This window comes from Triplophysa dalaica, chromosome 10 (genome assembly GCF_015846415.1).
Source record: "Triplophysa dalaica isolate WHDGS20190420 chromosome 10, ASM1584641v1, whole genome shotgun sequence".
Lineage (NCBI taxonomy): Eukaryota > Metazoa > Chordata > Actinopteri > Cypriniformes > Nemacheilidae > Triplophysa > Triplophysa dalaica.
In genome coordinates, this window is record NC_079551.1 from 11,700,372 (window position 1) to 11,772,460 (window position 72,089).

The following is a 72,089-nucleotide window of genomic DNA, read 5'->3' on the forward strand; positions in this document are numbered from 1 at the left end:
AATGGTCAAAGTGGCAGAACATGGTTAGAACTGACGTGCCTGCTTTGGTCCAAACGCGCTGGAGACGCACAAAGGGGCGCACGACACGCAACTCTCATCATCTGTGATAGTGACATACAAGCTGTTATCAAGATGTTGAATGACTCTCAGACAATCCAAATGTTATTCCTGTCCCCAAAAAACCTTCAGGCCTATATGCGTCATGAGTCTCCAAATATAAGTGCTTCCAACGCAAGCGACTGCACAATAACAGTATGAAGAAAACTCTTCTATAATAAATTATCAGAAATCATGTTTTTTTATCATGTTATCATGTTTTTATTGTGTGTTAGTTTGTTAGTTAGCTGTATTTTGTTTTTGTTATTATGTCGTAAATCATGTGACATGTATCAATGTTTTGATATTAATTGGAATGTACAATAAAATAAACATATCTCTGTTTGGAGAAATAATCTTTATATTTAATTGTTGAGTGAACATAACTTGTTTTTATGATGATTTGCCTGTTTATTATCATCATAATGATAATGTGAATCTCTTTACTCTTTATCATCTCTTTATTCTTTAATGGTAAGTTCTTTCGCAATGTTTTAATACTTTTACTTTTTCTTCTCCACAATTTTGTGTTTCTTTATGTCTATGAGTTAGGCACCATTAAACAACTGTAAGTCAGTGAACATCAGTCTGGTGTTTAAAGTTACGTGTGGTTTGTTGCTAAGCAATAATATTATTCTCTGTTTGTGTTATTCATCTTAACTACACGCGTATATCACTGACTGCTGTTTATTTTCTGTTAATATCAAAAGTCTTAGTCTATCAGTCCAAGTATGCATACTTTCCCTTAAGTACACAAGACTAGTATGTTGAATGAGTGGTAAATCTGTATTCATAAGCAGTATTCAGTGTGGATTGTAGACACTGGACATCTGGAGTCTTTTCTATCCTGTAGTGCCACAGGGGGAGAGAAGCATAGAGTTTGATCAAATAAAATATAAAAAAATATCATCACACTAGCCACCCCCAAATGTATTAAATGTGAATATTTTCGTGTGCTTTGTGGTTGAATTTGACTTTTATTGGAACTTGAATAAATCATTTTTGCAGTTGATGGGTGGATTTAATGTTTGCATTAGTTTATTATGAGCTTCAGCCTGAGACATGTATGATTTGAGATTTAATCATGTATTTGTATTCATTGTATATAATCAGATGTTCTCTTATCCATGTTTATATTTATATATATGTTTTGACTTTTAACTCATTTTCTATAGTATTACTAATATTAGCAGGCTACTTACTTTCAGTTTCAGTTTGTTGAGGGGTACTGCAATGGACACTAGATGGCGCACTTTACCCTTAAATTACATGATGTACTTTACACAAGTTCTGCACGTGAATAAACTCTGGTTTACTTAACTGACGAAACGCCATAATGTGATAATTTATTATAGTGATCATGCGCATGCGCTTTTCGGCGTGGTGACGTCAAGATGAATCTTGTGCTCTGATCGTCTGAGTTGGATGCGACATTACAGTCGATACATTATTGACACTAGAATAAGTGAATAGTTTGTGTGAAGATGTCAGTCAGATGTCTCTCCTCGCTGTTCGTGGTGTTGATGGTCGTTTCGATCGGCGCTGTTTCAGGTTGGCGAAGTTCGATGTATTTTAATCCACAACAAAATACTATAACTATGTAGTTTTACGGTTTATTTTCATTGTGTGTTTGTTTACAGGTGCTACTGGTCTGAAATGTTATCTGGGCGATGAAGTTAGTTTTAAACCGAACCCTACACTGTCATCTGGAAGCACCATTACCTGGAAATTCTGGTCTGCTGTTGGGAGTGTGATTCGAGTGATTGAATTTGATCACGGCGAATCTACACATCCTCATAATCCTCTCTTTAAAGAGTCCATAGCAGCAGACAAGTACACTGGGGAACTGACTTTAAAACATGTTAAGAAAGACCACAGTGGACTCTATTACTTTGAGATCAACGGCAAAGAGCATCAGCAGAAGTTCACATTACAGGTTATGGGTGAGTGAACTTAAGTATCATGTGGGGTCATTTGAAATCTTTTTATTATTTGTGATCCCTTCAGTAAAACAACAATATACATACTTTCTGTTCTGCTTGAACATGTAGTGCTTTAATGAATGTTTGCCTATAGAACCTTATAATTCTAAACAGAAAGTGAAAGTGGTTCTATCTGAGTTTGACAGGTTCCAAAAGTCCCCATATACAAATTTCAGAAATCGTTGAAATTGTATTTAGAGTACATTTAGGGTCTTTGTCTTTTTCATGTATGAAAGAGATTTTTTTCACATATCATTTTTGCTGTATGAAATGCATATAGTCCGAACACCTATTGAACCTTATAATTCTAAAGTTCAGTTTATAGACGTGCGTAGGCAAAAACGTGGACCGTACGCAGACCGCAAGCGCCGGGATTGGTCTGTTTGAACCCCGCCCTCAGGGTCAAAAAACTCTGCGATAGAGTCATGTTTACTCAAACACATTTCCGAATGAATTATCTAAATAAGATATTTGCGCTTCTGTATTTAACATCTCAAGCTGCAACAAAAGTGACTATGTTACTTGCGTCTCAAACAAGGTCATTCTTCTTCGGCTCTTGTCTTGGTTACACAAGTAACCGGCGCATGGATACTGATGCCTAGTGGTCATAGCCTGTCGATGTGGACAGGGACGCAGAAGTGTAAATGAAAACTGACACCTATGGTGTAGAGGCTACGGCGTAGGTCCTACGCATGACTATAACTTGGCCTTTAGGCGATGTCATGTTGTCAGAGTAAAAAAGCAAACGTAGCAGAACACAGGTGTCGCTGTGAGTGAATCTAGTGTTGGACGGTGTCGAAACAGCCATTTTGAAGCTTCGAATCAGAATCTTTTGTTTCGAATCAGCGCTTCAGAGCTCTTGTCAAACTGGCCATGTTATGTGTTTTTGTAAACGATATTACTGTTTCGAAACTCAGATGTTTCGTCACTAGAGGGTGTTATCTCTGTAGTTTACATATGTGTTCACACGTAGCCAGACCAGCATACTGATAAGTGAAGTTTGAATTAGCTATACCTCTGTGGACGTGACGTCTGAGGCTGACAATCCTACTTTCAGAATTTGTCGTAAAACCCTTTTCATTTATCTTCAGAGGAATCATCGTGATAACTCATCAGCTATTCTTCATGTGTGTATGTGTGTGTGTGTGTGTGTGTGTGTGTGTGTAGGTTTAGTTTAGTTTAGTCTTTATTTGTCTCTCAGTGTTTTTGAGGCGGTGGCTGAGATCTCAAACACTGAAGACTTGAATAAACTCTTGAATCACTTTACTGATCATCTTTAGTAACAACATGAAGACGATCTCTTTACTCTTTATCATCTCTTTATTCATCAACAGTAAGTTCATTTAGCAACTTTAGTTTCTACAGTGGGAGTACACTTCACAACTTCATATTCAGTGTAAACTGTATCAAAAACAGTTTGGTGATACAGTGTCAGTGAATGATGGAGGATCTGTGACTCTACACACTCATCTTACTGAACTACAGACAGATCATGTGATAGTGTGGAGGTTAAAAGGCGATCTCATAGCTAGAATCAACAGAGAGGTCAACAGTGATCCAGTTTATGACCCTGATGTGAGATTTATTGACAGACTGAAGATGAATCCTCAGACCGGAGATCTCACCATCACACACATCACATCTGAACTCACTGGACTTTATCAACTAGAGATCATTAACAGACGGACAGAAACAATGTTTCAAACATTCAGTGTCAGTGAGTAACACAAGCTTTATTTTAGTAATGATTTTATTAACATAATCATTCAACATCCTGAACAATTACAGTGTGAAATAACAGACATTTGTGCTGTTAATGTTATTGTCTGATGGTAAAACGCTCAAACAATCTGTGGTGAAATGATCACATACAGTTAACTCAAGATATATCAAATCTGTCATGTCAACATCATCCTGTGACCCACAACATCATATCTATGAATTAAACCATTTTATTGCAAGTTATAGTTTTGTATTAATCTGTTCAGGGCTCTAGACTCATTTTACCGCTTGTCGCACTGGTGTGACTCACTTTCTCAGTTGGTCGCACCCGTTTTTATAGCATTATCATAATGACCTTGACCATACCATTATGAACTTCTTTCAAGTTATATTTTGGCAATGAAATTATCTGACACAAATATAACTTGTCACTCTTCACAATCCTTCTTTGTTTCCCTTTGTTTTCTTTGCTGTTGGTTTTCACAGCTGTAGGACATCAGAATTTGACATCAATGATCCGTCTGAGAATCTGTCCTGTGATGCTTTTATGCCTCTCTGTCTGCGCAACACCAAATGAAGTTGAACACACACTTTAGTTTGGAGACAGAGGGAGTGCACAAGCTCTCTGATCGCTCTTTCCTGCACTTATCACAAGCGCGTCATTCACTCATAAATCACATGAAATGTTCAAATAAATCTTTGGCAGGGCAACTCGCACCGATGCAACACTGTTGACCTCGCATGTTATAAAAATACGATCGCATTTGTGAGCATTTTGGACGCAGTCTAGAGTCCTGCTCTCATATGTTCTTCAAACAAACTGTGTCACTGCATTCAAAAAACTGAAAATATGTTTATATATCAGTGCTGACCGCTTGTGTCTGACTCACATGACACTGTTTTACTAACAGAGTTTTACTAACTCTTTCTCTTTTCCTCTTTCTGTTTGTTCTGCAGGTTTGCCTCCTAAACTGAAGATGGTGAAAGAGAGAGATTCTGTCTCTCTACACATTGATGTTACTGAAGAACAGAGAAATGAGAAGATACACTGGAAGATCAAACACAACAACTCTCTTGTAGCTGAAATCATTACAGAGAATAGAAAGATCTCAACACCTTTTATTGAAGAGAGATTCAGAGACAGACTGAAGCTGGATGATCAGACTGGAGATCTCATCATCACACACATGAAGAATGAAGACTCTGGACAGTATGAAGCAGATGTCACCATCGGCAGCATCACACACACTATACACGAGACATTCAGTTTCACTGACTCAGGTGAGGAGATCTCTTCAATATAATTAAAGTATTTTCATAAAAGTTTCGTCTTACTTTAGATTAAAGCATTGTGCAAAGACAATATTTCTACAAAGTTAATTTCAATAAATCTGTCACAGTAATATTTAAATACAGTCGATCAGTATTTGTTTCACAGTTAGTAATGTCCTGAAAATTCATATTTACACTTTAACACCTGCTGTGAATACACAGTAATGCATGACATCAACACAATCATTCTGAACATCATTCACTTATTACACCTGACATATATATATATTTTTAAATAATGTTTTCTTGCTGTTTGATTCATTCATAGATCAAATAATATTTAATGTTGATTGTAGCAGAACACATTTACTGATCATCAAGACTCAAAGAGTGCGTTTACATGCACAGTCTTACTCCCATTATGTTTAATAAACTGATAACAAGTAAGGTCATGTAAACGTATAAAACACTTTTCTTTTATCAGTGAAAGTTCATAAACTGTGTAAGTGAAACCCGCTCGCCAGAGGTAGTTTTTTGCCCATTACTCACATTTCACGCTGCATGTAAACGCCTTTGCCGGTTTTCTCTCAGTTTTGTTTATGTCACATGTCTGACAGTGCAATAGTAAAAGTCCCAAACTGAAGTAAAAGTAAAGTAACGCATAAATGTTCGCTCTCGAATAGGCCTGCACGATTAATCGTTTTTAAACCGAAATCGCAATTTGAAGGGGTGCGATGTTCAAATCGCAAAAGCTGCGATTATTTCGATTAAAAGGGCTTTAAATAGGATATTGCACCTACGTAGTATTTGACAGCAATTTTACGTTTATCCAATTGGGAGCATTTTAACACTTTAGTGATGCGCGGATGGCGGTTATATCCGTGGGCGCTGTGGATGGATGATCCGCGGGGCGGGTAATAAAAAATACATTCTGATTAATTGCGGGTGGGTCGCGTGTGTATGATATCATATACAATATTAACAAAATTTATCATAAAATACGAACATGTTTTAAATGCATTTTTAATCAGGCGCTAATTTGCAGTAATTTAAAACAAATGCGCGCGTGGCGGCGGTACATTTAGGGTCTATTTCTTAAAGCAGAAATGGAGGCAAAACGGATCCGAGAGGAATTTAAAAAGGGAGAATTAAAAACAAAACAAAAGGAAGGAAAGAAAAGTACCGTGTGGGAGCGTTTCAGCGAAGTGGTTTAACGAATCAAGTGCTGGGTATGTAATATGCAACGACAGTGAGACAGTGTATATATATGAAAGCCATAAGACTGGTACCTCTTATATGGTACATCATGTGTGTGCTAAATCGAAAGATTAGATTTAGGCATTTACAGACAAAGACAGTGCTAGAAAATTTACTGAGTAATTAAAGTAACGATCGGGTCCGGATATCTATATCAGAGAAAACTATACGTGCGGGCGGGTGGATAATTTATCGAAGCAGCGGATGCGGGTGACATTTTAGCTTATCCGCGCATCTCTACTGTACATGCTTTGAATTAGCAAAGAACATCATTTGGGAAAGATGAGCGCGACCGGGAGCAGCAGTTCAAATTCGCAACAAAGTAACGTTATGTCTGCTGAAGCGCAAAGTCCTGCAGCAGCAGACGACTTGGTACCTAAAAGAAAAAGCAACGCTTATGTTTGGAAAGTCCGTGTCGACCTCGCGACACGATTGCTCACGCGTTTGAAATAAGCACACTGTACGACACATTTTCACAAAGGTAGGCCAAAATAATAGACGCCATACATAACTGTAATTGTTTACAGTGGGTTTGGGATCTTAAAAGTTTAAGGTTTTATTTTTAATTGTTAATTTAAGTACTTAAGATACTGCTGTTATTCTCTTAATTTGTCATGACATTTTTTGCATGACAACTTTATTTAGAAAAATGGCCAGGTGCTGGAATTTCTTTTATATCGCCCGAATATGAAAATCTGAAATCTGTCATGTCAACATCATCTTGTGACCCACAACATCATATTTATGAATTAAACCATTTTATTGCAAGTTATAGTTTTGTATTAATCTGTTCTGGGCTCTAGACTCATTTTACTGCTTGTCGCACTGCTGTGACTCACTTTCTCAGTTGGTCGCACCCGTTTTTATAGCATTATCATAATGACCTTGACCATACCATAATGAACTTCATTCAAGTTATTTATTTGGCAATAAAATTATCTGACACAAATATAACTTGTCACTCTTCACAATCCTTCTTTGTTTCCCTTTCTTTTCTTTCCTGTTGGTTTTCACAGCTGTAGGACATCAGAATTTGACATCAATGATCCGTCTGAGAATCTGTCCTGTGATGCTTTTATGCCTCTCTGTCTGCCCAACACCAAATGAAGTTGAACACACACTTTAGTTTGGAGACAGAGGGAGTGCACAAGCTCTCTGATCGCTCTTTCCTGCACTTATCACAAGCGCGTCATTCACTCATAAATCACATGAAATGTTCAAATAAATCTTTGGCAGGGCAACTCGCACCGATGCAACCCTGTTGACCTCGCATGTTATAAAAATACGATCGCATTTGTGAGCATTTTGGAGGCAGTCTAGAGTCCTGCTCTCATATGTTCTTCAAACAATCTGTGTCACTGCATTCAGAAAACTGAAAATATGTTTATATATCAGTGCTGACCGCTTGTGTCTGACTCACATGACACTGTTTTACTAACAGAGTTTTACTAACTCTTTCTCTTTTCCTCTTTCTGTTTGTTCTGTGGGTTTGTCTCTTAAAGTGAAGATGGTGAAAAAGGGAGATTCTGTCTCTCTACACATTGATGTTACTGAGAAACAGAGAAATGAGAAGATACACTGGAAGATCAAACACAACAACTCTCTTGTAGCTGAAATCATTACAGAGAATAGAAAGATCTCAACACCTTTTATTGAAGAGAGATTCAGAGACAGACTGAAGCTGGATGATCAGACTGGAGATCTCATCATCACACACATGAAGAATGAAGACTCTGGACAGTATGAAGCAGATGTCACCATCGGCAGCATCACACACACTATACACAAGACATTCAGTTTCACTGACTCAGGTGAGGAGATCTCTTCAATATAATTAAAGTCTTTTCATAGAAGTTTCGTCTCACTTTAGATTATAGCATTGTGCAAAGACATTTTTTCAAAAAGTTCATTTCAATAAATCTGTCACAGTAATATTTAAATACAGTCGATCAGTATTTGTTCACAGTTTGTAATGTCCTGATTATTCATATTTACACTTTAACACCTGCTGTGAACACACAGTAATGCATGACATCAACACAATCCTTCTGAACATCATTCACTTATTACACCTGACATATATATATTTTTAGATTTAGTTTTCTTGCTGTTTGATTCATTCATAGATCATATAAAAATGTATTTTTTTAATGAAATCTGATCATGGTTACAAATGTTTATGATCATATTAATAAATTCATTTAATATTAATTATTGTCTCTCTGTCATTACTGAAGCCTGTGAAGAATTCATTAATGATAATGATGATGTTTTATCCTCCACAGATCAGTCTTCAGGTGTGATAGCAGGAATATGTGTTTCTCTTCTGCTCCTGGTTATGGCTGCTGTTGGTGTTGTGATCTACAGTCACCACAAAATGAGACATCAAGGTAAGAATCATGTTCAGATGATACATCAAGAGTAAAATCATCATCTTTATTGTGCTGCATTGGATATTAAATGTATACATGTAAACATGTTTGTTTTTATTTCTTTTTGTGTTTAGTTTTGCAACAGTTATTGAGGGTAAATTATTACATTTATTAAATGTATTAAGTGGATGCCAACTAATTGGAACAATAAAGACCCCCTGCTACCTTTAACCTTACAATGGCAATGGCAATGGCAATTTATTTATATAGCACTATTTACTACAACCAGAGTTGACCAATGTGCTTTACAATACAATAACTAAAAACAACATTAACTCACAAGAGTAAAACAAGAATACATTTTGACATACACCAAAATAATCATAAACACGCTGTGCTTCAACCAGGATAAAACGCCTTATCGAACAGATAGGTTTTTAGTTTAGACTTAAAAATACCCACAGATGATGCCATTCTAATAGGCAAGGGCAAATCATTCCAGAGTCTTGGCGCAGCTGTAGTAAAAGCGCGATCACCCCTGCACTTCCGCCTCGTCTTGGGAATAAACAAAAGTCTCTGGTTAGAGGACCGAAGAGATCTGTTTACATTATGCTCAATCAATAAGTCAGAGATAAGTCAGAGATATATGGAGGAGCCATACCATTTAGTGACTTGTAGACAATAAGTAAAATTTAAAAATGTATTCTGAACCTATACACCTATACTATACACTTATTATTAAACACCTCGTTTCAAATAGTTTCTTCATTTTAGAAGAGAAGAGTGAAAGCTGGAATCGAACCGTCATCAATAAAGCTTCACAACTATGTTCATGTGTCTTACTCGCTACTCCATTGAAGCTGTTGGTGAATGAGTGTAGTTTCTACTCTCTGAAATACACATGCTTCTGACGCCAATGCTAAAAAATATACAGGGCAGCACGAAATCCACACCTGTTGAAACGTGAAGAATGCTGCAGGATTTGGGGCTAAATCATAGCGACAATAAGATCAGTTTTAGTTTTTTTTCTAAATCAGGCAAAACCAAAATATTACATCAGAATTAATTATTGTCTGCTTTTCTTACAGATTTCACACAGAAGAAGAGTCAGTGGAGACGAATGAGCCTTTGAGGAATGGAGACGCCAGCCATGTTGATGTGAATTCAGAGTAACATGATGAACATTACAAACACATCACAGTAAAACAAATTAGAGAAGCTCAAAGGAAAAGAAGAGTCAGAGCTCCCACTGAAGAGCTTCCAGGGCGACGAGGAGCTAAATCATCTCCCATTCCCTTTTTCTACTTTCCTTGACCATGTGACTAAAGCTAACATGACACATTAAAATTCACCAATCAGGAGATCATCTTTAGCACTCACTGTAGTGGTTGATCACCAGAACCCCTATCGTCTTTAATTCCATTAATGAGAAATTGAACAGGTGTTCCTAATAATCCTTTAGGTGAGTGTATATTAGATCATCTGGATTAACACCGTTAATATTTTAAGGTGCTGGTTTGTTCTTCTTTCAGATGAAACGGTGAAAATAAAAGTACTGAAAATTAGAAAATGTCTTAACTATTTCATGTTATTTCCTCAGTATGTGTGCTGTTGTTGTATTTCTGAAGTTTTTTTTTTTAATTGGTCGTCTGAGATCTGGTGGGTGTGGTTATACGGTTGCTGTTCTGGGACATGTTCAAGATTAATCCGGTGCAGAACGTTTTGCTACGTTTTCCAAGTTGAACGACACGTTTCCTGGAAAGGGTTTGCAACAGGGTTTGAGAGACGTTTGCTTTTGTTTGGTGGGTGTGTCAAGATCATCAGCAGCATCATGTTTATAACCCACGAGATATTAAAGAGACAGCTCGCAACAGCTCGTAACTACTACAGAGATAATGTGTTTGATAATTAACTCTAAATCTTCGACCTGTCCTCTTGACCCTGATGAGGAAAATGTTGATCTTCAAGCTCAAAAAATTGCTCCGACTGGGAAGGTCCAGGTGTCAAAGATTTAACTTTATTTGTACAAGCCAAGCAAAGTGAGATGTTACAAGTCTCCAAAAACTTCTGAAAACTTTTACCAGCCTCTAGTTGTAGTGAAACTCTCAAAGGTGTTTCCTTTCAAAACCGATCAGGTAAAGTCCCGCTATCTCTTATTTTTTATTATCCAACTGTCCTTGTCTGCCACCATTAAGTCTAGGCAACAAGGTTTCTTGTCTAATGGTGGAGTCTCAACCTTGATTCATTTTTTTGAAAAATAAATTTTGCTATAGCGTGAGTGAATGAGTGAGTGTGTGTGCCCTGCGATGGGTTGGCACTCCATCCAGGGTGTATCCTGCCTTGATGCCCGATGACTCCTGAGATAGGCGCAGGCTCCCCGTGACCCGAGGTAGTTCGGATAAGCGGTAGAAAATGGAATGGAATTTATTTTGGTCTGGCCTTTAAACCATCACTGGATTTTGTATCGCTGAAAATGATTAAAATAGTTTATAAAATCAATCACTACACATATGTTGATTCTATCATGCAGAAATATATTGATTCTATCATTCAAACAATCTTATCGTGATTCTAATACTCATCTAACTTAATGTGATTTCTGATCTACTAACACATCTATGTTACAAACATTCCTATGAATACTTCATAACCGGGGTGAATAAAAAGCCCCATAGTATACAGAATATGATCAGGATTATACACAATAAAAGCCCCATAGTATACAGAATATGATCAGGGTTAAACACAATAACCCCTCCGAACATCTTTAGTAAAAGTTATTTACCAGCCCTGTCGCAATTGATTACTAAAATTGTCCACTCTTCACTTGTTTCTGGTTCTGTACCCTCATCTCCTAATTCTTACTCCTATACTTAAGTAACCAGGGTCTGATCCTTCTAACCTTGATAATTTCTGTCCGATCTCAAATCTACGGTTTATCTCTAAGTTTGTGGAAAAGTGTATTGCAATTCAAATTCATGAACACTTTTCCAATAATAATTTGTTTGAACAATTCCAATCTGGTTTTCATCCCCACCACAGTACTGAGACTGCTCTTGATAGAATTACCAATGATCTGTCACTATCAGCTAACTCTGGGTTATTAACTATACATGTCCTTCTTGACTTGAGCGCAGCCTTTGATACTATCTCTCATACTCCTTGACAGGTTAGCTTCTATTGGGATTGCTGGAACTTCTCTGTCTTGGTTTAGGTCATATCGGTCGCACTCAGCCAGGTCAATGAAAAAGTTTCAGATCAAGAACATCTACAGTCACCACTGGTGTTCCCCAGGGTTCTATTTTGGGCCCACTTTTGTTAATTATTTATATACAACTTGGTTACATTTTAAGGAAGCATGGTATTCATTTGAACTGTTATGCAGACGACACCCAACTGTACATGGCTGCAAAACCCACTGGTTCTCTTCCTCAACTTCTTATATTTCCAGTTCTTTGATGATAAATAATATGCAAACACTGTTAAATCCATCCATGTAAATAAATAAATAAACATTCTTTAAATAACTAAACTACAGGACGCTTTAAGGAACAAACTGCTTGTGTTTTTTCAAACCGCGTTTAGATGAAAGTTATTTTACGTCTGACGTTGAGATCTCTGGCAAAATATAAATGCTAAATTAAGATGATACCTTGCAGATATACCATTCATGGATTCATGGCCCTGTGAGCTGCATTCAACACTCTCTAAAGAATTTGATAGAAAAATTATGTATGTAAGATATAAAGCAATTAAAAGATTGAAAATGATTTATAACAGGGGTGCCCTTTTTGCCCTGCACAACTAGCCAGCACCACCCACCCCATCAACACAGGTGACAGTAATATCACTGCTCGATTTAAAGCAAACTTGTATTTAAACATCCACATTGGTGCATTTGGTGCGGTTTTGTGTAGAGTTGAAGAAACTACAAAGGCAGCAAAAGAATCAAAATTTAGGCCGCGATTACATAATGAAAAACTGAAAAGTTTCACATACACACGACAACGTTATCAAAACAATTTGTGTTTACACAGATCCGCAAGATTTTTATTAGGCCTGCGAAAGTAGTAGTTGGCGACATCACTTTGTAAAGAAAAGTACCAGTGTCCCTGACGATTGATGGTTTATTGGAAGCCGGTCTTCCCACCATCTACTCGTCCTCCCTGGTCTGATCCAAAAGCGCTGTTTAAGAAACCTTTGTTGCCGTAAATGAGTGTTAAGATTTTGCTGTGGATAAATAATTTGTCTCCGCTGGTCACTATAGCACTGGTGTAGCAAATCTACACTTTGCTGGAGTAGTGTTAACAAAATATTGAGCTGCACAAAAAAAACCCATGTAATCCGCCATTGTGTATTTGTTTCTTCTTCTTTGTTGTGTTTGGGTGTACACGCACATACCACACCCCCACACCTGATACGCATGCGCACGATGTCGTTTTCTCATTCTTGCGTACTTCGTGGTTTATCTTCCGTGGTTTAAAGGTTCTGTGTGTAAGTTTCAGAGGCCACTATTGGCGATGTGTGAAATTGCAACCTACAGCTCCGCCGAAGCTACGGTTGCCGTCACAGGACAAAAGGGTTCCGTAAATGATAGCGGCCATTATCGGTGGTGTTGATCATGTAATGTACGTCTCACAGGTGAACAACAGACTGAAGTTACGGACACAGGACAGAGATGTCCTAATTTATATTGCGGAAATTAGACAAACCTACCGGTCCAGCACAAAGCTGGCAACTTCGGCGTCGCTTAGCAAACCCTTTCCTGCTTCAGTGCCCTCCTTCTGGGAAAAGCCACGGCGATGTTTATTAAGGTTTTCTCCCGTTTTTTGTCTCGACTTCGCCTTGCTGCATCGTATTTTCTCTTTTTTGAGGACACAGATTGACACTCTGTCGGGTAGAGTATTTGTGGTCCGCCATTAGCGCAAATTTCACTTCTTACTGCAACAAAGAACCGTTTCTGTTTCTAATAAAAACACAACAAGTAAATTGTGTTATTGTTCTTCCTTTTCTTCTGCTAATCCTTTTATGTAGTGGCTTTGCAAGCTACCTCCAAAACACAACCGAAGAAGAAGAGTATACTTGCTTGTAGTAGTTTGTATAGAAACATGGCTGTGCAGTGTGATAAATTACATGGAAGGGTGTGCCCGCGGTGTATTTACATAAAATGGCTCAATGTTAGGTAATATAAACATTTCGGTTCATTTTGTAAGGTATTTCTTCACCACTCACAACATAGCTTTATATTATATCACATTTTGCTAAATAAATCCTTCAAAATGCTACACACTGTACCTTTCAGATGTTCTTGATCTTCAAAATTTTGCGTTATCAGTCCCCTAAAAAGCCGCTTCCGCATAAACGGACAGCAAAATCGCATAAATTGTTTTGTGCTTTCAGTTATAAACGGTCTCGTGTAAACGGCCCCTTAGTTACACATACACAAACACACATTGTTCATACCTCTGACATACACACACAAAGTCATCAACCACAAACTTCAACAGAATAGACAAACACACTTCTCATTCTCACCAACCAAGCCACATATTTTTTCCACTCCACGTTTCACTTCAACCCAGACATTTACAGTTTTGCATTCAGTTAAAAATAAAAATTGTGTTTGAGTATTTGAAACCTCGGGTAATATTTGGTTATAGGGTAAGAGAGCCAAGTTTTGTTGTGTTTTTATCTAGAGTTTCCGGGTGTTCCTCAAAGTGCAAACTACTTCTTGAGGAGTCCTAAGTGAGGATACTCATTATTAAGGGCAGGAGATACGATGCAAAGAGAAAAGACAAAGATGCGTAAACAAAAATAAGAAGAACCATGTAATTGATTGTGTCTTGTCATTCTCTCTGTATTCATACCCATAATAGACTCTTCTCTGACTTTCAAATGCAGTTCATACAGATCACGAAATAAACAGATTCAATGATAGAACACATGTTGACTTGGCCTGAAATGGCCAATGTGCACATTGTTTGCTTGCAATTTAGTTTGTTTTATGTTAATTGTTTTATAACGAATTTTAATAAAAATGTAATGCTTTTATGTCTTTCAGGGTGGAGTTTATGTGATAAGGGCATGTGTTGAATGGAAAGAGGTGGTCTCATTCTGTAGCGAAATCTAACGGAAGTCAAACCACTATACTGTAGACTTTCAGCTCAGGTTTACAAAACAAAGTGAGACTTTTCAGACCCCTGAACTGTTAAAGACGATGTTTCTCATATTTGTTTTTCTGTCTTTGTTCTCCTACTGTATGGGAGGTAAGTTATATACATACTCATCTTTATTTTATTGATTGTATGGTTTACAGGAGCAGTTGCAGATTAATAAACTACTAAAACTGTTGTGTTAAAAAAAGAAAAAAAATTATTGGACAGCCCATTTCATTGTACCGTTTTAAAACACAATCAGCACACAAAATGACACGTTGTTTGTTACACTGAAACATAATGTGTTCAAATTCCATAACAGAAATGTTCATAATCAACATTGTTAATCCTTTTCAAGAGTGTATTTTTTCCTAACCTAAGAAAAACCTGAAGTATGAGGCTGTGTGAATTCAAAATAATCCGAATGTATCCTGATTATTTTGTACTTTTCTGTTATTTGCAAGAGTTTGACTTCTAAACATTTCCTCAGGTGTCGATGCACATGAAGTGAAGTCAGTGTCAGTGGTGGAGGGACATTCTGTTATTCTAAACACTGATTTTATTAATATGCAGACAGAAGATGTGATAGTGTGGAGATTTGGACCTGAAAAGACTCGTATAGTTACAATCAACTTAGAAGCTAATAGTTTTTTAGAATTTGCTGATGTTCTTGATGGGATGTTCAGAGACAGACTGCAGGTGGACAGTCAGACTGGATCTCTCAACATCACGGACATCACAACTCAACACTCTGGACTTTATCAAATGATCATCAGCGGCAAACAGAAGACCTCATACACATTCAGTGTTACTGTCTATGGTGAGATATTTCCTATTACATATCTGTTTTTATATATTTAAGGACAAGTCAGTGATATTTAGCAGCATCTAGTGGTGAGGTTGCGAATTGCAACCACCGGCTCACTCCACCGCTCACCCCTCCCTTTTGAAGCTTTATGGTGGCTGACACAGAACTAAGATATCATCACATTTTTACTTCTTTACTGAAGGAGATAATGCATTAACGAAATGCGCTCTGTAGACAAGCTTGTACGTTTAGGCTACTGTAGAAACAACATGGTGAATTATCTGCATGATAGAAATCTGAGATAATAAAAACTTAAAAGGACCTAATACACCTCTGAAGACATAGTTAAGTATGTTATATAAAATGTCTGTAAATAGATCCTCCAAAAAATTAAACAAGGGTAATTTAAATGTGTTAATATAAAAATCTTAGCAGTGTAAATTATTAATATGTAAAAGATAGCATATGCAAACATTCCTTTGATGCAGCTCTAAAAACTGTTATTTTGTTTTAACCTTGATACAACCTTGTCCAGATTGGTTCGACATCATGCCCTGTTCACATTACAGGCGACACTGCAAGTCATCAGGGCTTGGTGGTTAGATCGCTAGTGGGCATTAGAATCACGTTAGCTCCCATCTTCTCAACAACTGGCTGTCGTTCCTCATTTGCATAACGTTAAACGTTTCTCAACTTTTTCACGACGCGAGACACGCCCCATCTGGTCGCCAACGGTTGCAACTGATCATTTCGCCAGAAGTCGCCAGCTCTCTACTGAAACAAATGAAATCATGTCATTTTTTGCTTGTAATGTGAACGGGACATCAAGTGACTTTCACACTGCACGCGATGCAATAATGAAAAGTGAAGTGAAAAGTGAAATAGTGAAATAATGCGATGTAAGTCGCTGCCGTTTCATGCGCTGCATCCTGATTGGTCTACTTGTTGCTTTATCTATAAATTCAGAGATGCCGGAACAAGGGGCCGCGGCAGATCTGGCAAGTTAGCGGGGTGGAAAGAGTTAACGTAATGTCGGAATCTCTGAGGGGTTTTATATCCAACTATTCAGATGTTTTGAAAATGTGCATAAGAAAGCTTAAATGGGAAGATAATCGCAGAATTATCAAAGAAATTGAACATGCTATATGCAGATTTAATCTTGAGTTTGCCTTAGTTCAAATGCGCGTTAAGGTGATGGAAACAGTTTATTGTCATAATGATGATGTTAAGAATATTTGTGCATGTAAACAAACAAAACGGAGCCCTCGACATAGAATTTAGAGGTTTAATGTTAAACTTAAATTACAACTGCAGGTGCAGTTGGAGGCTGCTGTGTACAACATTAGGCATGTTAAGCATTAATCATCAGATAATCGTTTACACAAATAAGTTAAAGGGAAGGATATGACAGAGCGCATCCTGTAAGTTTTCTTTATTTAGCAAAAGCACAATGTGCTGTTTTTAGGTAAAGTGTGTAAATGACTACCTAAATGTAGCTTACTGCAATATCTATCTATGGTCAGTATGACTATAAATCATCACAGAGTCTTTTAAGTTGTTTCTGCCGTTAAAAGTAACAGCTCAAGCGGTTGCGCTGGCGCCTTATGCTGCAAACACAATTTTCAAACATCTCAAACTTGATACCTTGTTCATAACCAAAATAAAATAGTTATAACCATTATAATTAATATATGTGCTTTTTAATGAAATATATGCACACAACTGGTCATCACGAACGTTTTCCATTCGTGCTAGAGGAGCGATATCTGCCAAATGAGGTGCTGGATCGGATTTCAGAAGGTGTCGAAATTGAGCACAAATTAATCCCTGCGCCTACTAAAAGTATGTACTGTTTTGTTATGAAAAAGTATAACATTTTAGTGTGAAGCAAAACAGCATGCATGCACTGGGAAATACTGACGCAAAACAAAAGTGAGTTCAAATAGTATTCTATATAGAATTGGTACGTCCCAAATCATAGCATGTTGAAATTAACAGTCTTAAAGTTCCCGCATTCTCAACTGTTTTCTGTGTAATCCATAAGCAATCAAACGATTGATATGACCCACAACTCATTGCGAGTAGGCGGAGTTCAGCTGTTGACAAAATTAAATGAAAGATGCTTGGATGAATTAAATAAATTTAAGTGTACAGTAAACATCATATAAGAAATTATTAATGAATAAATACTTATTTACATTCACATTTTTTCATCTGGCAGACGCTTTTATCCAAAGCGACTTACATAGAGTTCAGGGAGAGATAAGCGATATGTCATACAGGAGCAATAATACAATAGGTGCCAATATGAAGTAACTAGTTCCAACAAATGGTAGACCACTACATGTTGAGAGAAAGATACATTTTTTGTCAAGTATCACAGAAGAAATGGGTTTTATGTATTTTTTTTAATGTTGTGAGAGATGTGGTTGACCGGACCGAGTTAGGAAGAAGGTTCGACAGGAAGTTGTGAATGAAAGTGAAAGTGACCTATTTGTCAGATATGGTGACCCATATCCGAGATATACCTCTGCTTTTAACCCATCCAGAGAGTAGTGAACACACGCACAGCAAGTGGTGAACACACATACAAACATCCAGAGCAGTCGGCAGATATCGCTGGAGCAAGTAGGGGTTAGGTGGCTTGTTAAAGGAGACCTCAATCATTACCCGCCGGACCTGAGGAACGAACCGGCAACCTTCTGGTCACAAGTCCAATCTCTAACCATTAGGCCACGACTGCCCAGAATGAGAATTAGGGTCAAAACTGCCTCACTGTGGAGAGATGCGGAGAATAAATCCTTGTTGCATTCTACAGCATAGAGAGGACAAACATCGGTAAGCCAGAAGTGATAATCAAACAATACATCGCCACAATAAGTGAAGGAAAGCAATGGTATAAATAGGGATGTAACTTAATGAGGGACAGCAATGGGTGATATCGATTCTGATATGAGTAGCTTAATCCGAGACCAGTCGGGAGGGAGTTTAAAGGCAAACAAACCAAAAAAATTAAAATATAAAAGAACAAACTAGAGACAGGACATGACACAGTAAGCAAGCATTTGTGACTTGAATCTGATACTGGCTTCAACCGGTAGCCAGTGGAGAGAGATGAAAAAGGGTGTCACATGAGCTCTTTGGGCTTTTGGAAGACAAGCCGTGCTGCTGCGTTCTGAACCAGCTGGAGCTGTTTGATAGCCTTTCCAGGAAGACCAGGAAGGAGAGGAATGCAGTAGTCCAACCTTGAGATCACCAGGGCTCGCTTCTGTGATCAAGCTGGTTTCCTGATCTGTGAGTTGAGGGTGTGACGAGGCGCATGAGGTCGAACGAGGTGGTTAGGGTGTTTAAGTCAGAAGCAAAGGGTCTGTCCAGGTGGATGTTGTAGTCCCCACAGACAACAAGAGGGCCATCCTCCGGGAATGATGACAGCAGCACATCTAACTCTTCAATGAAGTTGTGAAGAGGACCTGGGGGGCGGTAAACTACAAAACGCTGAGCTGAGTGGGAAAAGTGATATTAACATCATGGTTTTGAAATGAATAGTTGTTAAATAGGGGAGATAATGTGACATTTTCAAAAAATATTGTTGATAGGCAAACCTCTGCCTCCTCTACCGGTTTGGCAGTTTGTGGAGAGAGCAGCGGGTGTGGCCAAGTCTTCAGGACAAACCCATGACATACCATAGAAAGAGAGACGAAAACATTTATTTTGAAGTTCGTGACAGTTTTTCTTCAAATGTTTTCTAGCTCATCTGCCTGTTCCTGTCATCTCTCAAAACTCTTCACAATGTTCTTCATCATCAGAAAGATCTTCTGTGTCAAATTGTTCTGTGTTGTGTTCAGTGATGAATGTGACACATGTGAGTCTCTCCTGGTATAATGAAAGTCATGTACACTCCAGCATCAGTGTGTCTGATCTCAACATCAGACTCTCTCTACCTCTGGAGGTGGAATATCAGGATACAAACACATACAGATGTGTCATCAACAACACCTTCACAAACCACACACAACATCTCAACATCACTCAACTCTGTCAGCCCAGTCAGTGTTCAGGTGAGTCACTAGTGAAATTTGTGTTTAATTACTGATGTTATCTGTTAAATTCCTTTTTATTAGCTTTGATTTAAGTCTGACTGAATTGAGAAACGTTAAAAAGCTATGAAAGTATTGTTGCTGAGCATGTCCATCCCTTTATGACCACAGTGTACCCATCTTTCAGCATGATAATACACCATGTCACAAAGCTCAAATCATCTCAAACTGGTTTCTTTAACATGATAACGAGTTTGCCGTAGTCCAATGGGTTCCACACTTTACTCTTGTGAGCTGTGATGTCAATTAGAAAGATATACAAGATCAAACTGTCAAAACATCCACTAAAGGAGCTGAAATATTTTCAATTCAAATGCATTATTTTGTAATATTATTCAACATTACTGTTTGGAAATGACACACCTTAAGTTATGGTTTCAATTTAGAGCATCATCTCAGTAAAACAATGTTGTGATCTGTTTCTTGTTCTTTAATTCTGTCAGACTGTGGAAGCTGTTGTCACGGTCCTGAATCTATGATCCGATTGGTCATCGCTGCTGTGGTGGGAGTGGCTACGGTTGCTGTTCTGGTTTATGATTTACAGATCTAGGAAAGTTAAGACTTCGCTGCGCAGATCATCCCTGATGATATCTATATGACACGTGTATCTTTGAGTGTACGTATGGAACATTTATCACTTTTTAATGCCAAAGATCAAATTAGGTTTTGATACAACGTTTATTTTTATTATTCTACATTTTTGAGCTCATAACCTTAATTGCATATTGAGAATGTTATGGATTACTGTTGCAATGTTCGTCTTCTCTTTGCTTTTAGGAGAAAATGTAAGAGAATTTAATATTCAGCAATCATACTATGTTTGTAACAATTAATAGAACATGTAGACGGGTGGGTTTTATAAAGGCAGCCATGAAAAATCTGATGGAAAAGTGGATGGAAAAATTCCATCTGGGCTCTTTTTCACAAACATTTGTACTTCTCACTACAAGTTCTCCTCCAGTTTATTGTCCAGAGTTTTTTTATGGCTGTGCTACATCTGTAGTAAAAGTGTGGTTATGTAAATGGTAATAGATACGCAAAAAAAAACATTGTTAGTTAGGCCGGTGTTGTGCCGAATTTGGACACCCCGCCAGATTTCGACTCCCCTCGTTGATTTTGATGGGGTACACCGTCTGCCTGCAATGGGATCTTTCCTGAAAACCGTGACAATCATATGCATGACATACCAACAAAACATGTTCTATACCGTATAATAATAAGCATATGTCAAACAAACTTGTTTTATTTTTTCCCTGCGATATGCAGCGTATGAGTAAGATGTGAATGTCCTGTACTTCAATGTTTGTAACGACTCCATTCTACTTATGTTATGAATGTCTTTACTTTTCTCTAGGCTCCAGTGTCCCAATCTAATTGCCATTTTCTGTTGCACTCTTTTAATATGGGGTGTTATATTTCTACTTGCTTCATCCATCTTGTATGATTCCTTAACCATTTTGTCGACTCCCTCATTGTTGTATTCCCAGATGGGCAGAAAACCCTTTCTTCCTAGATGCCCAACGTCAAAATCTGTAACATAAAAAGCAACAGCGACACCTGCTAATGCCAATCTCAAAATAAAGTGCCTGTGTTACTATTTTATGTGCCTGTGTTGTGCCGAAAAACGGGTCGGGGCTGACGCACATTAATAATCCAACAGTCACCATTACTCAGAGGCGTATTAAGACCTCATGGTGCCCCCCAGTCAACCCATCTTCCCACACTCAAGGATCCACTAATTTTAAAAGATTTTATGCAGAATAGAACACGAAAAACAACTTTTCCATCAAGTATTTTTAACAGTCAGGCCTACTGTAAACTTTATGTTTAAATGTTACAATTCAGGTCTTCATGTAGTGAAAGAAAATCACTAACATTTTTTAACATATATAAATGTTGTACTTGCCACAACGTGGGGGTACAGGGACACACTATAGTTTTCATGTATGTATTCACATTAGGGGGACAATTGAACAATGTACAGATTTTCAGGACATAGGAACTTTAATTCACCAAAGTGGCATTCAACAGATTATAATGTATAGCAAGGTCATCCATAAAAATAACAAGAAACGATATTGTTACTATTTTAACTGCTATACAGCTATTCAAACCCAGATAGCAAATTGACTCAGAATGGAGTCCACTTGAACAGCGCAGCGGATCCATAACAGATAAGGATGGCGGATCCAGAACAGATCTGGGGCAGAACCGATCAGGACCCGTTTATAAAGCAGCTGATCCGTATCTAGTCATTCTCTCTGGATACCTTCAGATCCCTCATTTAATTATAGTATTCTGGCCAAAACTAGAAAAGAAATATTTCAAATTTAATATGCCTGCCTTTATTAATATTAATAACACATGATAAAATCATTCAAAACGTATAAATCTAAATTCACCCATTTTAGCCAGGAACAATTATACTATAAAAATAGTTCATTACAGACTGTATTTAGAGTTGTATTAATTATGTATACAATTGGAATACAGAAAATTAAAGGCAACCATATACTGAACAAATATTTTTATTTAATTAAGGATAAATAACACTTTTTTTAATCTAGCTCAAGAATCATTTAATTACATATATATATATATATTTTGTGTAAACTGGGTTTTTAAAAGATTGATGAATATTAACAAGCAATAAAACTATTTAAAGTAGTTAACTTGTCCTTATCTTAACTGGTAAACGAACACTGAACACGCAAGTTAAAGTTAAACAATAAAACACTGCATTTACATCTGCAAGACATCTACAATTAGATAGTTTGCTCATCTGCAATATTTCTCTGGAGACGTATGAACGTCTGTAATACATCTGTTTAAGATCTGGAGATCTGCTGCGTAAAGACATCTGCTAAACACCTTAGAAAGAGCAGCTTTATATCCATTCTAAATCATAAACATCTTACAGTCATCTTCTAGAGGTCTATATGACGTCTGACAGCAGACATCTCCCAGACGTATTGCAGATGAACAAACTATGTATTGTAGATGTCTTGCAGATGTATGCTTTCCATTAAGTTATGCTGCTGTTCATATTTAGCGTACTTTAACAAATGTCTGCATTATAGAAACACACAGAATTTTATGATTTCATTCAATTTATTTATTTTATACATTTGGCCCTTCTCTTCTTTAGTCATTCATTCATTCACTACATCCCTCCACCCCTTCCTCCCTTAGTCACACACTCACTCACCTATTTTATATACTTAAATTGCTGATTGATGAGAATGGCATTGCCCTCTAGGCCTCGTTTATCAATACAGTGTGCCAAAAAAAGTTTCCTTGTCTTCTTGATACTGAAATAACAAGACTAAGTCATCCTTTGCCTTGAAGAATAGATCCCTCAGGATCTTTCAGAGGACATTTTGTTGATCGTCCCCGTGCATCCACAAAAATACAGGCTCTGTCACCTCCCCACGAATTAAGTAACTACAAAATGTAATTTCTTTTGATGTTAAGTGCAATGTTCAATAAAGAGTTTATTAAAAAAGTATAACTGCCCTAAATTGTTTCTGCCGGAAGTAGACGCACCTTTGCGCATGCGCGTATTTGTAGCGGCGCGTCATTAAAATCACAGACGCAGAGCCGACGAGTCGACGGAACTTAAGGTCTGACTCGCAGTATTATTACTCTTCATAGATTAATAAGTCTGCGTGTAGGTTTAGTTTTTCATCATTTATCGGTCATTGTGTTTTTGGGAGCGGCGGCAGAGAGCTGAAACACTCTTGAAAAAGTTTACTCAACATCTACAACAGCATGAAGACGATCACTTTACTCTTGATCAACTCTCTTTTCATCAACGGTAGGTTCATAGACTAGTATTTATATGTATAAGTTCATTTAGCAACGCTTTACTTTCCTACTGGTCAAGACCTAAAATCGCAGCTGGGCTTACGAGGCTGAATCCAGCTTTCGTTTCGCAGTTTCTTATCCGATTCCGACCGGTGCCTGTCTGCGCGTGCTCGTGTCAGTGCGTGCGCGGGTCTGGGTGTGTTTTTTTATCGGTATGCTCGTGCGTCTGATCGCGTGCGTGTGTGCGTCTTTAGTACATACCTGTTTGAAAGTGCAATATTCTAGTGCACAGCATTTAATACGGTTTATGCATAATTGGTTAAATTAAGTGTATATTAGAAAAAGCCCTGTATGTACAGTTTTGTTATACTTTGCATATCTATAATTAACTGTCCCTCTTAGATCTTATGTAATGTGACGAGGGCATGCGATGCAAAGAGATATAAATAAAAAAACCGACTACGCCACCCCGGATCAGGTCCAGGGACCCACAAGTAATAAACACCACAAAGCTCACAGATTCATTACTGGCTGGGACGGATACAGACAAAAAGGGAGATGGCAAACCATTTATTTCACAGTCAATATAAAATACCAGTTAACATTTAATTTAAAGCCTTAAAACTCATGCCATCAAATTATTAATACTAAAAACACTCAAACGAAAAAAGGCGTCCGATGGATCCAAACACTCAGCAACCATTGTGCTCACTCACGTCACCACACGCCAAAACATCTCTGTTGTGAACACTGCAACCAGACCAACCACAGCACCACACACAGAGGATCTCGGCCGCGACCAATTCCCCAATTCTAGGACAGGAGAAAATTAATAAAACAAACAAACAAATTCAAAACAAAATCACTTTAAACAAAACAAATTAACCACAAAATAGCAGATTATAATTCACATATCACCCCTAGTCCGGTAATCACCCCTCTCGAAGTCCTCAGAGGGAGGAAAAAAATAAAGAGAGTTCAATGTCGTTACCTATAGCCTTATCAGCAGCGAGAAGCGGAACGCTTCACATAGGCACGTCGAGGGAAACAAAATAATTAGTAATTTCTAGAAGTTTCTGTCCCTTAAGTAAGAGTATCACTCGCCTAAGACCCGGAACAAAGACACGGTCTCAGGCGCGGCAGAGAGAGAGAGAGAGAGATCACGTGAATCAACCCGAAAAGCAGCGAACTGTCCACTTCGTCCGGGAATAACCCGGTTCAGGCATCCGCTACGAAGTTAGATGAGAAAGCAGGTAAATTGAACAAATCCATGCAAACAATCGTAACGCTGTCTGTCTCCGGTCAGGAATACAACCCGCTTCAGGTATCCGCTACGAAGTTAGACGAGAGGGAAGGTAAATGAACAAAGCAGCACGGATAGTGGTGACACTGTTGATCTCCCGTCCAGAAACACTCCAGTTCAGACAGTCATTGTACGTGCAGATAATATGATAGCGCTACTCCATAAGGGAGAATCACAGTCTTCAAATGAAGCCAGTTCAGCCTTCTAATAGCGTAGGTTCAGCATTTAACTGACATAGATTCAACCTCTAAGTGGCGCCGGTTCAGCCTGCTGCAACACCTCCAACACCCCAAGTCACTGCAAGAATATAACAAACGAATGAATTAGAGCGAAAATACGTTCCCGTAACCCCACACGTGAAAGAGAGTAACAAACCTGCAGCCAATAACCCGTAATGCACCACGCACTGGACGCGGAACTTGTCTAATAGCTCGCCGAAAAATAACCAGCCATTCAAAAGTGCCCGCAGTACTCCTCAGCCACACTGTAATTAAATGAATCTCCATTTACCCTGTTCGACATTAAATCTCTATACTTTAACTGCCACTGGTAGCTCTTACCTGCTAGACGTGTAGCCCAACCCACCGGAAATGACGACACTTCCTGAAGTCCTGTAGGACACACCTATCTGGCCTACCAGTGCTGCCTACTTTTATACTCCTGGACCGTACCATTTCATCAAGCATAGGTAGATCGGGCGATCGCATCACCACAGTAAATTAATTATTTTCATCTTTGATGTATTTCTATTTTTGTTCTATATGTATTTTTTTTCATTTCCTGTGTTGGTCTATACTGTATTTGTTCATTCTGAGCTCGTTAAACCACAACACCTTGATTGTCTGTGTGTGCACAATAGGCAAATAAAGCTTATTAGATTGTTTGTTTGATCCATTGCTCTTATACAATTTATTATACTCTTATTAGTCTCATCCAGTGCGTTATACAAAAATGTATTGCTACTATGTAGTTACATGTATATAGATTTATGTAAACTTTGTCACTTGTTGTATGTACAGAAAACGACTATTGTTAGAACTGTGTTTTTGTACAGATATGTTTATTGTATTCATTGTCCTTTGACTGTTAGATTCGCTATATTGGTTGGAATTGCACACAAGCTTCTCACCTACTGTTGCATTGTGCATATGCTAGAGTGACAATAAAAGTCATTAGAATTTTTGAATTTTAATATTATGAAATATAACGACACAACAACATTTCAATGTACCATCCTGCTGTTTATACTAGATATGACTTACATGGTGCTTTTACAGACATGTGGACATCTCTACTGTTGCAGTTTTTTGTCATGGACACATGAAGTTATTGGAAGGTACATGAGACATATGAATAAGATATAAGTACCAATACAAATCAGTTTGAAAGAGCACTTTTGGCACATTTTGGGGTGCAATATCTCAACTTTATTTGAAGGTGCGTTTAGAGGCCTACATTGGGGTTATACCCTGTATCCTTGACTACCACCTAGCCAAAAAGCAGACATTTTTACTTTATTACTTTTAAGTTATGGACCACTGAATTTGGCATATCTCACAGTACGTTCTTATGGGCCGTTGCACTTATGGGACATTTTGAGGTGCTACGGCTCAGGGAATAGCTACTGAGTATTTTTAATTAAGTGGATGAACTTATATTTTATACAAAATAAAGTCTTGAAGCTGCTCAACCATCTCGGTTAATCTGGTTGTCTGGTTTAAGCAAGTATAAAATGGAAATAACTGGTTAAGCTGGTCCTCCCAGTCTGTCCAAAGCTGGCAAAGGTAACTGAACCCATCCATACTACTATACTTAATCAACTGCGCCATATAAAACAATCCAACCAGTTTAGGCTTAGATTAAGACTGCTCAACATCAAAAACTGATAAACACGCTCAAACTTATTTTTACCATGCACTATGATGCATCATGCTTTGCACCTAATGCAATAGCCATCCATAACCAAATGTACATACCTATGCTGTACTATGTGCACAATATCAAGTTTGTAAAGTCAGACAGTTGTTTGTCAAACAGTTATCTGTCCAACTGCGTTATACTTCTTGTGAAGGAACACACTTAATACTTTCCACCAAACTTGGTAATGTGACATAAAAAGCGAGTCTGGTTTGTTTGAGTGGCATTTGGAATTGTTGTAGACTACAGTTTATGGAACTGGCCATGACATACCTTTAGTAAAAGTCATGTTTGCTCACAAGTATATTTTGATTGGTCATCTTACACAATAGCTGATCTAAGTACGTTAATTATACTTTATTTATAGTTTGTCAAGTAAACTTTGTGCGTCATCCAAGTAGGCATACTGCCAATTAAACAATAGTGTTAACGTTACATCATACACCATGTATAATAACACTATATTTTCCCTTACATAGCAAAAATGTATGTATGAATTAATTTGCTTACCTGTAAACATCTTCAGACATATTGTCATGGGGTCCTAGCTCGACTAGCTGTCACATTTTTAGTCCAGGTAGGCGTAGGTTTAAGTTTATTTAGTTAGTCAGTTAATTGTACCAATTTACCAACGCGATAACTGTCACACGAAAAAGTATAGTTTACCACGAAAAAGAGTGAGTTCGAAAAACACATATGAACTTCGATGAAATGATGATCTTCGCGGTCATTACAGTCCCTACGTAATTTTGTGCCAACAAATCTGAGCAAGTAAAGGTCGCCTCCAAATGGACGAACAACGAAATGTTTCATATGTTTTTAACATTTTGTTGGCTCATTTAAAAGTAAACCATTTATTAGGAAGTGGAAAATTAAATATTATTTAATTGTTATAAAAGTATACCTTATAAAAGGCTACTGTTTGCGCCTGCACTAACTTCCTATTGCCCTGACCAATCAGTGTCCAGAAAAGTGCACACAAATCTTCTCTGGGACGAGTAGTATGTTTAAGAAGGTATTATGCGCATATATCTATACATGTATGTATGCGGATTACTTTTTTCACGCATTACAAATGATTAATATTCAGAGTGGAGATAGAACAGTTTTTTAGGCAGCCTATCAAAGTAATATTGAGAATGGTAGGGGAGTGGTTAATGGAGGTCACACACGCGCACACACTCAAAATGTCCCTTAAGTGCACACACGCGCATGCACACAGACACACGCACACATACACAAGCTTAGAAAAAAATGTTTTTTTTAACAGACTCAAAAATGTATAGAAGATAAAGGCGAGATGGTCCCCAAGCTAAGCGTGAATAAGAAACCGGAAAAGCGGATGCTCTGCGTTTTTAAGGTGGAACGGATAGCGTCAATAAGAAACTGCGAATAAGAAGCTGGATTCAGACTCGTGTTGGGCTTCCTGGGACTATAACGTCTGTAAGAAAACGAGACCCCAAGGTTCCTAATACGGAGTATCTCCAATGACGTAGAATGTAAACCAGTGTTAACCAGTTGCGTTGCTAGGCCATTTTTAAGGGAGCTAAAACCCCTTAAAGTTCTAGCCTAGCCTCCCTAAAATATTGTGAGTAACTAAGTATGTAATCTGATCAAGTAGAAATCGCTTTTAATGCCCTTTAAAACTCTTATTATGTAAAGGGCAACAGGCTGAGTTACTTGGCGAGCGCATTCTTCAGTTCCCAACAGCACATTAAAGTGAATGTCATAAGCCGAGTACACGGTGTGTGCATCAACATGACATCTTTATCCGAAGCCAACAGGAACACAATACGCGTGCTTTGGATCGCCGTATTTATATTAAAATGCCTATTTTTTAAAGCCGCCAGTTGCTAAATTAACGTCATAAGCCGCCACGCCGGGCGTCGATCGACGTTAAGTAAATTAAGTCAAGTCATGATTAAAGGTTTCCTGCAGCTCAGTGGTAAGAGCATTGCATGGGTTTGATCCCAGGGGATTGCACATACATATGTATAAATGTATAGGACATTGTAATGTAAGACGCTTTGCGTCTGCCAAATGCATAAATGTAAATTTAAAGGTAGTTCACCCCCAAAACGAAATTCTGTCATCATTTACCATTGGTCCCCATTGACTTTTATTGTATGAAGAAAAGTCAATGTGGACGAACAGTTTTCTGTTACTAACTTTCTTCCAATTATCTTCACCTAGTTGATTGTGGCATTTATTAAATGGATTTGTGGCTGTTGTTGTCACTTTGAATTGTAAATGTTGCAGATTGATCGATTAATGTGATTCTATATTATATACTTTTCTGCATATTCTTTCTTAATTATTTATTTTAGTAATGTATACAGTTTGTGGTGCTTGGAGAGTGGCTATATATATATATTTTTCTATATTTATAATTATCCCCATTGGAGGCTGAGCCCCCCCTAGTATTGAAAACCTAGAATCGCCCCTGGTGTAAGCCAAAGTTGAGTACTTCATATCGTTGCAGGTTGCGAATATGACTTCCTCTGACTTTTTCCCAATCACATATCAGACCAAAAAGCCAGTTATTCTTAATTAAATGAAAATGATTGAAAAGTGGCTAACTATTGTTTAATAGTGAAGTTGTAGGGTAAGGTTTGGGTGAACGACTGGCAACTTAACTAAACAAACCTGACGGGCAATATTGTGCCTCCCACCATGGATGAGGGAAGAAGCTGGAAGTGCGAATTCTGTTTCAGTACAAAGAACAGAAGAGTAGGGTTGGAGAAAGGACTCTACTGTGCTTGTGGATGTGCTATTTTTTCGTAACAGAGACATATGAAGTGATGACAAAACCATATGCCGACTGTACATTACAGTACGTTCTGTATGTTCATGCTGTATTCTGCTTCATTTGCTTTTGCAAAATGCGTTTGTTTGGTAGGCTACTTTACACATCGCATAATGTTTTCAACAAAATATGCACAGCATATAATGTAAGCTTGTAAACGTCCTGGTGTCGCCCCTTGTTAACAGACTTTCATCTCTCACTCTTTGTGTTCTTCAGGTGTGTTTGATGATGAGACTGAGACAGTGTCAGTGAATGAAGGAGATTCTGTTACTCTACACACTCATCTTAATGAACTACAGACAGATGATGTGATAGTGTGGAGGTTTAATGGCGATCGCATAGCTAAAATCAACAGAGCGGTCAACAACAGTGATCCAGTTTATGACTCTGATGTGAGATTTACTGACAAACTGAAGATGAATCCTCAGACTGGAGATCTCACCATCACACACATCACATCTGAACACACTGGACTTTATGAACTAGAGATCATCAACGGAGAGACAGAAACAAAGTCATTCAGTGTCAGTGAGTATCACAAGATTTATTTAAGTAATGATTTTATTAACATAATCATTCAAAATCCCGAACAATGGCAGTGTGAAATAACAGACATTTGTAGATGTGATGTAAAAGTTATTGTCTGATGGTAAAACTGTCAAACATTCTGTCGTAAATAAATTGTCACGTCAGTACAGTTAAATCAAAATATAGGAAATCTGTCATGTCAACATCATCATCCTGCTATTCACAACATCGTTATGATCGAATAAAACAGAAACACTTTCTTAAATAAATATGGCAAGTGTTTATTTTATTACTACATATGTTTAAAAACATCATAGTCATAATTTTTAGCCAGAGAAGTTTGCTTGTTTCAGTTTGACAAAAATTATCCATTTAATTTTCTGTACAAGTGTTGCCCACACTTAAATGTTTAGATGAGTTCTTTGTTTTCCTTTTTGATGTCCTATTAATCTGGTTTGAGAATGTTAGTGTTCATCTGTATTAACAATCAGTCCTTAAAGCTTGTGTCTTGATCACATGAGACTTAATGTGAGACATCTGTCTGTTCTTCACTTTCTCCTGAGGTTTACTAACTCTTTTTTCCCCCCCCTCGACTGTATCTGTTTCTTCTGCAGGTGTATTTCCTAAAATGGAGACTGTGAAAGAGAGAGATTCTGTCTCTCTACACATTAATGTTACTGATGAACAGAGAAATGAGAAGATACACTGGAAGATCAAACACAACAACTCTCCTGTAGCTGAAATCATTACAGAGAATAGAAATATCTCAACACCTTTTATTGAAGAGAGATTCAGAGACAGACTGAAGCTGGATGATCAGACTGGAGATCTCAACATCACACACATGAAGAACGAAGACTCTGGACAGTATGAAGCAGATGTCACCATCGGACACACACACACTATACACAAGACATTCAGTTTCACTGACTCAGGTGAGGAGATCTCTTCAATATAATTAAAGTATTTCCATCTCAATTGATATTAAAACTACTATTATACAATATTAAAAAAAAATTGTCAATAAATCTGTCACTGTAATATTTCAAATGCAGTCGATCAGTTTTTGTTTCACTGACTCTTCTTTATGTCAGTGCTCTTACACACAAATACATGACGATTATTTAGTAACAGTTTCACATTAAAATATTTTTTATAGTCCTGGTCAGAATTATTGGCACACGTTGGAGCCGATAGCCTTGTTGTCTTTAAAATATCTTTAAAAGAAACATTGGCCCCCAACGACAATAAAAACATCATGGAAATAAATCTGCGTGGATCACACACACAAGGACTTTGTCGATAGTTAATGGATCTTCAGCTCATTTAATTGTTTGACTGATTAATGTTATTTTAGTAGTGAAATGTGAAGTGAACTTTGAACCTCCACTTAAAGACTGTTGACATGTTTACAGAAAGAATGAGAAAGTGTCGTCTTGTGTGTAATGTCCTGATAATTCATATATACACAAAAAAAAACTCCTGTAAACACACAGTAATGCATGACATCAACACAATCCTTCTGTTATTGCAACTGATATATATTTTTAATATTTTTTCCTTCTGTTTAATTCACTCACAGATCATGTAAACATTGAATGTTTTAATCTAATCTGATAATAATTACTAATATTTATGATCAGACTGATGAATTCTTTATTAATACTAATATCTCCCTCTCTGTCATTTTACAGAAGTGAGTGAAAGATTCATCAATGGTGAAGGTGAAGATGTTAGATCCTCCACAGGTCTGTCTTCAGGAGTGATAGCAGGAATATGTGCTGCTGCTGCTGCTGCTGCTGCTGCTGCTGCTGCTGCTGCTGCTGGTGTTGTTGGTGTTGTGATCTACCTTCGCCGCAAAATGAGACATCAAGGTAAGAATCATGTACAGCTGATATAACAAGAGTAAAATCATCTTATTTATTGTGCTGCAGTGGAGATTGAATTGATGTAAACATGTTTGTTTAATTTCAGGGTTTATATGTTTTGTGGATTTTGTGTTCATCTTGGTTTGGTTTTATCACATAACGACAACATAATACTGAAGAAAAGCTTTGTTAATACATTTACACTGGGGCTTTTAATTAATTACATAATTACTTTGTAGTGATTGTGTTAAAGTCAAATATTTAATTGTGAGTGTTAAAGTAATAGTGAACAAGAATGCAGGAGCGCCTGTCGCACACAAACAAACAAACAATCCATTCTGTTCTAGAATGATTAAAAGACGCCAGCAAATCTATTAAAACAAACACAGAAATCTACAACACTTCTGTCAGTGAAATCTAGCGGCAAGGTTGCGAATTGCATGCGTTAGCACAAGTCTGAACCGAGAATAACCGAGTTTGCAATCGTGCCGTGTCCAGCAGGCTCACAGGGAAAACAACTGTAACCGTTACACACCACACCATATATAATCGATCGGGCTGGGGGTCTTCGATAGGGGTGCAAAAAAACACCAAAAACGTCCAAGTGACTTAACATTGCGTCCAACTTTAACGGGTGTAGCTCGAAACAAGAATTTCGTACTAACATGAGGGTTAACACATTTGATGCCTCTGTAAGAACATGCATCACATTGGGGTTTAAGTTGTACCCCTGGAGTGTAAGAGCCCCCAAAAGTTCCCCGTTGACTTAACGTGGGGCAGGAAACATGCCCATATAAGGCGTCAAAACTGTCATAACTTTCCCGTGTTGAATATCTTCGCAGTACAACCAATTAGAGACAAGGGGGTGGGCTTATTTGTCTCAGGCAACAAATCTGTGTCACATGGTCATCATGACGGTAGGATGCCACGCCCCTAGCAACCACAAGGCCACGACTGCCCACTTAAGCAGTCTCTCTACACACCAAATTACAAAGCTTCTCTGGATCTTCCCTTTTGTAACACGATGACCAGAACCAAATCTACTGTTATCTGCAGTTAAATGCATTTCACACACAGTAATGCATGACATCAACACAATCCTTCTGTTATTGCAACTGATATATATTTTTAATATTTTTTCCTTCTGTTTAATTCACTCACAGATCATGTAAACATTGAATGTTTTAATCTAATCTGATAATAATTACTAATATTTATGATCAGACTGATGAATTCTTTATTAATACTAATATCTCCCTCTCTGTCATTTTACAGAAGTGAGTGAAAGATTCATCAATGGTGAAGGTGAAGATGTTAGATCCTCCACAGGTCTGTCTTCAGGAGTGATAGCAGGAATATGTGCTGCTGCTGCTGCTGCTGCTGCTGCTGCTGCTGCTGCTGCTGCTGGTGTTGTTGGTGTTGTGATCTACCTTCGCCGCAAAATGAGACATCAAGGTAAGAATCATGTACAGCTGATATAACAAGAGTAAAATCATCTTATTTATTGTGCTGCAGTGGAGATTGAATTGATGTAAACATGTTTGTTTAATTTCAGGGTTTATATGTTTTGTGGATTTTGTGTTCATCTTGGTTTGGTTTTATCACATAACGACAACATAATACTGAAGAAAAGCTTTGTTAATACATTTACACTGGGGCTTTTAATTAATTACATAATTACTTTGTAGTGATTGTGTTAAAGTCAAATATTTAATTGTGAGTGTTAAAGTAATAGTGAACAAGAATGCAGGAGCGCCTGTCGCACACAAACAAACAAACAATCCATTCTGTTCTAGAATGATTAAAAGACGCCAGCAAATCTATTAAAACAAACACAGAAATCTACAACACTTCTGTCAGTGAAATCTAGCGGCAAGGTTGCGAATTGCATGCGTTAGCACAAGTCTGAACCGAGAATAACCGAGTTTGCAATCGTGCCGTGTCCAGCAGGCTCACAGGGAAAACAACTGTAACCGTTACACACCACACCATATATAATCGATCGGGCTGGGGGTCTTCGATAGGGGTGCAAAAAAACACCAAAAACGTCCAAGTGACTTAACATTGCGTCCAACTTTAACGGGTGTAGCTCGAAACAAGAATTTCGTACTAACATGAGGGTTAACACATTTGATGCCTCTGTAAGAACATGCATCACATTGGGGTTTAAGTTGTACCCCTGGAGTGTAAGAGCCCCCAAAAGTTCCCCGTTGACTTAACGTGGGGCAGGAAACATGCCCATATAAGGCGTCAAAACTGTCATAACTTTCCCGTGTTGAATATCTTCGCAGTACAACCAATTAGAGACAAGGGGGTGGGCTTATTTGTCTCAGGCAACAAATCTGTGTCACATGGTCATCATGACGGTAGGATGCCACGCCCCTAGCAACCACAAGGCCACGACTGCCCACTTAAGCAGTCTCTCTACACACCAAATTACAAAGCTTCTCTGGATCTTCCCTTTTGTAACACGATGACCAGAACCAAATCTACTGTTATCTGCAGTTAAATGCATTTCACAGATGGGTAGCATTGTTGGGGCTTTATGGGCACTTTATTTAAGGTAAAAGTACCTAAGAATGGGTTAAAATAATAGACACAAAACATTTTAAGTATTTTTTTAACTCAATTTTAGTGACTTCAGTTTCTATTGTAAAGCTTCAAGAAAGTTTAAAACTGGTGTTTTCGTACTTTCATACTTTCCACATTACAAATCATTCTGATGAATTTTCAGATTTTTTTAGAACAATTTTGCGCAGAATTAACAAAATAAATGGTCTGCAGATTATATCTGGCCCTCCTCATGATCTTCAGTGCTTTACCAACTGACCTACTGAAACACTTTATACAGGAATGAATCTGTACATTTTTGTCTCTGCTTCTCCAGTTCATTTTATTTTATTTGTTGTCTGTGTTTCTTACAGATTCAAACACGGGACAGGAGTCAACGGACACAAATGAGTCATTGATGGATGGAGGCGGCAGCAGTCTTAACGAAACTGCAGTGTAACATGATCAACATCACACACATCAATAAGTTCAAAATGAATCTATGTGTGCTGTTGTGATAAATATTTCCCTTTGATTTGGCAGCAAAAAATATTAGAATAAGAATTGAAATCTTGTAAAGATAGATTTTATATGGGCTACCTTTAGACAATGGGCCTCATTCATGAAACACGAGCAGAACAATTTTTTGTTGTTTTGATGTAAACTTTCATATTCATGAAAATGTTTCCATTTTCAAAACGTCAGTTTGTACGATAGAAATTCAACCTGCTCCATACCACCTGTACATGGTGTGTAAAATATTCAAAGTTCTGTATTCTTGTAGAAAAACTGATGACACTCCATTGTGATGCACTGTGTGTCATAATGATATATCACAAGTTTTCTTTAGTAACTGCTTTTTACTCTTTAACTTAGTAAAACACAGAGCTGGTCACTGTCATTTTTACACAGCCGTCTAATCACAGTGTAGCAGTTGCAGGACAAACACTACATTTACCAACCATCATACACAACAATAGAGAAGTTTATATTGATGGTTAGTACAATTTGATTACAGTATATTCGGTAATGCAGAGTTAAATCTATTACTTTTGTGGTAAGCATATAGCCAATTTTTTTGCATTTATGCAATAATTTGCCAAACAGAGAATGAAGTCCAAAGGATCCAGCATTCCTATATTATACTAATTATGAATGAGTGTGGAAGTGCACCCTGTTTACGAGTGACTGGAATTCACTTACATACACATTTTTTAAGTAGTATTTGTGACTCTGCAGGAAAGTTTTTGAGAAGGTGCGAATATTTTACATGGTTATTTTATTATTATTTTATCCATGTATATTTTATTAAACGCAATAAGGCGGCATATAAATGTCTTAAATTATTTTTAAAAGAATGTTTTTAAAATATTGCAATAAGGTTTTATGTAGAAACAATTGAAAGTCACTTTGTGATTTTACAGACAGCTTTGGTTTATCTGAAGATTTTATTGCAGAAGGCTTATAGTCTTTAAAGGTGTCATGAAATAAGATAGCACTTTTAAACTTTTAAGAATTTTAAGCTTTTGTTATATAATAGCTCATCGTATTTAAATGAACATCCTCTAAGTGTTTCAGAACTGAAGTCGTCCTTGTTACTGAAATGACAACTTTTATTGACACCAGGCCCAGCGAACGCCACGTCCTGGAATGTTCGAGAATGACTAAAGTGATGTACACATAGTAGACACATTCCTTTATATGTGATGATTGACAAACTTGTAAACATGGCGGCAAATTTTCCGGCTAAGGATTAGTTTTGTCCGTCAGTTTAAACTAAATCGCTAACTGTGTTGTGTTAATGCTCAGAAGGATGCATCTCACAGAGCTCTTTGTTGGTTATAAATAAGCGTTTTTATACTTGATGTTGGTCTTCGATCAAAAAGCCGCGGTATGGATGAATGGTCAGTTGCGGATTTATTGGTCTTATAAATGAAATGTGCATTTTAAGGTTTATTTTCATCTGTTCTTTATTTGCTTATTTTTTCTGTAAAGATCTGGCGACCCTGTCACTTTTCTGAAGGGCTTTCTAGAACGGCTTACCCCGTGTCATATGTGCAAAAGTGAGGACTTCTTTCACTGTTATTTTTATTTAGAGCGACCAAGTATCAAACATGCAACATATTGTGCAGCGCCTGGTTGTGGAAGAACACAGTCGCTTCCTTCTGATTCTGATATTAGGAGTAATTGGTTGAAGATTGTTTAACAACATTGTGTGCTGTTTACTTAATTTCACCGTGAAATCTTTTGTAAACATGGCTCTCATCGTTGCTGGATCTGAGATTTTAAGCCAATGCTGTGCCGTCAATATTGATACTACTGGATTCTTATGTGAGGGAAAATATATGTACGATGCGTTTCTAGAGATTGCATTAATATGTCCTGATTATGTGTAACAAACGTGTCTAACAAAGTTTACAGAAGGCTCAAACTACACACATAGCTTGTCAAAAAGAGGCACATAGAGATGTACATCACAGTGCACACCGCTATCTTTTGGAACAGTTATCCAATCACATCAGTGGGCGTTTACTTTCAAGGCGGCCCCGCCCACAAAAAACGAGCGTTTCTTGAATCTGCCTTAAAACACGGGGAGAAAATAGCCTATTTATTTTTGTGTTTGATGTTTTTTAATGTAAAAACCATGAGAAAACGCCATAACTAGACCTCGGACAACAGTATAAAATAATAAAAAAGGCAGTTCATGACACCTGTAAATCTTATTTTAAGGTTTGCCTTTGGTTTGTTATTAAGAGAATCTCTTTCATTATTTTTTATTTGTTTTTTTAAACAACTACCTAAATATTTTTGATCATATGTAATAATATATATTTATTTATTTGTGTATGTTTTTTGTCTTATGAAAAGACTCAGAGAACAGCATTAACATGAAAAATCTTATTTTAAGGTCTGCCAATGGTTTATTGTTAGAAGTGTTGCGTTTTATTTTTTATTGTTATTTTTTTATGTGTTTCTGACTATGTGCATCTCCTGGGGAAGGAACCAATGTCCTTTGTGTTGCTAGTCCCATACTCTAACCACTGAGCCAAAGGAAAGCTAATAATATAAAAGTAAATATATATTAATACATTTTCTGTCTTATAGAAAGAATGTAAATGCATTGACCAGAATTCAGACAGATTGTTTCTGATCACTGTTTACTAACCCAGAAATAATCTCTGTTTCTACTACTGTGAACTATTGCACTACTACGATTGTGAGTTGAAGATGATAAATTGCAAAAGCTGTGCTGCTCATCTGAAGTTGTGTCAAATAAAGTCGTTATATTCAAAATCACAATGCTGTTTTATTTCTGCGAGACGTTTTATAGAAACATTGTCGTTCTTATAGACATTAGATAGAATAATTCAATTGTGTGATCTGTTGTATTGAAACTGGTTTTAAACTTGTTTTTATGTAAATGGGAAAACTAATGTTTGGAGAAACACGTTTCATTAACACTACCCTACGCTACAGTTAACGCATTAACATATCGATAGGTAGCGACAGTGATGCCAAAAGTGGACTGAAGGCTGTTGTGATGTATTTATTGTGGATGCAACGTCTAACTTTAGAAGTGGGCCGGTTTTGTGGTCCTGGCTATGCTGACGGATACGTTTGGGAAATTCTGAAGCATGGATGAAAACAAACGATTATCTGTTGGATACATAGACAGTGTAAAGATGAAAAGCGTGATACCTCTTTTATCAAAACAACTTATAACTAAGTAAAACCACAGTTATTCAAAAACGAACACTTGGAGATGCATCAAACAAAAAATATCTTTGGAAATTATTTATTTGAAGTGTAATTGGAATTAATTGTGTGGCTCCTGTACCATTACTGTATTGCTCCTGTCCCAGGGCTGTATTGTTTTAAAACACTACATGTTCTCCTTAATATTTGTGGTTTTAGTGTATGTAATATATAAATTAATTATTTAATACAATTAAATAAAAACAATAAAAAAAAAAATTGGTATCAGTTTTCGGCCGAGTGCATTTTCATTGCACCGCTATTATATATTGCACTTTCATTCATGGTGTCTCAAAAAAAGCACAGTTGAGTACACGTAGATCCACTTACATTTATCTTAAAGTGTACCTAACATATGTTTTTTTAGGCCCTGCTTTGGTTTATGGAGTGTCCAACAATAAGTTGATGTACATAGAATGTGTAAAAACACTATAATCTTGTAATAATAGCCAGTTATTCGTGCCTTACTTCTTGACTGACTCTCAAATGATTCGTTCCGCGATTCACCCTTCTAGGCCCCTCCTACCCGGTAACCTTGTGTCATGTGATTGGTCAGATCGTGTTGTCTGTTGTGATTGGTCAAACGCGTTCATCATTTGTCGCAAATGGAACGCCTACCATCATTACGGTGTTACGGTTTACATGTGGTTGGATGTCTTTATATATATAACAGTATATATAACATATAACAGTATTATACATGGACTAGTTGACAGGGCATACAGTGTACCGTGTTCGTATCTTCAGATGTTATTACAATACAGATAGACTCGACTAGGTTCTTGAAACAAATACTTTGAGAATTCGTGGATTGAACAAATAAATCAGCCGAGTAAATAGCAAGATAAACAAACTGTAACACCCCAGAAATAACGCTACATGCTAATGTTAGCGTTATATGCATTAGATAAACACAGACATAAGGTACGAAAATATTTCTTGAAGTTCAGGGGTTATACTCCTTCGGTATTCTTTGAAAAATGCATTGTAACCACTTTTCCCTCAGATGTTCTTGCTTAGGTAGCTAAAATAAGACGGACTTAGTTTCACACCGTAGAACACAGACTCTAGACATGATACACACGCATCACGAACGAGCGACAGTGTTTGGGGGAGGAGACATACGTTTTCCCGGCGGTCTCAGCAACACGTTCATGTATAGTGACGTAAACATGCATCCACCACCCGTTTGTGTGATTCAGAGTCGACTCCCATTTTTACAAGCAAATAACTTCGTTATTTATTCACTTTCGGAATTACAACTTGGCAGACAGCTTACTTTCAAACACGGCAACATAACAGACAGCATGAAACGTCATTTTCATGATCTCATGTTACGTACGCTTTAAAAAGTACTAAAAACTTTTTTACATTAAGTACAAACTTAGTGTGAGAAAGTAGCGCACTTAAAGTATTTTAGTGTTTCATAGTGCACGTTTTTTTCACCTGGTTTTTTTTTGCCCACAGGATGTGTGGCCGAGGTCTGAGATCTTGATGTCAAGAATAGTTTTCTGAGTACAACTTCTGCTGTCTCTTGCTAAAGCGGTCAAAATAACAGCCTGTAAAATTGACATTGCACAATCAAAAGCATAATTACTTTTCTACATTCGACAGATGCTTTTGAGTGATTAACAAATGCATTTTATCATTAGATGAGTTCACTCGGACTAAACCCACGAGTGGCTCATGCAATGCTTTTAATGTGCAACAGGAACGGCATTAAAGCATCGATTATCATGCATACATCTTTGAATTGTGATATTAATAATTCACATTCATACAGTTTAAAGCTCACAGTAGTAGCACTTTAAAGCAATCTTTTATTAACATTCATGCATGTATTAATTTGCTTTAATGAAGTGTGGAGTATATGTTCCAGACAACAAAAGATAAGTCACGCCCTATTCACAAACTAACACTCTTCACACCTCTGACAAACAACAAATGCATTTCATATTCAGCAACAGAACAAAACCACATTTCTCTCCTTTCACTTTAACCCAAAATTGTAACATGTAAGGTGTCACTTGCATTCAGATTGTATTATTTTTATCAAATTCATTCAAATTAGATTTTCATTTTCAGTCTTGAGTGACACTTTCAGTCCCGTGGATGGTTGAAGGCAATGCTGCTCTTCTTTGCTTTTCTCTCGTTGTCCTCCTGTTGTCTGAAGGGTAAGTTATAAACATATTTCATGCTGTATAGTAGCTGAATAATAATGAACAATTTAAATCACTCTGGAGATTTGCATTCTCCAGTTTAGCTTTGTTAAATATATACCTGTGATGTCACAGGTGTCTCTGTACTCGATGTTGCTGTTGAGAATGGGATTTCTGGTGTGTTATTGATGGTTGTATTTGTTATGTGTTGTTACATGTTGATGTCATTTTTGTCAATTACAGTTGTTGTTGATGCAACAGATATATAAGGAGATTTTCCGAAAGGACAATAAACAGCATAATAACAATAATCTTACTATAGGATCTAGTTTAGAAACAATTTCTTTATTCTCACATCAGGTACAGAATTACTGCTGTTATTTTTTTAACAATGAATTCATAAAAACATTGGATTGTATTGAACACAAGGTCATGTTTGAGACTCATTAGAATCTCAAAATAATAACTGTAAAAAATAACATTGTTATCAATTGAATCGTTATCTCAGAGTATTATATTTATAGTGCTATTGTAAAACTATACTTTTAAATGGGCTTTGACTTAAATAAATAATAATGAAGCGTATTCGGTCAATAAATGCGGATGAGCACAGATCATGAATGCAAAGCGCTAAATGTTGAAGTATGTCAATAATTCTCAAGACTGAAATTGAAGGGGAAAAATAGACACGATTTCAGATAATGGGTCTTTATTGTTGTAGTGTTACTGCTTTTTGTTTATTCATTTATACAATATATTAGCTAAAAAAATGATTTGTGTCCTGACCTAAGTTGTCATTAGATGTTTAGGCCGTTGGCGGGATAATTTACACTGACAATTATCTTATAACGTGTTGTTATTTAATTAGATTAAATACAGTAAAAGTATTTATTGATTCTTTTATTCTTGATTTATATTTTTTAATACTGTTATTTACTCAAATAGTTCTGATGCAGAAAAGTTAATTAAAAAGTACATTTCTATTTTTGGAGGATTTAAGAGGATTAGGCCATTGTGTTGGTATTGCAAGATATAAGATATAAGGATTTATTATGAATTGTTCAGGAAACTCTCTGATATACTCTACAAATTCTTATTTTTGTGAACCCTCTTAGCAGCCTACATGACAATACAAAAACCACAAAAGCACGCTGTGCAAAGTTACGAATGAGCTAGTGCAAGTGTGTGCACACATACTGTAGGTGTGAATGTGTAGTGTACACTGCATGAGCAGCAATAGTTATGTTCACAAACCAATTCTTTTCTCAGGGTTACATGTGTATTGTAAACATGTAAGCAAACAGTATAGGCTATAGTAGCCAATGTACAGCATGTATATAGTGTTAGTATGTAAACTTACAGTATACTGTATTGACATGCGCATGTAATGTAGAAGCACTATACGTGCAATGAAGACATGGTGGATATGTATGTGCAAAAAGACTTAAAAAAAACATAATTTAGCAGAAATTATGAGTGTAAATTTACATGGAAAACAGGAAAGACTATTATCTTGCGGTATATTTTTTTACATGATTTTTTCACGGTGTAGGATTGGCTATGTTGTATGTTTTATGCTTTGCGTTGATGGAGGTAGAGACAATGGATGGGAGTCATTCACTAGCCTGATGGTCTGGTAATTGAAGCTGTCTATCTTGATGTTTAGTCTTTAAGTCTTGCAGTGCCAGCCTGATGGATTGGTAGACTGAATGACATTGATGGCTCTCTTAAAAGATCTGGTCTTGTAAAAAGCACTGTGTTTCATAGGCTCAATGAGGCCCGTAGCCAGCCAAGAGGATGGGGTGGTTCTTTTTCTCAAAAAGTAGACCTTTTTCTCACACGTTCATTTAATTATACTGCGTTATACACAAATTATGCAGGGGAACGTTAATGAAGGGGTAGAAAAGTAACATGAATTATTTATTTAAATGTTAAGTTATGTCTCAAAACATCTGGTGCCCAAATATTTTGAGTTAAAAACATAATGTAAAAGCTGAAAAGCTATCATCATGATCAGAAAACAAAGATACTAAATTTACCTTTTAATGCCACCCTTACTAGAATTGATCTCTAAATAAAAAGTGCGTTTGGCACTAGATAAAGAGTAGAGCGCTGAAAGATCATCAACTTAAATGAATGTCTCGGGATCTGCCAAGTGAGGAGGAATTACAACACCCTGAAATCCGAATAATTGGCTGCCGTTGTTTAAAAGGACACTTGTTTATTACAAAAACAGACTTTAATTCTGGACCTTTGACAGGGAGGGGTGGGCTTTTGAAGCCCCCTGCCTACAGACATGTCAATATTGGTTTTGTATTTCTCTGTAATGTGGAAAAATGTTAGAAATGATCCAAATAAGATTTTTTTTCCTGAACTTAAAACTATTATCTGATGTCCGTCTTCCTTAGGGTTTATGTCAGAATAAACACTCACAGTGTGGCCTGGAGACTCTTTTACTGCACAGAATGGGTTTATTTCACGATAACAACTGGCTGCCTGTATATTATCCCATTTATTACACGGCTAATGTGCCATAAGTGAGTTATTGAACATGAAATATTTTAGTACCTAATTAGTATTCAACTTGTATTGTTAATATAATCTTATATGTATTATTTAAAATATATATTTATTTAATTTAGTGTAATATTAAACTGCATCTGTCAAAATGACTCACAGTATTAGATGTGCACATTATTTGTTTAGAGTGGTCATTATCGGGGAATAACTGACCTCTGGCCAATCAGAATCAAGTATTCCAGTGCTCTGTGTAATACTAATATGTAACTTTTCGTTGGGTATTTTTACGTTGAATATTTTTTTATATATTTTTTTGTTTTTCTCCCCGGCCCTAAACCAGGGTCATATCACAATACCTTACGTTACAAATTCAAGTCCAATGGTCTTTGATGTCAGTCCACTGTTCTACAGGTGTGTTTGGTGATGCGGATGATGTGAAGTCGGTGATGGAGGGAGATTCTGTTACTCTACACGCTGATCTCACTCACATGCAGAAAGATGATCTGATCGAGTGGAGCTATAAAACTCGAAAGACTATCATAGTCAGAGTCAACCGAGAAGCCAATAAAGTCTCAGTATACGATTATGTTCATGATGGGATGTTCAGAGACAGACTGCAGGTGGATGATCAGACTGGATCTCTCACCATCACAAACATCACAACTCAACACTCTGGTCTTTATCACATCACCATCAGCGGCAAACAGAAGACCTCATACACATTTAACGTTACTGTCTATGGTGAGTGCATAAAAGTTATCAATATCCATGGAAGTATTTAGGGTCAAATTACATAGCTGTTAAATTTCAGTGTAAAATCATCCATTCAAGTTTTGGGATATCAAAGCTTTTTATATTTAAAAATATTAATAAAAATAAATCCTGATAATAAAAAGAACACATGGTTAATGTTTATATTATTTGCCATTCATAGTTAGTTCTCTTTTTTATTAAATGTTTTCCAGCTTTTCTGCCCATTCCTGTCATCAGCAGTTACTGTTCACAGAATCCACCTTCATCTTCAGTGTCAAAATATGTGTTGTTGTGTTCAGTGATGAATGTGTCACATGTGAGTCTCTCCTGGTATAATGAAAGTCATGTACACTCCAGCATCACTGTTTCTGATCTTAACATCAGACTCTCTCTACCTCTGGAGGTGGAATATCAGGATACAAACACATACAGATGTGTCATCAACAACACATTCACAAACCAAACACAACATCTCAACATCACTCAACACTGTCAGCTCAATCAGTGTTCAGGTGAGTCACATGTGATGTTTGCATTTATTCACAAATCCCAAGTGCACATTGCAAGATTTTCAAAGTCATCAGAATTTATTAATTTCAGACTGCTTGACATTTACATTTATCCAAAGCGTCTTGCAGGCTATGCATTTTATTTAATCAGTAATTCAGTTCCCCCAGGACATATAATGCTGCAAAGCTCTACCACTGAGCATGACTGGAGTAACATTTAGTCGCTGCTATGTGGGTCAAAGACAGGGGGTTACACATTGCATGACTTTACAACAGGAAGAATTGCAGACAGCTCTGTCTGGTCCGCAAACATCTTGGTATAGGCCACTCGAGCGTGTGTGCATGCAACAGGAAGTTTGCAATGCTCTACGAGGCCTTAAAAAGTCCAATGCCCTTAACACAGGTTATTCTCAAACTTGGGTAGGGTGCAGGTTTTTTTTAACTAAGGATAGTTTTTTTATTTTGTGGTCCCAAAAAAAGACTTATAGTGTAAAATGTTAACATAAAAGTAACACTATATTAAAAAAATCAACAATTTGAGTTGGTAGCCTTGCTTTTATGTTATTGTATTGTACAAATTTGCTGATTATATTTCATTAAATACCACAAAAAAGACGTAGCCCCGCTGGATCCATCTAGGGGGACCCAGTTTGAGAACCACTGCCATAATTCAAGACTCACTAGCTTGAATACATTTTCGGAGCAGTATTTGAGGCTAAGCGTATCCCATCATGCATCATGTTTAGGATATAAATTATGAGATCTTGCAAGATGTTGCGCAAATCTTTTCAGTGTTAATTAGATATTATATAATAATTTGGTAGCAAAATGTAAAGTGTTGCACATACATGCGTGCAGAGACGGCCACAACTACATCAAAAGGAATTTAGTTACAAATTACAAATACTCATAAAATGTATTTAAATAAAACATTTTTACAACAGTTTTTTGTGTTTTATTTAAATACATTTTATATTTAATTAAAATACACCGTTTTAAATTGTAGTTAGATAAGCTACAAGCTACTCATTCTGAAAGAACAGAATGTAGCTTTTGGTCGCACTACACCGCTACTTTCTTAAAAAAGTAATAAAGTACTGGAAAATCTACACAGCTTTAAAAGTAGTTAAGCTACCCCATTGATTTTCATAGTATTTATTTTCCCTACTATGGCAGTAAAGGGAATTGAGATTTGACATTCTTCCAGATATTTTCCTGTTGGTTCATCAGAACAACAAATGTATACAGGTTTGGAACAATTTGAGGGTGAGTAAATGATGACAGAATTTTCATTATTGTGTAAACTGTACCTTTAATGGAATGAAAGTTCACAATAGTCTAGAACAGTGTTTCCCAATCTAAAATCCTTTGGGTTCTTACCGTTTAATACAATTTAAATACATATTTCAAATACATATAATTAAAATTCTGCCCTTCTATGAATGCGTGCGTGTGTGTGTTTTCAGCCTGTCTGTATCACTGGTTGTTAATCTTTGAGTCCTTTACAAATTCATCATCCATTGCATGTTCTGTAGACACTAACAGGGGCGGAGCCAGCCGATTTTGCCGGGGCTTCAGCCCCGGATGTTTTGAGTGTAGCCCCGATTCCCGAACGAGAAAAAAAAAAAAAAAATCCCTTTTTTTTTTTTTTTGAGCCTATGTAAACCCGCGAAATCATAAGTTGTCCTATTTGCGCTTTGGCTTTGCACGTACTGCATAGTGCATACAGCCTGTAAAAATAGACCTTAAAAATAATCTAGCCTAGAGTATAGGCTACATTTCTTTGCTGTCGTTTCTTCCTGTTGAATATGCAGCAGGTAGGGGAGGAGCTAGCAGCAAAGTCAAGTGTCTGAGAGAGTGTTGTTAATAACGACAGACAGCGGGCAGGAAAAATGAAGCAAACGAGACTTTGGGGATTTTTTGGAAAGAAGTCAGTGGGTAAGAATTCATTTTTTTTAATCCTTTAAATCTAAAGATCATCATCTGGATGTCTTCTTTCACTGTATGTCTATTTGTTTAACTAGCTATTAGGGTACTAGCATCACTTGTATGTTACTAGCATCTGATAGAAGTTAGTAGGGGTGTGTGCCAAAAAATCGATTCACAGAAGAATCTAGATTCTCATTTGCAACGATTCAGAATCGATCTGAAATGTCCAATAATCGATTTAATAAATTAATTAGGGCTGGGCAAATTAACGCGTTAACGCGGGCGATTCATTTTTTCAGCTTAACGCATTAAAAATATTTAACGCAAATAACGCAGCGTCCGTTTTTATATCCATTTTGCTTAGCGTTACATGATCATCACGCTTATTCATGTAAATACTTCCAAGCGTGACAAGACACAAGAGAACGCGCTGTATGCCAATGTCCTGTGTGTGTGTGTGTGCGTCTTATGTCAGCTAATCAAGGGACACACACACACACACACACACAGACTACAGCAGGTGATGAGAAAGACTACAGCAGGTGATGAGAGAGAAATATAACTAATATAGAAGGACATACCAGATAGACAGCAAGAGGTGAATAGTGTATGTTGTATGTTGACTCTGTGTATATGTATTGAGCATAATGTTAAAGATGTATAATGTTATCATGCTCAGTTGAGCAATGGTTATGCTCTTCATATCCAAAAAAAAGGTTGTGCTCAGTTGAGCACTGAGAGGATGTTAGCCTGCCTTGAAGATAATGTTAAAGATGTATTTTGACTGAAAGTAAAGTGTTACTGACTGTAATAAAAAAAAAAAACCTCTTCGAGTGATCCCTGTATTTGCATTAAATGTTCTGGCCTAAGCCCCGGATGTCCTTCAATGCTGGAAACGCCCCTGGACACTAATAAACTTGCTCTTCTCTCACTTGGTTCTTGTTTAACAACAGCTATAAGACAATAAGATTTGTGATTCCTGTAGCAAACGTTTTTCTCCAAAAAAGAAACACATGCCGTTTTTATCCTTTGCTTTATTTCAGCATCAATTATCTGATTGTTGACTTATGAAACATGGTGATTTAAAAACTTGCAATTAAAAATATCAGTTCTGTTTGGAAGTCACTCACACACTTCACAATACTTACAATATATTTAAAGATTCTTTGTCTTACAGAGACATTGTTGGTTAACAGAGGCCTTGTTAAAACTGATCGGTTTCATATTTTTCTTCGATTCCCTCAGACTGTGTGTGCTGTTGTTCTATTTCCGAAGCCGTCATCCGATTGGTCATCTCTGCAGTGGTGGGCGTGGCTACAGTTGGTTTTCTTGTTTATGATGTCAAATCTACCAGAGTTGAAAAGAGGAGGAGAGTTTAAACATTACCATCGATCATCACTGATGAACTGTACATTCTCACATCTAAGATGGTTAGGGCTTTGTTATTTACTTACATTTTCAGTAACAAATAAATTGGTGTTGATGTTAAACATGTTAAGTCACTTGTAACATTTGCCTGGATTGGCCATCACAAGCTGGTTGCATGGATGCATATGACAACATTTGACCAATAGCATCTTTTGGCTAAACACTAAGGTGTGGCAGATTCTGGATCATATGGTAGGATATATAAAATAACTGCTTGAAGTCTAAATTCAACATTCAAATGAATGAAAACATACAGAACGCTTTTCTCAGAGGTGTCTTTGAGTAATGCAGCCTAAAGGCTGGAAAATCACATGTTGAATGAAATCTTAAAATACACATAACAATGTTTTATTATTGTGTTTGATAAAAACATGTTTTTAAAAATAAAAGCTCTCTGAACAATTAACCGTAACTGACTGCATTGGGTTAATAAAACAAACAAGCCATTCACAGACGGGTATTTACAAAAACAGTTAATATATTTTTTGGGGTTTGTAATATTTTGTAACTATCTTTTATTGTTCATTCGTTTGCGATGGTTTGGCTTCAGAATGTAGACTTTCTGTATATTTATTACAGGCTTAGTGTTATATTTCTTAAGAGGACTTCTGAAATTAAATTATAATTTATCATGTGATGCTGATTTATTAATATAAGCATTAGGTGGCTGCTTCATGGTAGCAAATTTAAGAGTACTGCATTGTGCTATAGAAGGCATATTTAACATGGAACCTGTGGTTAAAATGTGTATAAAATGCAACCAGCCTGCCAAAAATGGGGTCAATGCACTTTTACAATAATACAATCATGGCTACATTTACATTTATTCATTTGGCAGACGTTAGAGAGCGCATTAAAAAAAAATAGACACGCTACGCATTACTGTCATCGTTCTTAAGGCCAGTGTAAGCGGTTTACACTTGATGCGGACGGCAACTGGCAGCCAGTGAAGTGAAATAAGGAGGCGTGTTGAATGAATGGGGCTTTCAATTATCCATGGAAAATAACTCATATTTGATCCACAAAAAACAGGTAAATCCCCTGGGTGGATATTAATGGACAGGCACACAAGCAAGAGAGGGTTAAAAGGTACCTAGAGGTGGTTTGATACTAAACTTTTAAAGTACATATAAAACATAATGGTAGATATATAAGCAACTACTAAAATCTTTAGCGGGGTATAGTTGGAGTGCATCATGTACATCAATAAAGGAATATTCTCTTATCTCGATCCATCTTGGATTACGGATGCATAGTTTATAATTCAGCAGTAAACACTGGGCGGTTGGAGAGGGTGCAGGGCATGGGCGGATCTACAGGGGGGCAAGGGGGGCAGGTGCCCCCCACTCTAGAGCCTTGCTCCCCCCCAGCTGCCCCCCTAACTTTGATGATCAAAAAACTGTACTTACAAAAACAACCCACCACTATGTCCAATACATTTACCAAAAGTGAACAATTTAATTTTTAATTTTAAATGTATTATTCGCCCCTCCCCCCTGCCCCTCAAATACTAGTTACGTCCCTGATTCAAACCTGCAGAGCGGCGTTCGCTAAAAACTTGTGGCTTTTTAGTAAAGCCCCGAATATTTTGTTAAATTGTCTTTCTCACAAAGCAAAACAATTCATCAGAAAAACAAATGTGAATAAGATTGCAGGCAGCGGCCTCGATTAACTAATCATGAACAGTGCATATTACATTTTTATTTATATTTTTCCCTTTGCATTAAAGGTACTTTTGACGTGCTTTTGCAACGTTGAGCATTGTAGCCAATCACAGACATGTCTGTTGATCACATCGGCCAATCAGAGGCGTTTAAATGAGTCGCTGTGCTGAAGATGTGTTTTGCGCGAGCTCACCGAGTTCACGTTCGCAAAGCTGTCATTATTATTGGCAATAAACTTAAGATGCAGATAAGAGATTCACTTGATATTATTATTAATTCTGCTCTGATGCACTACATTACGCAACGCTCTGTTTGTTGTTAGGAAGACTAAAAGTTCAGCGGTCTAGCTCATCAATGTCAAAATTATTAAGTTAACAAATGCCTGGTAAAATGTAAGTAGGTCATTTAATATTTGACTGTTTTACAATAGAAAAGTTAAACTTTTTTTATTTATTTATTAAATTTTGCCTTTTTGAATTGAAAATATGCTATAATTTCCTTGATTCATTTATGTAAATTAAAAATAAAATATTAGTTGCAAATAGTTACAATTATTTCACTAATACAACAAGCCTTTCTTTTTCTTTATTCCCTTAAATTGCTTTAATAATTAATTAATTACTTTAAATAAAAATACCCAATTTTAGTTTGGGCTGTTACGTTACAACACACAATACAGTGCCAGTTAGGAGATTGATCATTTGATTAGCTAAGCAGTCCTATTAAATCCAATTCCTCTCAGACTTTTACTTTTTAAAAGATGCACAGTTTTGTTTTGTTTGAACACTGGGCTTATTCCTGTTGTGAATTAAAAAATGTTGTAGTGTGTAAGGGCAAGATTAAACAATAACTAATGAAGTTTAAAAGTGTTTTTGTGTTTGTTTTTTTAAAGCAATTCATATATAGGGATTCCATGTAGGCCTACCCCTGCCACCCTGCCAAGACCTCTTGCCACCCCTTTGTCCCCCCATGCAAAATTTTCTAGATCCGCCACTGGTGCAGGGTAAGGCATTATGTTTGTGTTGTGGAGCCTTTAAAACATCACCATTGCAAGTAGAAGTAGGAGAGATGCCACTAAAGAGTAGATGCCTTAAACTAAATGTATTTGTGGTAAGGAAGGCGTGACAAGAGCCGTGATGCGTGGCCGGTGGCGTGATCGATAGTTGGATCAGCTTTGCGCACATTGGTCCCGCATATCTCACGGAGGAGTTCGGGAGCCTAAAAGGACGAATCGTCATGCTTGCTGGCGAGAGAGGACCGGGCCCAGATGTGTTTAAAGTTTGTATATATGTTCTTTTACTTCCGTGTTTTTGTTTATTTATTTTGATTATAGTGGTCTAAATGTTTGCCCTTTCCCACCTACTTTCTTCTATTGAACCTTATGACAGTATCATATTCGACAAATCTGCGTGGGAATTACATAATACATCCTACAAAAAAATGATGGGAGAATAACCATAATGATATTAGCAGCTTTTGGACGGAGTGGGGAGAAGAAGGCCATTTGGAATAGACTGTTGCTGTCATGTAATGCCACAGACGACAACAGATGCAGTTTAAATAAAGGTATGTTTATTGAACAACTAACACTGAGCTAGGCATACACTTAACACAAAACAGAGATCAGACCAATACAATACATGAGTAAAGTGTTCGGGTGATGAGGGGATTGTTGGCAGGAGTGTGATGACCAGTGTTGGGTTTTACTGACTCTGTGTTTTTTAGATTTTTCATTAGACTTGCTCTATTTAATTATTGTTTAGACAAAGTTTTAATTACCATGATTTAATATGAAGTAGGGATCTTTAAAATCACAAGTAATTTTAATATTGTGGTTCTTAAAAAGAGAGACACATGAAATACAAAAATGTAAAGAATATAATATAAATCGGAATGATTTTAATTTCTGTCTTTTCAATTTATGCAATCTATTTTTCAAGGTAAGATTAGTGTATTTTAAAATGATTACAATGTGTCCGTTTCCGCAAACTTACTGTCGCACACACTATCAAACTCTCTCTTATACACGACTTTATTGTCTATCACACACAATCAAAGCTTTTCACACACGCTTTCAAACTCTCAATCACTTTCCACACTATCTCTCACACATAATCAAAGCTTTCAAGCTCATTCACTATCAATCTCTGCCAAACCACAAGGTTAAAAATGTCATGACAATTTAGACTAGAGGACAATCTTATGCTTTTGTTGTCCTTATGTTGTTCAAATTGCACTTCATTTGTACGTCGCTTTCTTTTAGAATCTTGTTAAGCTGTGCATTTACAACCTGAGCACTGTGCTGGTTTACCGACAAGGGACATCTCGAAGAACGTCGCCACGCTTCTGCACGTAGTCGATTACCTCACCACGCCTGAGGTTCTAGGATGATAAGCAGCATATTAGCCTTTTCCTTGTGATACAACTTCCGACGTGGGGTCATCGATTATAGGTTCGCTGTTTTTACTCTTCTGGAAAACATCACCTCACTTTCAGCATTGATAGTAGTGTAGAGTCATTATTGCAGTCGTTTAGGAATCTTCATCGGTATAATAGTATCCGTGGTTTTACGGTGGTCATTTATTTTTAAATGCGTCATTGTTTTCGTGCGCGACAGCTGGAGGTCATCGTCAAACAGCCTCGACAACATGAAGACAACCTCTTTAAAGTACTTCTATATTGCTTTGCTCATCATCAGTAAGTACATTTACGCATTTGGCAGACGCTTTTATTATAAAGTATTTGCATGATGCTATACATTAGCAATCCCTGATGTCGAGTGCACGATGTCTGGCAGAGATCGCGTAAGACCTTTTCGTCTATGCTCGTAAAAATCCGTCTCATAATCTGTTTTTACTACAGTGTGTTAACACCATCGGCCGGATCTCCATTCACAGTGTTATTATAGTTTCCATAAGAAATTCCGAAGGAAAGTTTCTCGTGGCTTTCATAGCTTCACTTCCGTACCCTCTACCTATCGGAATCTTGTCCCATCCCAGAGGATGCCTCAAATATCAAAGTCGTTAAGGTAGGCAGAAGGGTGAACCTGACGTTTGGGTCTTACAATCTGTTCCAATGCCCCTTCAGGACATTCTTCTACAACATTCTTGTATAATACTGCCAACCAAAGGGGTATAATCGGAAACAGGCTTCAAACCGAACCTATAATCAAATGATTTAGAAGCACGCGATAAATACCATTCACTTATAAATAGGCATTCTATACATGCTCTACAAACTACATAACTAATATTATATCCTGTTGATTAAACAAGCAACTTACTTTTGGTTATGAACGCACACAGTCACGCTAGCACCCTCTGCTGAGTCACTTTAGGTCAGATGAAGACTAGCGTGATCAGCGCATGCGCACAGGACTCAGCCTTTCTAACACTTGTATTTAAAGGGAAACACTAGCCTTTTATTAAGTGAAGTTCACACATGAGATTCGCTACAATGTATTATCACCATTCAGCTTGTATTCAGATAATAATAAAACAATTGACCCCACTTTGGGAACACCTAGTCTAACATACATCATTGCAGATGGAAGAAGGCTGATTTTGGCTTCCAGCCATGCAGCTTACTGCCACCAGTTCAGCTCCGCCCACAAAATCGTGCCACACTGTTAGCTTTTAAATAAAAGTTCTATACTGGACAGTTGGCAACCCTTACTTAAAATATTGTCTCACTACCTACAGAAATACAAAAATGTGTTTTAAGTAGGGATGCACGGATACCAGTATCGCTATCGGCCCTGATACCAATCTCGTACCAAAGACCAATACCTCATGTGACAGAACTTAAAGAAATTTGTTGTAAAATTTGCATTTAAAGTTTTTTTAAAAGCAGAAAGTGTTTAAGGTTGAGTGGTTTGTAATTATGAAGCTATTCTATTTCTATTATTTGCCCTGTGTTGTGAGGTACAGGCATCTGTACTCGTACTCGGCCTTTAAAAAGGATACCGGGGTATCCCTAGTTTTAAGTTTAGAAACTTTTTAAGTTCCCCCCCATTTTGCCTCAGTGCTTTGGTCCACTGCTTGCTGTATTTCAACTATTCAACAAAAGAGCTGCTTCCATGTATTGATTTATTGTTTTTTCTTTTGACTGGTTTTATCATATATTCTCTTATGCATGTACAGCACTTTGTTTAACACGTCACGTATTTTGAAAACTTCTTTATAAATAAACTTTGACTTGACTTTGACCTACACCAGTGTTTCCAAACTTCAGTCCTTGTTGTGATCCCCCAAGATGTTTTAGATGTCTATATATAAAGCACCCAATTAAACTCATCAGCTGGTTAGTGTGCTAATTGAAGAGACTCATTACCACAACTAACAGTTGGAGCTTATGAGTTAAAAACAGGAGATAATATACTTTTCAAGATCTCAGTTATATCTATTGTATGTTTAATCTCTCACTTTTGTGTTTGTGCTCTGCAGGTGTGTTTGGTGTTGATACAGATGAAGTGAAGTTAGTGTCAGTGAATGATGGAGATTCTGTTACTCTACACACTGATCTTAATGACAAACAGAGTAATCCTGTGATAGTCTGGAGGTTTAAAGGCGAACGCATAGCAAGAATGAACGGAGAGGCCAACGGAGATCCAGTTTATGACTCTGATGAGAGATTTAGTGACCGATTGAAGATGAATCCTCAGACTGGAGATCTCACCATCACAAACATCAAAACTGAACACGCTGGACTTTATCAACTAGACATCAGCATCAAAGACACCTCCAAAGCGAAGACATTCAACGTTGGTAAGTGTCTCTACTTTATTTCCTAACTATTTAGCACCCAGAATCAGAATAACAGTGGGTAAGGGGTGGGAAGGTATACTCTTTTATGATATTTAATTTGAAATGTGATAGTGTGCATACAGGGAAAACCCTGGTGTCTCCTAAAGTGAAGACATTGATTGATGGTGATTCTTTTACTTTCCTCATTGATGTTACTGATAAAGAGAGAAACCAGATACACTGGAAGATCAAACACAACAACTCTCCTGTAGATGAAATAATCACAGAGAAGTGTCACAGCAAATGATACTTATAGTGTATACAGAGTCAAACTGCACTTAAGGTGTGGTGGGTGATTTGGAAAGTTGCTAAATTTAGCCTGCTAGCACTGATATTGTAATCGCACTCTATACGATTCGCTGTCCAAAGCCACGCCTCCTCCAAACACATGAACGTATTTCGTAAATCCACGTAACAAATTACAACGAATCTTCCAAAGGCTTTTCAAAAATGGACTTTTGTTTTTTCGATTTAGTTGTTATCGATTTTGCAGGAAGGTTAGATTGGGGCTGATTGTCCGTCATTCTCCCTAAATTGACACAGCGGACGTGAACATCATGCTACGACGCTGATGACGTATGATTTTTGAACAGTGCGCAGTGGTATGCAAAATACGTTGGTCGAAAATGTACAGAGGGCCAGTCACAGCGTTCGGCCAGAACGTTTTGATTGGACGAACGTCTTTTTGATACATGATCTATAAAAATATTATTTGCCCACTATACTTCTTGATTGCTATCAGCATGTAAAGAGATTTCCATCCAACATGACAAAAAATGTTTCTGGACAGGATCACCCACCCTGCCTTTAAATCAGTATGGATCTCTTTTCATAAACGTGAAAAATGTATCATTGACTTAACTATCCATTAGACGCAAAGAGAAACTGGTTCTGTACCTGTGATGTTGGAATTTGGTGTCTTCAAAAATGTTTATTCTTGCAAGAAGCAACAACACAGTCGAGAAAAAGAGCAGCCTGGCTGGTCCGAGGGCACACCAATGAACAGACCTTTTATACACAAGACATGTTAGAGATTTTGATTAGTTTAAATACTAGGCGAGATAATACTGGAATCCCTGAGTCAAACAGGTCAATGTTCATTTTTTAAAAAGGGTAAATCAGCATACATATTTTACATTTCACATTCTGCTCCTACTCTAAATCCCTGAAAAGCTAAACTTTTTTCCAACAACACGCGTTGGGTGTGTCAACTGAAACCTCTGTCAAATGGCTTGAAAGTTCAAACATGCACAACTTAAAAAAACATAATTATTTGCCAATAACTGTCATGTATGTCATAGTGGATGTGGACGTTCGTCTCACTGCATGGACAGGCACCCACATAGAATGTTTATACTGTTTATGAATAGACTGACAGATTGAGTTACACTGTTTTCTCTCTCTGTCTTTCCAGTGGTGGCTGCATCCAGAGATGCGTTTTCAGGTGCTCGAGACGAATCATGCGTTGGTGTTCTGCTGGTTATCGCTGTTGCTGTTGTTGCTGGTGTGTTTCAACATCATCAGATCGTCTAAATCAAGAACACAGGAGGGTAAGAATCATGCAGGAGGAATATCATCATCTTTATTCTGTCTGTCTCTCTATCCTAATCTACACATATGTTTGTAAACACGAACATACATGTATATACATAATGTGCAAAAATTTAAGACCTGTTGGTTTTTTATGCAGATTTTTCTATTTTTGGCTGGAATGTGTAAATAGGAAATATCAGATTATATTCACAAACATTCCTTTTGCAATTAATTGTAATAATCCATTGAGATTTTTGATTACACAAGGAGTCTGACATCAGCCAGTGCTCCACACAGAGATCTGATGTTATTATCATCTAGTCTGTGTGGAATGACATGAAGAAACAGAACAAACTGAGCCAAACTAAGAGCTAGATATTCTAAACAGAGCAAAATAGCGCAAGAGCAAAATAGCGCAAGATATAAAAAACACAGACGCAATATCTCATTTCAATAATGAGCAACGCAATCTACAAAGAGCAGCCCAAATCAGCGCAGGGTTTAGCGCATGCTTTATTGGCCATTACATATACCAGTACAGTGACGAGCGCAAATAATTGTAAATCGTGTTGCAGGATTCTGCAAAGAATTGTTTTCCTATTATGGCAGTAATGGAGTCTGTTTGGTTACTGACATTCTTACAAATATCTGACTTTGTATTTATTAGAAATGTATACGCCTACAGGTTTGAAGCCACCTGAGGATGAGTAAATAATGACAGAATTTAAGATTTAGGATGAACTTTCCCTTTAAGCAATTCAATTCAAAATGAACTGATCATGTTGTGTTGGTGTGTATAAAAATTGTAATAATTATGATAAGAATTTACAAACTTTTAAAAAATACTGTGCTATGGTCCCCAAGATACTGGTCTAAGAGTTTAAAGGGACGCAACATACTAAAAGGACAACGGGAAACAAAGATACGTCTTCAAAGTAGTTTATAACCCCACAACATACTCACAATAATAACAACAGGAGATCGAGACAGGGAGCCCAGCAACAAAAGGTAAAACGTAACTAAACTAACAGGGTACACTGGGACTCCCTGCTCTAAACTTAAAAGTATACATGGAGAACAAATTAGAATCGTGATGTTGTCAGCTCGAGGAAAACGGTCGGCAGGTTTACTTATATTTGCTTTAGTAACCTTATTAGTGAAGAATATCAGGTTCACTTCTCTTACAATTTCTCTGACAAGCTTCATGTTAAACTTTGCCCGCCAACCTAAAAAAAAATCAGACCAATCAAAACTATTGTTAGATATAAATAAGTGTTGAAGCAACAATGCAAGATGAGTTATTGTGATTGGCTGCAAAAATGTAAAGACATACGACGCTGTAACCTAATCTGGTCCTATTGACCTGATGGCCCATTTTAGCTGCCTTCACTCTACACAAATGAGCTAAAAACAAAAAGAAAATGGATGCGACTTCATACTCGGGCTTCAAATCTTTTTAACTCTTCTTTGATCGATCTTTTATGTCATTTATGATTTATGAAGCTTGTAATTCTGAAGGTCATATTCAAAGACATCACACTCATTGTCTCAGATCATCCCGCAATTACATTTATGCTTTTGTCAGATGCAGTTCTCAATGAGCTACAGAACAATTTGTACAGAAATGTTCTGAAGATGTTTGAAAATGTTTATTAGATATTTGTCTGTGTCTCACAGGTTCCAATCGAGAAGTCTCAGAGAATAAGTCTCAGCTGTTATGAATGAGTCTTTGAGGACTGGATACACCAGCAGTTGTGACATTCAGATGCTCAACAAACTTGCCCTCCATCTGTGAGCTTTCTGGCCTATGTTGCAACGGCAAGGATCAAACCAGTCCCCACCTTGGGGTACAAACATTTCACGATACAAAAAACAACACTATAGCAGGCTACTTGAACACTATTTTTATTTAACTACTTATTTATTGTAGTATATATTTGTAATGCAAAAATTCCACACTTTACCTGTCAAACTGGAGGAATAGCTGCTCGATGTACTTTAATGTTCTGTTACTGTTTTTTATTTGAATTCCTTTGAATACTTGAGCTTAACACTATGCACTTTCTTAAGTGTTAAAAAAACGCAGTATTACAAGGCATTACAAGAACCTGAAGGACATATTTAGTGGGAAGTATGAATAGGAGATTATGTAGTGAATGATGTGTGCATTATCCTTTAAGACGGTCCGTACTTGAATTGTGGGGCTTAGCACAACTATAGTAGACAGACCTACATCTCAAACACTGTCAGCTGCCACATGAAGAACAATCAAACTCTGTTTACTCCGTTTAATGAAAAACACTGTGTCTTACCTTTAAATGCCAAACACATTACTTTCTATTAGTAAAAGTGCTCTGAACGTTAACAAACAATACCAGCTGCTTCCTATAAGTCATATCATCATGGCTGTGATAAGGTCAGAGGACAAGCCTTAAAATGTTATATCACAGTCTTGTTGGTATTAGTGCGGACTTTGACACTTTGTGAATTTGTTAATGATTGTATGATGTCAGGTACAGTTTTTTTTTTTATTGGGTTGACAGCTGTTCATTTCAAAACTGTTCAAGTAATCATTTAGTTTGTTTGGGAAATTTTGTCGTTTTTTCTGGGAAATAATGTAATGTGATACCAAAAGAAATGTGAATACTTATTTTAGTACACCTCAAAATCTAAATCACGACTTCATTAAAGGGTATTACTGAAAGGGAGGGTTTACAATGTGACCATAGGTACACTAAAGGTGCTGCTACAAAAGGTTCTTTACAGTGATGCTTCCCCAAAGAACCACTTAAATGTGCCTCTCTTCCACAAATTGGTACGATTCTGTATGGCCTCTAACTGCACACTCCTGCCAAAGCACTGTTTATTAATCACCAGCCAAATGTCTGTAAAATACTTTGTTTAAAATTCCACAATAGTCCTCTAAAACAACTTTGCCTTTACATTAAAAGTCAAACGGCACACTAGAGTTTGGGTCACCGCCGTGTACATGGCGAAACCGCTATGACTCTTAAAGGGAATGGGAGATGAGACTCTGATTGGATAACTGCATGTTTAGTCCAAAACACAGTAATGACTCATTAAGAGAATAAGGAAAACCCTTTTAGACAATCCGCTTGGTGTGCCAAAATTAGCATTAAGCAGATGCCTTTATCCAAAGTGACTTACAGACCCCTCAGGGAGCAATAAAGCAATATGACATACAGGAGCAATAATACAATATATGCTAATACAGAGTTACTAGTTTCCACAAACAACCTGTTGAGAGAAATAGAGATGGGTCATTTTTTCTTCTTCTTTTATTTGTCTGTCATGTATTCACAGAAGAGATTTTAAGTAGTTTTTTAGTGTTGTAAGAGATGTGGTTGACCGGACTGAGTTGGAAAGAATGAAGAATGTTCCACCAGAAAGGAGTTTTGAGCACTTTCGCATCTGACTGCACTTAAAAGGAATTGTGAAAATTAAGCTAACTGCCCCAATGTTATTTCATATAAAAGATATACATATATATAACATAATGTCCACAACACAAAATAATAACTTTATTTAGAAAAAGCCAGTTCGTTAGTTTACATGCGCTGCAACGTAGATAATCAAAAACGATATGCAGTCAGTATTTTGAACTTTTCAAACAACTTTTACAATATACACATACATTACCTTTTGAATTTGAAAATAATAAGTGGTGCCAGTCGTTATTAACGTGTTATTAACATTCCAGCAATTGAAGCATTTTCATACAAAACTTGATGGTATTTTGAGCCATCGGTTCAGATTTTTATAAGCTTGTTTTGTCTTTTTTAAGCTTTTTTTTTCATTTTGCACAAATGTAAATCAATGTTATTAAAAGTTAAAAATATAAAATATATTATTTTCATGTGCCCATTTATGAAGAATGTGGCCCATTATGGATGTGACAATCTTGGCTGACTATGAAAAATGCCTTAGAAACTTTGAGACCTCACATGGGAATTTGAACCACCAAATGTTGACCAAATGCTGTTAAAACTGTTGGCAAAAGCTGTCTTTTTTCATGGTAGGGTTTGTTATTTTCATGGAAATACCCTATTGTAATATTTTTTTTAAATGTGTTCAATAAAAGCCTTGCTGAAAGCCACAGTGCAGTTTAATGTTTATAAGACATTTTACAAAGACATTTTCATTCTTAGTGTTTTTAAACTAATATATCATTTAGCTGTTATTGTGTGCTTTGTTATGTTAGAGTAGTTTTAACCGGTACATGGTGTCATGAATAGCCGAGGGAAAACAAGGAGCGGATCCACGTGCAGTAAATTATGTTAAATATGATCCAAAAGGAACACAAAGCGTTTAATCCAGGCAGATGACCACAAGGGAAACGTACATACATACAAACAATAATACACCGAGATAGCTGAACACAATGAATATATATACACAGACGAAGGAACAAACAGGTAATGAGACACAGGTGAAAACAATACATGATAACAAGACAAAGCATGATGGGAACTGGAGTCCTTACAAAACACAGAGTGGAATGGCGCCCTCAGGTGACAGAGGTGCCAGTACCAGGGCGGGACACACGGAATATGTATAGAAAAATTAACATTATTGAAGAGTTATTTGAAGGAGTTCGTTATTACTACAAACTTCAGATACTTTTGTTAATTTAGATATTTGATGGGGTCTTGTCATTGGTTTGTTATTTTACATTAGCCTTTTATTATTATTATTATGTGTAATTTTATGTGCTGCAATTTCTCTTTGGCCTAAACCTGTATGTTGAATCTGTCATTCTATTGGCAAAACCTTAAACAAGTTAAATTTGCACATATCATACACTTTATTTTGCAAAACTAAACACAATCTCTCTCAAAAATATTTGGAACAGTGATTCACTTGTATTACAAAATGGTAAACACAGTCGGCAAAAGTAAAAAAATATAAGGAGGATGAGCATCCAGCACGCGACCCCAAGGCCTGTAGCCTAGTATTCATTATTGAACTCATGATCACTATAGATTTGTTTACAATGTTTGAAAAGTGTATTGCTATGTACAAACGTTTATGCCCTGGATGCTATTTTCTGTTTTATTGTGTGATGAATGAGTTGTTTATATATGTTACCCTGACAAGTATTTAATATTATAAATATTGCAAACAAATACAAATATGAACATTGTCGGCCAGCTCCACACATTTACATTTAGTCGTAGTGTCAGTAGAGGTGCTGTTTTTCTCTGGTGCTTTGTTTGGCCTTTCTAGGAAGAATGTTGAATAGTTTTTAAAGGCTTATTATCTTTAAAGATCCCATTCCACGCGATCACATTTTCAACCTTTAGTTAGTGTGTATTGTTGCTGTTAGAGCATAAATAATACCTGCAAAATGATAAAGCTCAAAGTTCAGTGCCAAGCGAGATATTGTCTTTAACAGAATTCACTTTCCAAGAACTACACAGAACAGCTGGATCGGACTACAGCCCTCTAATTCCTGGGTATCTTATGTCACTATTCTGAGTGCTTTTATTAACCTCCGCCCAAAGGAATATGCCAAAGAAGGGGCGAGGTCTTCCGCAGAGAAGAAGAAGAGCTGCTGGAGTAGTGTTTGGTTATCAGAGATCATAAACATTTGACAGAGCTATGCGCTAAACTACTTTCACTTTCATCAAAGTCCTACAGCTGGTAAAAAGAGTTCAGCTACAAACATTCTAAGTTAACCAACGATCAAATGACAGCTTCCATGACTTTAACATCAGCTGTGAAAGCCGTTCTGTGAAACACACTGATATTGTGTGTGTGTGTGTGTGTGCATACCTCTTAAACACTTCTATGAAACGTCCTTTGAAGTCCTGCTTACAAATGTCTCCGGGTCAATCGGTTATTTTATTATCCAACTTATGACCAATATAAGGCAAAACTTATGCTTATGTAATTAGTGTTAATTAATATAACCGGTCTGACCCATTGTCATTTCCCTCGTCATATAAGAAAAAATCCCCATACCTAACAAAGATTGAAGTTTGCACATCCACTAGCAGACCTTTGTTACAGTTTGATGGATCCGCATGTTTTTAACTGATAAAGTGAAGTTGACGCCATTGTTACTTTTTATTGCTCAAAGGCTAAGTTTATGAATACACATGCGCTGAGAGGGGCACGGACCAATCACAGCAGAAGCGGAGAAGCGGAAGCTCGCTGATATGGTATGGGTGGGACCTCTTCACACGTACACTCTAAACTGGGAAACAATCCCGGCAGACCTGGTCAGCTATACCAATCGGAGCGTTTCGGAAAGAGGGACTTTATATAGAGCGGAAGTTGAAATATTTGAAATATAAAGCGTTTTCTTAAATTAGAAACATGAACATCCATTGTTAAACACCCCCCCAAAAAATATCAAAGCCTCAAAAACAGCGTTTATCTATGATTTGGTTTGGAACTCCTTTAGGGTGCTGAGTAGCTCCCCCTAGTGTTTAATATCAGACACTGCTCCTAAACATACTGTGTCTGCAGGGCAGTGGCGGTTGCTGGTCTTTCAAAGAGGGGAAGCTCATTTCACAATGAATGAATGAACAAACTATCTAAAAAACATATATAAACACGACAGAGGAAATGTGGGTATACATTAAACTGAAACAAGGAATGTGGTGTAATTGTGTGAAATGTATAATGAAAATTGGCAAGCAAATACCAAGAAATAGGTTGCAGCAGTTTGTCTTTCAACTACACTTGAAAAATCCGCAATGGGACTGAGATTGAAAAGCTTTAGCGTCAGCGACTTTTTATAGAACAAAATCGCTGTCAATCAAAAGGAGATGCAGTCTTTCGACAGACCCTCCAATCATCACGCAGTAGCTTGTAGTCCAGGCCATCCCACTCCTCCATTCACCCCCAGAGACGCTGAGCGTCCGTGGGCGGGACATGATAGCAGCATTTAACCAATGATCGTCTAATTTCGAAGCACTGAAAAAAACTGTTGAAAGCATCCCCATTGAAGTCAATGGACGCTAGGCTTCAACAGGGAAATGCACTCTGACGCTACGGGAATGTTTGAGAAGGAAATAGAGTCAGCCGACCTGCTATAGGTAGCTGATTATGAACAAACTCGTCTATGTGATGTGCGTGTTCAAACATATTTTTATTCAATAAAATGTTAACACCAAATTTCCTTGTTGACCAATAGTTTTTGACATTATAGGGGAAGTCAAGCTTCCCTTGCAGTCTTAAAGAAATCCCCACTGCCACACACACAGGATGCAGACTGGTAGTGTACCTTATTCTTTGAAAGTCTGTCATGACCCTCCTCCTGCTTCTCACCCTCCTGGTGCTTATATTTGGAAGCCCCTCCCTTTTTATTGTCAATCTTGAGAGACAGAGAGAGACAGACTGACTTTTAGCCCAACTCTTATTAACTTAAGTTACACCACCTTACACATACATCTTGTCAACAAAGCACATGAAATCATCATAGATGACACAATAACAAACCTACACACATGCCTCCACATTAAGAAACAAGAGAGAGAGGGGGAGATAACTTTAAGTAAAGCATCTTTTGCGGCGTATTTTACACAAAATCTAAACCAAACGCGACAGCGCAGCAGGCTGAAACATGAGGATTAACAATTGAAGACGCGTCACGCTGAACCATTGCACATGATGGAATGTCTTTATTACTCTTTATTGCTCTCTTTCACAAGCTTATAAAACATAAGCACTTACGCTGATTGATGTCCTCATGAGAACGGTGCAAAGATACCTCAGACAATGCATTTGATGGTGATAATGTTGGTGATGGTAACGGTCAATAGAAAGTTTCTCCCCATGCTCACCCTGCAGCCATGATCCATAACCCCCAGGTGAACACACGCACACACACTAATGTAGACACCACACCCCCGGTTCCACCCACAGTAATGACGTCACAATGCGTGTGCACATACACAACAGTACAAGAAGAAGAAATGAAGTCAAACCCAATTTGTGGCTCCTACAGCACCAATTGGTGCAGTCAGTTACCTTTTCTTTGAAGCCTTCCCAGTCTGCCCCTGCTGCTCACTGTACTTTGATTTTGGGATGTGAGGACATTTGTTTGCCCTTGTGTGTCCTCCTTCTCCATCTCGATTGCACACAGTTTAATTTGGAGAGTTTTTTCAAATTCTGTTGCAATAAAATTGAAATGTTATGCAAACGTTTGTCTAATCATGTTTAACCTTACCAAATCTAACATTAGTCCCAATTGGACTTCGCTAACATTAGCAAATTAGGTAGCTAACATGAGCCAGAAAGCTAAGCTATTGCTAGCCAGGTACCTAGCAAAATCCATTTTACACTTCTTTAAGTACGAGCAAAACCATTTAATCTGGTATGTAACTACGTAACGTCAGCTAAAGTTAGGGTGTAACCAGGGGCGTAGCAAGCTTTTCAAAAGTGCGGGGGATGGATGTGGTTTGTTTGTTAACAATAAAAACGATGAATACAATGAAAGAAGGGTGCAAAAGGTATAACATAAAAGATATAAAAACCTTCCCATTTAAATCAGTGATACAAGAAAAGTATAAAAACACACTCGAAACACACAAAAAATAAGTCAAAACTTTGTTTTGAAAATACACAACAGTAGACTTGCTAAAGAATAAGACTCAGAAATTCTTTAATAATCCCAGTGGGAAATTATTTTTGTTACAAACTCCAGATATACAAACAACATGTATTAAGAACAATATATATATATATATATATATATATATATATATATATATAGGCTATATAACTATATACATGCAACCAACAACAACAAGCAACTGACCAATGAACATCTGACCAACTACCTCTCATTTAAAAGAACCAAAAGTGCTCTTTCTGCTCTCCTTACAGGAGACAAACTGTGCAGCAATATTTTTTCTGTTTACCCTGTCCAGCTTGTCTTTATGTACATGGCACATAGCAACACTGTTGAGGCGGATTTGGGTCATGGTGCTGCGTAGCCATGTTTTCAGCCTCCGGAGGCTGCTGAAACTCCTTTCTGACTCTGCTGATGACACAGGCACAACTAGGAGGAGTCGGGCTACTGTTTCGACTTGGTCAAAGAGACCACGGACCTCTGGATTCATCCCTTGAAGAACAGCAACAACTTCAGTACTAGACTGGAAGCTGTACTTCATTCTGAACAATGCAAGCTGAACTTTGAGGATGTCTGGGTTGATTTCTGGGTACTGTTGGACAACACCATGTATCTTTCCAGTCAAGAGAACTTGTTCCAGGTGCCTTAACATTTGCATTCCCTCCTGCTCAAATCTTTCTCTAAACTGCATGTCAGCAACATCCAGAACTTTGTAGAATTCAGTCCTGTAGTAGTCAGAAGGGGACACATGTACATGTGCAGGAGCACTACCTGTGAAGCGCTGAGGTGGGATACGAACACGAGGAGAGGCAATAGGAGTGAGATGGAGTGTCTCACACATCCTTGTTGCTTTCATGTAAAGTGCCTGAAAACTCTCTGTGTTTCTCTTTTTGCTGAAGCTTTCCTTAACACAGGCAACAGCTGAAAGCATTCCATCTAGGGTCTGTGTTCTGCGCTGGAGGGACATATTCAAAACCTCCAACTCCCCTGTGATCTCCAAAGCACACACAAGTCCAAGGACAACATTTCCCTGCTGAAATGTCTCATATAGCCCCTGTGCCTTACTAGCCGCATCAGACTCACTCACTGCCATCTCAGCCAAAGTCTTGATTATACACTCGTACTGGTTTAGCACAGTGCGGATGGCACTAGTGCGGACCGTCCACCTTGTTGGACACAGAGGTCTTATAGAGTGACATGGACCCTCAACCTCCTCAGACCTTGCAATTCCCTTAAATATGTCCTTCAGTTTCCCTGACTGCCCAAACAACACTCCCAACTCATTGACCCAATCCAGAGAATTGCGGATAAATATTGAGGCAGTACACGACCTCTGTGTTATTAGGTTAACACAGTGGGCAGCACAATGAACATAGGGAGCCAGAGGTTGTATTTTTCTTAAAATGGCCTGTGCTCCATTGTATTTGCCAGCCATATTTGCAGCGCCATCGTATGCTTGGCCACGCATCCCAGTGATGGGCAATTGTAGGCGCTGCAAAACATCCATGACTACTTTTGCTAAATTTTCTCCTGTTGTCAAAGAAACCTCATAAAGACCAATAAAATCTTCATGAGGGACTAAATCCTCGTCAACATATCTCAAACAGACTGCCTCTTGCTCTTTTCCAGACACGTCTCGTGTCCCATCCATCATCACAGAGTACTGCAGGTGTGGAACTGATCTGATGTTTTCAACTATTTCACTTATGATAACTCTGCTAAACAAAGTCAGGATCTCATTTTGAACCATAGCTGAAGTATATACATCCTTTCTACCACATGTCAACCACTTGGTTAGAGAGGGGTCATCCTCTGATTTGTACTTCAGAACCTGTTCAAAATTTCCCTCACCACATTCATGGCCCCTAAAAGGTAAGCCCTGCCTAGCCAACATCTGCACAGCACCAATGATTTTGAGAAGACATCCTCTTGCTTCTTCTTGCTGTTTCACACTCACTCTAGATAGCTGAACCTGTACTGATCGATCTTCATAGATGTGAGTAGTCATGGCTGTTTTATGACTTTCAGATCTCTCATGCACAGTAAATCGCTCAAGGGCTTTTTTCCAATTTTTAAACCCAGATGAAATGAATGCTGAATCAGCATTCTTGGCAAGAGGTGATGTCTCTGAGTTAAAGGCTTTGGAGCAGTAAAAGCACAATACACCCTCAACACCAGGACTCACATGGAGCCATGGACATTTCTGGTACCACTGAGTTTGAAAACTAAGAGTATATTTAGGCAAGGACTGTTTAGCAATTAATTTTGGATCTGGTTGATTGGGCTTACTGAACTGATGGCGAGTGACATCCACGTCTGAGTTCTCTGCTCTTCTCTCTACCATTTCATCTTCATCCTTATCCTCTCTGACCTCTCCCTCACTCTGCTCTTCCTGTCTGCCTGCTTCTTGTCTGTCTGCTTCTTGTCTGCCTGCTTCTTGTCTGCCCGCTTCGTGTCTTCCTGCTTCGTGTCTGCCCGCCTCGTGTCTGTCTGCTTCTTGTCTGTCTGCTTCTTGTCTGTCTGCTTCGTGTCTGCCTTTTTGTCCCTCTTCATCTCTGTCTTCCTGAATCCTGGCCACAACCTCACATACACCCTAATCAAAACATTTGAAATGAAATTGTGAATTTGATATAAACCCACACGCGAGCACCTGGGATAGAAATAAGCACCACCCATGACACAAACACACGCAAGCACACAGGACCTCTCTTCCTTCATTGACCTCTTTCACAAACTGTAACATTCATTTCATTGCCCACCTCTGAACCTTCCTGTGCTCTCTCTGAAACTGATGCCTCCAGCAACTTCCTCTCCTAACAAGGGTGCAGTGTTAGAGGAAAAGGGTGAAACAGTTACAGCAGTGGCACTAGCAAACCTCAGTGAATATTGAAAAATAATATAATGAAATAAATGCAAACAATATCTAATGGTAATAGGCTACTTGTGTTTAATCTCAACAACTTAAATTTTCAGCTTTCAACTTCACTTACAGGATTTCTCTTGAAAAAGCTGTCAATCTTCTCCTGCCTCTTTCTTTTCTGCATCTTAATTATACTGTGTGACAAAAAGACAGTGGTAAACTTGATAGTGAAATGGGTCTGACAGGACTGTGACTAAGACTGCTAAATTTTGCTTAATTGCGCCTTGAAAAGGGGAGATATAACAAACAAAAAAATACACACAAAACTTTTTCTCTGGTGGTATAAATAATGTAACAATTTACTGTTTTTAAACAATAAAATAATCTACACTTTTCTTTTATAGTTCTTCAACAGGTATGCAAACAATGAAATAATTTCTCACTTTTTTTTCCTCAACAGTCAAATACAACAGGTAAGTAGCCACAAAAGTATTCAGCTAATCAACAAACAATGCTCAAAATAATAAAAATCAATTGCACTGGCAATAAACTCATAAATACACTGCTTAACAGTGACAATTTGTCCCTCCTCCTCGTCAATTCCCTGCCTTCTTCATCACAGTTACTTTATACATTGCAAGCTACATACATAACCGGATTTGGCTAGCTTCTGAACAATATCCCAATTAGCAATTAGTATAAAAAACGAAAATATAATACAGAAAAGACTCGACAGGTCAACAAAACATATACTGAACATCATCCCCAACACATATCAAGCTTATTAAAAAAAAAATCGAAAACAAACACTCATTCAAAGTACCTGGAAAAGGGAGACGTAAATAACCATAAGATCCCGCCTCCTCAGCACGAGCGGACCGATAATTCAAACACACCAAGAGAGGCGGGACTTAAGGGAAAACAGCCAATCAACAGCCGGTCACACTCAGAACCGGTGTCATGTTTGAGAGGGAGGGGAGGCGAGGCAGCGAGCACAGACACAGAGCGGACACGGAGGAGTGCCTGCTGCGTTTGTTCAAAATTGCGGAAAAGCTGCAGAAAAGTGCGGGTGTTGAACCCCCTCACCGAGAAAAGTGTGGGTGTTAAAACACCCACATCCCCCACGGGTGCGACGCCCCTGGGTGTAACATACTTGCCACGTCAAAAAATTTGGCTCGGTGCACCAGCCAGGGTTTGCCTTTTCGCCATTCCACCAGCTTCTCGGTTTTTATCAGTCCTTGCAAGAAAATCTTTAAATGAAAAATCCGGGACACAGTCGAGGGCCAAAATAGTATAGGCCCCTCTATCCTCACCCTCATTCCATTCAAGTAAGACATAGCGGATCTCCAATGTTGATATCGCCATTTTTTCTCCCAGCCGGTTTCTTTCGCCGCATGCGGATGACGTCATCAACTAGAAAACATTGCATTTTGCATTGCATTTGTTGGATGTAACGGTGAATGTGTGGATGTGTATGAGCTGTAATGTGAATCTGGAAGTGACTTGAAATTGGAAAAAAGGCTTGATTGACAAAATAAAAAACGACAAACCATTTTGTTGTACATTTCCTTCCTTTCCACTATCTTCATACAAGAAAGAATTGACCTTAAATGTTTCAGGAACACGTGTAGACATAGCTTTCCATCTCTTCTCACTTATTTGCCATAGTTAAATTCCATAACATGCCAATTACATCTGATACCAATTTCACATGTTCGTACATACATACGTTTTTTGCATTTTTTTTGTTTGTTAGTTATTGCCTTGATTTTAGAAAATATGAGCTAGGCATCATGTATGACAGTTGCCAAAGCGAGATATGAGCTACAAAATCACCAGATCCTGCCATGAGCTATATAGGAGACATATCTTGTATGTACATATAGGGCTTATAGGTGGATATGAAGAAGCAATACAGGAGACCTATATGGCCTGTATATGGACATATATGCACCTCAATTTTGCCTATATGTGGCATATATACGCATATAGGTTTCATATATGTGCATATATCCTCATATACTGTAGGTTCTTTCCATGTGGGAGTATGAAGACAAAGTATTTATCAATGTGTAAATTATAGAAACTAAAGTATATTGTTTGAGTCAAACTGTTGTCTGAATGCTGTCTGTTTTGAGACCTGTTAGACATGTGAATAAAAAATAAAACATTTCTTGGTTTGGACCAACGTCTATAATTTGTTTATTAAATAGAAAATACACCAGAAAAGTTTGAATGTTAAAGAACCGTTAACTAGTGTAAAGTAGGCTTGGTACATCATTTTCAGGGGTAAAAAAGAGAACTTATGGAAACCTTGATTTCTTCAGTCAATGTTTTCACACACTATCGAGGAGTGACTACGCTCTGCTTTGGTCTTTGTAGGCATTCTGAAGTAGTTGCTACAAACTGGCCACTCCTGCGTGATCAATGTGATGCTTTTCACTGACGCACATTTTATGGTAAAATAATCACTCAGAAACTTTGGTTATGAAAAGAATCAAATGGTTCCACAGTTTGCTCGTATAAGGACAGAAAATACAGTGCATGCTTATTTTTTATATAATAGTGTGTTCTTATAACTATCAGGCATATGCAGTCGCTTTAGACTGTCAGAAAAAAATGATCCTTATATGAACCTCTGTGATCATAACATGTTTGTTCTAATGATTTAAATGCATGTAATAATGCATTAGATTCAATTCTCCGCCTATATTGCATTTTTATATTGTAAACGTAAATAACTCTTGATTTATTCTTTAATGTGTTGCCTCCTGGCATATAATGTTTCACAGAACATGTGTTGAAGTACTGAAGGGACAAACTCTCACTTTGTGGCTCCTGGCGGAAATTTCTTGAACTAGTTTCACATGTAAACTCTCTTCCCCACCGGCGGCACTCAATGCGGCGGTAGAGAGCATTCTGGTTGACTACCTAGTGTTTGTTTTTTCACCTGAAAGTCTGAATGAACGGCAGAAAACTGGTTAAAGGTCTCATGAAGTGTGCTTGTTTATTGTTTTATATCGTTGTACAAGTTCTGCTTGTGACGTTCGCGTGGTTTTTACATTCAAAAACATCAAAATCAATAAGTAATAAGCTATTTTCTACACAGGTTGAGGCCAGCTCTGCAAAAGCTCGCTTTTAATGGGCGAGCTGCATTGAAGAATTAAGTAAACTAAGTAAACGCTCACTGCTATGATTGGATAACAGTTTGTGTAGTTGGAGCCTTATGTGAATTTGGTTGGAGACGTTACGTTAGGTTACACATTAGCACCATTCACAGTTTTCAGAGGGCATCAGTATTATCTGGAGACCTCCTGTGATTTATAAATGACCTCACATCAGTATTTAATGTGACGCATTCGCACAAGATGATATTACTCAAATTTACTCACATTTCCAGTATGTGATGGCATACTTCTCGTTTGGCTCTCAGCGGAGGCGGTCGCATTTTCTCACTCCCCGTCCTTGCCCATATTTTCCCTGCTTTGTCTCTTGTCTTGTCTCGTCTCATCTATTGAGAGACTCTCTCTGCACTGCACTCCAAACTTCGAAAATTATGGATGTGATCAACGCAATTGACACCATTTTCTCAACGAGAAAACTGGGTTCGGGGGAACCCCCTTGCCCTGACGGAACGTACGCAGCTGGTTACACAATGGACGGGTGGGAGAGATGGCGGATCGTGTGTCTGGCGGCTCTTTCAGTCGAGGATATCGAGGATATTTACCTATTTGGAACCATGATAACAGGTCTTGTGGTGATTGGATTAGGCTTTGCCCTGGGTTATCGAAAAATTCACAATACGGGAACAGCTGTCATAAGGCTGCCCGTATCGATTGAAGCTGTTCGAAGAGCGGTCAGCATTGAGACTGAGACTATTAACCGAAATATGGTCGTTATCAGGGAAATCCTAACAGCTCTGGGTAGAAAAATTTATAATATCGGAGATAAGAATCACCATTGAACCAATTGGACTATGAGGGCTGCCGTGACATGTTGGAATACGGTTTCCCGACTAAACAAATCACAATCTTATCTATTCGGCTCCCCTGCTCCAGAAACGGCCTTGGTAAATCTGGAGCTGGAAAATTTAACCCTGTGAGAGCACTGCAGTGAGACGGTCTTGCGTTCCTCCCCCACACAAAGACTCAGAACTATCACACACACAAAGACTTATCCCTCCCACTCCTCTGTATGATTTGAACCGCCAGCCTGACAAGCGGGTCTCTGAGAGGCACCGTAATGGCACTGGGCCAGATGGCTGCTGGTCGGAGCTGGATTATTTTACCCTGTTGCGAGTCTTGTCTATGGTGTATTATGTGTATCTGTTTTTTTCCCTCCACTTCCCTCATGTTTGCTGTATTTTTCTTCTTAATCCATATCGTTACACTGTACTTGTTATATGTGTAATGACAATAAATTGAATCCAATCCAATCCAAAGACTTTGCGTATAGTTTGTATAATATAGGTGTATAATGATATATGATTGTGTCTGTCAGCTTTTGAGACCAGTGATCCTGAACCGGACAAAAGATCACTGCGATCACAGGTCTCAAACCTTTCGAGAGTTTCCATGAGATAAAAACAAACAGGAGACTCCCGGTAACTTATGCATATCACACAGCACTCGAAATAATACCAAAACACTTCTAAACAGCCTCCATTATTCACAAACGGTGGATACAAATTTGAAAAATTGTTAGGGTTTACCTTTAAGTTTATTGTGCTGAGCGATATCACTTTATAAGACGTTAATTATTATGAAACTTTCATATTGAATGCAGCAGCGTTTTGGACTTTAAAGAGTTGGCGTCTCAGGAGGACGTGCATTTAAGCGCTGCAGTATAAGTCTCTTCTGTGGAATCCTGATGTAAAATTATTTATTATTGTATGAGTCTGCGTGTACGAGGAAGTAAACTTGCCGAAACTCATGTCAGTTGTTACTGGATGGCATTTTTGTTCTTAAGAAAACAACACTGCCATTCTCAAAACAAAAGATTCAAAAACACCTGAGATCTTATCTTGAA

At 37.6% G+C, this 72,089-nt stretch overlaps 5 protein-coding genes and 1 long non-coding RNA gene across 9 annotated transcripts; 4 read left to right on the forward strand and 2 right to left on the reverse strand.

Annotated features, from left to right (window-relative positions):
- The first annotated feature begins 1,477 nt into the window (after positions 1-1,477).
- On the forward strand, positions 1,478-7,844 carry LOC130430410 (uncharacterized). The gene is made up of 3 exons (XM_056759516.1): positions 1,478-1,647; positions 1,737-2,039; positions 4,758-7,844. The coding sequence occupies exons 1-3, from the start codon at positions 1,581-1,583 to the stop codon at positions 5,102-5,104; spliced, it is 717 nt and encodes a 238-aa protein (XP_056615494.1). The 5' UTR covers positions 1,478-1,580; the 3' UTR covers positions 5,105-7,844.
- A 6,993-nt stretch (positions 7,845-14,837) lies between these two features.
- LOC130430408 (uncharacterized) lies at positions 14,838-21,544 on the forward strand. 2 transcript variants are annotated; one of them, XR_008907782.1, is made up of 5 exons: positions 14,838-14,967; positions 15,347-15,676; positions 19,414-19,722; positions 20,205-20,377; positions 21,116-21,544. XR_008907782.1 is itself a non-coding variant. In XM_056759514.1 (4 exons), the coding sequence occupies exons 1-4, from the start codon at positions 14,919-14,921 to the stop codon at positions 20,309-20,311; spliced, it is 795 nt and encodes a 264-aa protein (XP_056615492.1). In that variant the 5' UTR covers positions 14,838-14,918; the 3' UTR covers positions 20,312-21,541. The 2 variants fall into 2 exon arrangements, 1 of the variants encoding a protein (XP_056615492.1); XM_056759514.1 differs by having other exon boundaries at positions 20,205-21,541.
- Positions 21,545-22,552: 1,008 nt separating this feature from the next.
- LOC130430400 (uncharacterized) lies at positions 22,553-37,816 on the forward strand. The gene is made up of 6 exons (XM_056759503.1): positions 22,553-23,578; positions 29,811-30,122; positions 30,737-31,057; positions 31,817-31,996; positions 33,266-33,445; positions 34,915-37,816. The coding sequence occupies exons 1-6, from the start codon at positions 23,533-23,535 to the stop codon at positions 34,998-35,000; spliced, it is 1,125 nt and encodes a 374-aa protein (XP_056615481.1). The 5' UTR covers positions 22,553-23,532; the 3' UTR covers positions 35,001-37,816.
- Positions 24,123-26,420, reverse strand: LOC130430415 (uncharacterized). Of its 2 annotated transcripts, XR_008907784.1 has the most exons (3): positions 25,432-26,416; positions 25,247-25,355; positions 24,123-25,168 (listed from the first exon to the last, which is right to left on the reverse strand). It is a non-coding gene; the product is annotated as an uncharacterized LOC130430415 (long non-coding RNA). The 2 variants fall into 2 exon arrangements; XR_008907783.1 differs by having other exon boundaries at positions 25,247-26,420.
- A 2,434-nt stretch (positions 37,817-40,250) lies between the features above and the next one.
- LOC130430407 (uncharacterized) lies at positions 40,251-48,893 on the forward strand. 2 transcript variants are annotated; one of them, XM_056759513.1, is made up of 5 exons: positions 40,251-40,470; positions 43,387-43,716; positions 43,941-44,044; positions 44,132-44,240; positions 47,412-48,893. In XM_056759513.1, exons 1-5 carry the CDS (start codon positions 40,422-40,424, stop codon positions 47,543-47,545), a joined length of 726 nt encoding a protein of 241 aa, XP_056615491.1. In that variant the 5' UTR covers positions 40,251-40,421; the 3' UTR covers positions 47,546-48,893. The 2 variants fall into 2 exon arrangements, with proteins under 2 accessions (XP_056615491.1, XP_056615490.1); XM_056759512.1 differs by having other exon boundaries at positions 43,941-44,240; positions 47,412-48,891.
- A 15,519-nt stretch (positions 48,894-64,412) lies between these two features.
- On the reverse strand, positions 64,413-67,915 carry LOC130429957 (zinc finger MYM-type protein 1-like). Its single transcript, XM_056758812.1, has 4 exons — positions 67,885-67,915; positions 67,192-67,255; positions 66,961-67,014; positions 64,413-66,794 (listed from the first exon to the last, which is right to left on the reverse strand). Exons 2-4 carry the CDS (start codon positions 67,243-67,245, stop codon positions 64,413-64,415), a joined length of 2,490 nt encoding a protein of 829 aa, XP_056614790.1. The 5' UTR covers positions 67,246-67,255; positions 67,885-67,915.
- Between the last annotated feature and the right edge of the window lie 4,174 nt (positions 67,916-72,089).

Excerpts from the sequence above, each read along its gene's own strand:
- LOC130430410 (XM_056759516.1), top strand. The coding sequence starts at position 1,581 with ATGTCAGTCAGATGTCTCTCCTCGCTGTTCGTGGTGTTGATGGTCGTT. Across the intron at positions 1,648-1,736 it reads TTCGATCGGCGCTGTTTCAG|GTGCTACTGGTCTGAAATGT; the intron begins GTTGGCGAAGTT and ends GTTTGTTTACAG. Across the intron at positions 2,040-4,757 it reads GTTCACATTACAGGTTATGG|GTTTGCCTCCTAAACTGAAG; the intron begins GTGAGTGAACTT and ends TTTGTTCTGCAG.
- LOC130430408 (XM_056759514.1), top strand. The coding sequence starts at position 14,919 with ATGTTTCTCATATTTGTTTTTCTGTCTTTGTTCTCCTACTGTATGGGA. Across the intron at positions 14,968-15,346 it reads GTTCTCCTACTGTATGGGAG|GTGTCGATGCACATGAAGTG; the intron begins GTAAGTTATATA and ends ACATTTCCTCAG. Across the intron at positions 19,723-20,204 it reads TCAGCCCAGTCAGTGTTCAG|ACTGTGGAAGCTGTTGTCAC; the intron begins GTGAGTCACTAG and ends TAATTCTGTCAG.
- LOC130430400 (XM_056759503.1), top strand. The coding sequence starts at position 23,533 with ATGAAGACGATCACTTTACTCTTGATCAACTCTCTTTTCATCAACG. Across the intron at positions 31,997-33,265 it reads CCGCAAAATGAGACATCAAG|AAGTGAGTGAAAGATTCATC; the intron begins GTAAGAATCATG and ends GTCATTTTACAG. Across the intron at positions 33,446-34,914 it reads CCGCAAAATGAGACATCAAG|ATTCAAACACGGGACAGGAG; the intron begins GTAAGAATCATG and ends TGTTTCTTACAG.
- LOC130430407 (XM_056759512.1), top strand. The coding sequence starts at position 40,422 with ATGCTGCTCTTCTTTGCTTTTCTCTCGTTGTCCTCCTGTTGTCTGAAG. Across the intron at positions 40,471-43,386 it reads GTCCTCCTGTTGTCTGAAGG|GTGTGTTTGGTGATGCGGAT; the intron begins GTAAGTTATAAA and ends ACTGTTCTACAG. Across the intron at positions 43,717-43,940 it reads ATTTAACGTTACTGTCTATG|CTTTTCTGCCCATTCCTGTC; the intron begins GTGAGTGCATAA and ends AATGTTTTCCAG.
- LOC130429957 (XM_056758812.1), bottom strand. The coding sequence starts at position 67,245 with ATGCAGAAAAGAAAGAGGCAGGAGAAGATTGACAGCTTTTTCAAGAGA. Across the intron at positions 67,015-67,191 it reads GCTTTTTCAAGAGAAATCCT|GAGAGGAAGTTGCTGGAGGC; the intron begins GTAAGTGAAGTT and ends CACCCTTGTTAG. Across the intron at positions 66,795-66,960 it reads GAGCACAGGAAGGTTCAGAG|GGTGTATGTGAGGTTGTGGC; the intron begins GTGGGCAATGAA and ends TGTTTTGATTAG.